The sequence below is a fragment of the Ahaetulla prasina genome, chromosome 3, assembly GCF_028640845.1.
Source record: "Ahaetulla prasina isolate Xishuangbanna chromosome 3, ASM2864084v1, whole genome shotgun sequence".
NCBI lineage: Eukaryota > Metazoa > Chordata > Lepidosauria > Squamata > Colubridae > Ahaetulla > Ahaetulla prasina.
Window position 1 is genome coordinate 201,805,756 of NC_080541.1, and position 72,089 is coordinate 201,877,844.

The 72,089-nt window shown below is 39.0% G+C and overlaps 3 protein-coding genes across 6 annotated transcripts in view; 1 reads left to right on the forward strand and 2 right to left on the reverse strand.

Annotated features, from left to right (window-relative positions):
- Positions 1-3,122: 3,122 nt before the first annotated feature.
- Positions 3,123-52,524, reverse strand: GDAP1L1 (ganglioside induced differentiation associated protein 1 like 1). Of its 2 annotated transcripts, none has more exons than XM_058174452.1 (6): positions 52,172-52,522; positions 27,722-27,914; positions 21,957-22,130; positions 12,407-12,510; positions 10,459-10,573; positions 3,123-4,942 (listed from the first exon to the last, which is right to left on the reverse strand). In XM_058174452.1, the coding sequence occupies exons 2-6, from the start codon at positions 27,858-27,860 to the stop codon at positions 4,599-4,601; spliced, it is 876 nt and encodes a 291-aa protein (XP_058030435.1). In that variant the 5' UTR covers positions 27,861-27,914; positions 52,172-52,522; the 3' UTR covers positions 3,123-4,598. The 2 variants fall into 2 exon arrangements, with proteins under 2 accessions (XP_058030435.1, XP_058030434.1); XM_058174451.1 differs by having other exon boundaries at positions 3,124-4,942; positions 51,906-52,524.
- Positions 52,525-62,164: 9,640 nt separating this feature from the next.
- On the reverse strand, positions 62,165-69,489 carry LOC131193966 (oxidative stress-responsive serine-rich protein 1-like). 3 transcript variants are annotated; one of them, XM_058174453.1, is made up of 5 exons: positions 69,356-69,408; positions 68,135-69,243; positions 65,329-65,449; positions 63,931-64,029; positions 62,165-63,053 (listed from the first exon to the last, which is right to left on the reverse strand). In XM_058174453.1, the coding sequence occupies exons 3-5, from the start codon at positions 65,403-65,405 to the stop codon at positions 62,366-62,368; spliced, it is 864 nt and encodes a 287-aa protein (XP_058030436.1). In that variant the 5' UTR covers positions 65,406-65,449; positions 68,135-69,243; positions 69,356-69,408; the 3' UTR covers positions 62,165-62,365. The 3 variants fall into 3 exon arrangements, with proteins under 3 accessions (XP_058030436.1, XP_058030438.1, XP_058030437.1); XM_058174455.1 differs by having other exon boundaries at positions 68,135-68,170; positions 69,356-69,374; XM_058174454.1 differs by lacking the exon at positions 68,135-69,243 and having other exon boundaries at positions 69,356-69,489.
- Positions 69,490-69,575: 86 nt separating this feature from the next.
- The window catches only part of LOC131193967 (oxidative stress-responsive serine-rich protein 1-like), a 14,642-nt gene continuing 12,128 nt past the window's right edge, over positions 69,576-72,089 (forward strand). The window contains exon 1 of the mRNA XM_058174456.1: positions 69,576-69,915. The gene's annotated coding sequence lies outside the window, so the exon portion shown is untranslated. The remainder of the gene's footprint in view (positions 69,916-72,089) is intronic.

The following is a 72,089-nucleotide window of genomic DNA, read 5'->3' on the forward strand; positions in this document are numbered from 1 at the left end:
TGTATACATAATTTATTTTTGGAAATGAATCAACTGATATAGACCACATTTAGAAATGTAAAGCTGTTACTCTTCCGATATGACCTATGTGTACCTACAAGGAACTTGCGAATACACAGTAATAACAAACCTTGGTTTACACCTAAACTTAAGCAGCTACGACATTCCAAAGAGGAAGCCTACAGAAAAGGTGATAAAATGCTGTACAATCAGGCCAGAAATGCACTAACAAGGGAGATAAGAGCAGCAAAAGAAGCTACTCTGAAAAGCTAAAGAATCAATTTTCAGCAAATGAACCAGCAAACATGTGGAAAACTCTTAAAAATATCACCGGCTATGGCAAACCTCCTTCCCAGGCTGAAGGTAATCAACAACTGGCAGATGACCTGAATGAGTTTTACTGCAGGTTTGAAAGGAAACTACAGCCACCTATCTCCACAACCCCATCTCAGACACACCAACAACAGCCAAGCCTCCTACAACTGACCCCATTTCATTGGGTTCACAACCCCTAGTGATCACAGAAAAGGAAGTGCAGGACCTATTTCACAGACAAAAGCCAGGAAAAGCTCCAGGCCCAGACAAGATAACTCCTTCTTGCTTAAAAGTCTGTGCTGACCAATTGGCCCCATCTTCACCCATATTTTCAATAAATCACTAGAGATGTGCTATGTTCCTTCTTGCTTCAAACGCCTACCATCATCCCAGTGCCAAGAAGCCCACCATCAAGGAACTGAATGACTACAGACCAGTTGCTCTAACATCTGTAGTCATGAAAACCTTTGAAAGGCTAGTGCTTTCCTACCTGAAAACCATCACGAATCCGCTCTTAGACCCCTTGCAATTTGCATACCGAGCAAATAGATCAACAGATGATGCTGTTAATATGGCTCTGCACTACATCCTACAACATCTTGAGTCTCCAAAGACCTATGCAAGGGTCCTTTTTGTAGACTTTAGTTCAGCATTCAATACCATCATTCCAGACATTCTTCTAACTAAGCTAAACCAGCTACAGGTACCGGAACAGACTTGTAAGTGGATCACAAGCTTCCTAACAAACAGGAAGCAGCAGGTGAAGCTAAGCAAGATCACATCAAATACCTGTACAATTAGCACAGGGGCCCCCCAAGGCTGTGTGCTCTCCCCACTTCTCTTCTCCCTGTATACCAATGACTGCATCTCCAATGATCCATTTGTTAAGCTACTGAAGTTCGCAGATGACACAACAGTGATTGGTCTCATTCGAGACAATGACGAATCCGCATATAGACGAGAGGTCGAACGACTAGCCTTGTGGTGCAACCAAAACAATCTGGAACTGAACACACTCAAAACCGTAGAAATGGTGGTAGACTTTAGGAAAAACCCTTCCATACTTCCACCTCTCACAATACTTGACAACACAGTATCAACAGTAGAAACCTTCAAATTTCTGGGTTCTATCATATCGCAAGATCTCAAATGGACAGCTAACATCAAAACATCATTAAAAAGGACAACAAAGAATGTTCTTTCTGCGCCAACTCAGTAAGCTCAAACTGCCCAAGGAGCTGCTGATCCAATTCTACAGAGGAATTATTGAGTCTGTCATTTGCACCTCTATAACTGTCTGGTTCGGTTCTGCAACCCAACAAGAAACACACAGACTTCAGAGGATAATTAGAACTGCAGAAAAAATAATTGCTACCAACTTGCCTTCCATTGAGGACCTGTATACTGCACGAATCAAGAAGAGGGCCGTGAAAATATTTGCAGATCCCTCGCATCCTGGACATAAACTGTTTCAACTCCTACCCTCAAAACGACGCTATAGAGCACTGCACACCAGAACAACTAGACACAAGAACAGTTTTTCCTCAAGGCCATCACTCTGCTAAACAAATAATTCCCTCAACACTGTCAGACTATTTACTGAATCTGCACTACTATTAATCGTTTCATAGTTCCCATCACCAATCTCTTTCCACTTATGACTGTATGACTATAACTTGTTGCTGGCAATCCTTATGATTTATATTGATATATTGACCATCAATAATGTTGTAAATGTTGTACCTTGATGAACGTATCTTTTCTTTTATGTACACTGAGAGCATATGCACCAAGACAAATTCCTTGTGTGTCCAATCACACTTGGCCAATAAAATTCTATTCTATTCTATTCTATTCTATTCTAGAGGGATTGCCATCAGGCCATACAGCTGTCAGGTCAGCATGGCCAATTTATCTTTTAAAGGCTAAGGGGCTAGGACAGGGGTGTCAAACTTGTGTCATCACAGCATCACGTGATGTATCATGACTTCCCCCCCCCCCCTTTGCTAAATGGGGCATGACAGCCTTAGGCTAGAAGGTATCCAGAAGTATTTTGACATAAATAAAGAAGAGATCAAAGAACTTTACAGAGGGCCTGCAATCTAGAAGATGCCAGCAGCATATTCTGTAGACATATAGTATGTTGCTTACTCTGGAATAGCTTAAGCTTGTTGTATTAAGTATTTAGATATTGAACAAAATTCAGGAAAATTTAAGAATTTGCATCTTCATTTTTTGAAGTATTTTCTGTAACTCAGCTAATTCAGCTCAATATGCATAAATTCATGTGTTTAGATCAGGTTATTAGACAATCTCCATTATTGATGGTGTGTTTTTCTGTGATTGGGGTTATTGGTTTAACCATGGGAGTGAGTTATATGTTGTGGATCTACTTTAATCCTTGTGCTCTGTCCAGAGCCACTGATGTGAAAGGGGAGGCCATATGAACAATTTCAATAAAGAAGGGAATAGCAAATTTTCATTTTCATATTCCTACCTGAATATTAAGTTGATATCAAGGAAGAAAAACCTTCTTTAAAAGCTCTGAAAGGGTAGATTCCAACAAGTTTGTCTTATCTAGCACCATAATCATGTCATCTAATACATAGCATTTAATTACCTCTTCTGAGATAGATGCATTTTACTAAGCACTTAATAGGTTGCCCATAGTGATTAACCAGATACTAGCTGGGAAGTCAACAAGCAAGACATGAAAGCATAACAAACATCCCAGTGTCTAATGTTCGGAGAATACATTGACTTTGATTCTGTAAATAACTACAGCCATCATAACAAAAGCCAATGAAAGCTATATGGCATGAAACCCAAATGATATGGCCTTTAATTTGGTGTGCACCATATTAGATGGGCAATACCTATACATGCAGAGGCTGCCCTTGTCAGTTATTTGGATCAAGTCTGACTTTCTTGAGGTCAAACATAATAATCCAAAAAACAATTTGAAAACAAGTTAGCTATTTTATCTAGAACTGTGTTTTGTATTCCTAAAATGTATTTGCTAAATTACAGAACCTAAGTGACAGTACACATGGTCAAGATTTAATTTTGGGTTCATGATTGTTCATTTATGCTGCTATTTTCAGTACTTTTTAAACAGTCACTTTATAAAATTTAAAAAAAAACCTTTACTCTGTATTACTTATTTAAGAAGAATAAACTCTTCTGACAAAGTGCAGAATGTCATTACTGCACATGTATACATAATTTATTTTTGGAAATGAATCAACTGATATAGACCACATTTAGAAATGTAAAGCTGTTACTCTTCCGATATGATTTATTTGAGTTCTCAGAAGTATTGTAAGCATGAATAGCATTGATGCTTATTATTCTTTCCAACATGCAAAAGGCACAATAAAGTGAGAAATATGATTTTTTTTGTGCAAAGTGTTTTCTAATAAAAATACACAACAAGAAAAATAACTGAGGAAAAAGTCCCCAAAAAGGAGTGTGGGGGGGTCAAATTTCTTGAAAATTATTTAGAACTAATGAAAACAGTTACGTTCTTAAGAGTCCACAAAGGTTCCATTGGTGAAAGACACTTGGCAAATTCATGGAAACAAGCTGGAGACAAACTCCTTGATGAATCAGAATTTCATCTGTGAAATTAAGTGCCGTAATCAGAGAAAACTATAAGACAATTAAAAATTGTAAAAAAAATAAAGAGAATTATAGTTAAATGCAAGTTAATTGAAAAAAACCTGATCCAAACAAATTGAAAATACAAAGAAAAAAACTCATCATTTTATGCTAAAACTTCACAAACTATTGTGATCCAACTCACTGCATATGTTCTATTTGTTTTTAATCCTTTTTTAAGCACAACACAAAAACAGTTTATAGAAAAGTCCTTGTTATTTGCATCTGTAAGGGAAAGAATGTGCTATGTGATTGAAAAACTTGTGGAAAAATTTAGAAGTGCCACAGGGAATCCCATCTCTCAGTTTTGTAATTCATTTGCTAGTTGTTTCCTGATGGTGCTTGACTGTGCTAAAAGGCTGTTTTGTTCCACAGCGGGTATATAAACATACCCCACGATTTATAGATTTGTAATACTGACACCTACAAAAAGGCATTGTACAAGTTGAATATTTTTGTTGACTTGCGTCCTTGCAGTTTAGGTTTCCTACTTCTAGACTATGGAATGTTACATTAACAGTATAGTTATTCATATTGGTTTCAAATTTCATTATAGTTACTGAAGATTCATCATAGTTTCACACAGCACAGAGACATCAAACTAAACAACAAAACAGCCGGCACTAGATATATTTTTTCTTTAGATACCAATAAGCAAAATATCCCATCCCCCCTAGAGATCCCATGAGGAAGGAGGCCCCAAAAAAGGATGGAGGTTTCCGTTTGACCAGCCTGAATGCATTGGGTACCACCGCTGAGAGGAGAGTAGTATGGATGTCCCCCAAGACTTTCCTGAAGGCAAAACGTTTTTGTATCCTTTCAAAGAAGTTCTGTAGGTTGGGTCTGCTGCCATCTTCCCAGTATTTCTTTGAGAGTCCTAGGAACTTGAGGCGGTGTAATGTGGCTCCCAGCAAAACATCAGCCAAGGTAAATGCACATCCACAAAGCCAGAGTTCACATTTCTGCCCTAAAGAATGAAGCCACAATAATTATGTTGCATTGGAAGACATAAACCAAATGCTGCAATTAACCCTTACTTCATTGGCTTTTGATTGAGACCAATTAAACTGTCTTCTAGTAATAGATCTCTGGCAATTATCTGATTCAATATTTCATGAATTCTAGCATTCCTTTTCACATCTAGGTAAGGTGGGGTGGGAAGCCAAGCATGATTGTGGGATATATTTTGCTGCTTGAAGAGCATTCAGCTGCAATTAGATTATTTTGATAGCTGGGATAGAAAATGCCATAAACGTTCCTCTCTGTCCCTGGTAATTTAAGCACGATATATTAATTAACTAACAATTTGCTACCTTTTAAAGGACATTAAAATCAGAAGCTTTGGTAATTATCTACTTAATGTTAGTGCTGTCCCAATTAGGCATTTTTATCATTGTCAGTTCTTCAGTTTCAGAGATGTTAATGAACAAAGGGGAAATGGTTGCTATCATATTTATATTCTGTCTTTTTATTAGGATGGGAAGGGGCTGACACAGTGATGTTACCAAAGAGAAGTACCAAATTTAATTAATTGCAGGAATATTTGTGGTGTGTGTGATCATGTGCTCCAAGCCCTGACTTTTGCAACACATGTAGAAAGAAAGTAGAGCTTTGAGGAAATGGTCATAGCTGCCATCTTGATTTTTATTTTATTTTTTAAATTCTCTCTACAGACACTTTTGTATCTATTTTTTCCTTTTTGAAAAGTAAAATCAGATCATCAAGACCTTTTAAGTCTTTACAGGCTATGTTTATTCTTCTTTCATTCTGAAAACCTGGAAAACTGAAGCTGTCAAATTTGAGAGGCTTGCTTCCAAATTTTTCAGGAGGATCTATAGGAGCTCAAGATGACAGAGCAGGATCTTCCCACATTTCATGCTCAGTACAAGCCACTCTCTAGAAAAAGATATGATAAAGCAAGTTTTCCCTTTGCAGCTGCTCAGCTTCTTCTCTTAGTCCTCGACTTGTAACCACAAATTAGCCCAAACTTTCTGTTGCTAAGTGAAACAGTTAAGTGAATTTTGCCCCACTATATGACTGTTCTTGCCACACTTGTTAAGTGAACCTCTGTAGTTGTTAAGTTAGTAACATGGTTGTTAAGTGAATTCAGTTTCCCTATTGATTTTGCTTGTCAAAAGCTCACAAAAGGTGATCACAAGACCCCGGGAAAATGCAACCGTCATAAATATGAGCCAGTTGCCAAGCAGCTGAATTTTGATCATGTGACCATAAGGATGCTGCAATGGTTGTAAAGTGTGAAAAAACAGTCATATGTCACTTTTTCAGTTTTGCAACTTTGAATGGTCATTAAGTACTATCTGTACTTCCAATCATGCATATAATTAAGCAGCCTACAGCTGCACCATTGGTACAGTCTTTAAAAACCATGAAATCATCTGCCATGAAAATCTTTATGGCAGTTAATGATAGTTGGAGCATTATGGGTTGAAGGACAATAAAAGGGAGGAATAATAATAACAAACCCTTAAACCTTGCTATTTCTTTTTTATTAACCAGTTATGGTTCTTCAAATTAATTACCAGCTGCTCAACCCTGCTCATGATCAGTTTTAAGCATTCATGTTTTCACGGTAAATGCCTGAAGAAATTAAGCATTAGAAGAATGCTGAAGCAGGTGTATTCAGCCAATATGCTCAGTTTGATTAACATGAAACTCTTTTTGTGGTTTAGCCAATCTGTTTGATGACTTTATATTTCAGTTTGTTTGCAACCCTCAAATGGATTAATTCAATAAACAAGGCACAATGTACCATAAAAATATATTCAATATTCAAGTCTTGAAAACTGCAGCTTAACTGATTTATATAAAATCTGGCATCTATTTCACCTTTTTTGCACTGGTTTTGACTCTGATTGTGAGTAGTTTGAATTTGACTTTATACTTGCTCTTTTATTCTTTCGATTTGAATAATATAAAGACCAATATTCAGAGGAACCAAAAATATTGAAATAATCCTTGGTATTTATGTTATCTGAATAATTTTATTTCCCCGGATGAAAGGTATGTATCCACTACATTATTTAAAATATTGAACCATACTTTGGAAAGAGATCCCTTTGGGGCATGATGCCTATGTTAGTTACAAAACTAGACATCTCTCCATCTCTTCTATGTCTTTTCTGAATTTCCACAGATGTAGCAGGTGCAATCTGGTCTATAGTTAAAAAGCAACAGCTCTCGGTCATAATAATTAATGTGTACTGCCAAGGAAGCTATTTATCTACGAGTGTGTAAAATGTACTATTCCAAACTAGCTTTTTAGATCACGTGTTTGTCCCTTTTTCTTTACCTCCCGTATCATACCATGTCCATACTAATAGTTAATTATTTGTCTCTCATTACAATGGCTGACACTTGGACATGCAGCTGGCAGGCATCTCGCTGTGAAAGAAATAGCAGCAGTTTGAGCTCTACAGATTCTGATGACTTTTAAAATTACACAGATACTCTTTCTGCCCACCAGCACTGACAGGTGCAGAAATTAGAAATGTCATACTGTATTTAAGTAGAGAAGAAAGGACAACCATAAGGAGTCACTTCCTTTTATCTAGAAGGCTGCTAAAAACCTCAAGGGTGTCAGTTATCTGTTGTATGAGTAGTGATTCATTTAACTCATGCTAAGATTTTTTTTCCTTGGGGAGGAGAATGGAAGGAGAACATTCAAAGTGTGATTGGGTTTTTTAAAATGATTGTCTGGATCAGTATTTTTCATTTAAGGGAGTAAAACGGATCAGTTAAGATAAAATCCCAAACACTACTTTAATATTTTGAGTTACTGGATTGTTGATTTCGGTGGAGAGAAAGAAAATGCAGTCAGGTAGGATGCTATGAGATCTATGAGAATTCTGGGAGCTGAAGTCCACAAATCTTAAAGTTGGCAAGGTTGGAGACTCCTGATCTGGATGATCAAATGAATATTTTGCTCAGAGGTTTACAAAGAACTGCAAATTCCCAAATGAAAAAAGTATCCGGGTGTTCTCCCTAGTTCACGAAGAGAACTTTTGACTTTTCACAGAAAACATTTTTGGGGGAAAAAGTAGAATAAAAAACCCTCTCCTTTGCTTCATTTCTTCAAAGTGCACCATTTTGGGCTTTTTGTTTTCACAGAGCTCCATATATTTTTTGGCAAATTAGGGTTTATTAGATCACAGCAGGTGGTAGCTCTAGATGACCGTGGCTATCTCAGCAGGGTCTAACCTAGTTAGGTCTTGGAGATGGAAGACTATCTGGAAAATAAAAGACCATCCTGGAAGGGGATAACATCCATTCAATAACACTTCTAAGAAAACTGCAGGTATGCAGGTATACAGGCATACTGCAGGTATGCAGTCACTAGGAGTGGAGCTTGACCCAAGGCCCTCCTTAACCAAACCATTTTGGAATGATATAAATATAGAGATATAAAACTGAGATTTCACAAACTAGATTGGGCAAAATCAATGGCGCCTATTTAAAATCAATCATCAGATGAAGATGTTCTCTTCTCACAAGATCCAGAAGAGCTACAAAAACACATACAAGAGCTTCACAAAGCAGGAGAACCATTTGGCTTAAAAATAAACCTGAAGAAGAGCTGGATTATGTTTAATAAATTCATCAAAGAAAGAAAAATGTGTATATCTGGAGAAGAACTAGATGTAGTAGACCATATACCTTGTCCAACGGATCTCAATGGAAGATGATACAATAAAAGAAATTGAAACGCATGTTAAATGTGCTTGGCAGGCATTTGGCAAGCTAAGCATAATTTTCAAGAACAATCTTCCCCCTATGCCTGAAGAAAATTTTTTTTTCAATCAGACTGTGCTACCTGCTTTAATATATGCCAGTGAAACATGGACACTAACTTCACAATTGATACAAAAGCTAAGAGTGGCATAAAGTGCCATGGAAAGATACATGCTCAGCCTTACAAGACAAGATAAAAATATCTGCAGATGGATTAGAGAACAGACAAAAGTATATGATATCATCAAGAGAGTAAAAAAATGGAAATTGAAATGGAAGTGGGCTGGTCACATAGGGGCCGCTGGTGGCTCAACAGACTAAGCAGTCTGTTATTAACACAGCTGCTTGCAATTACTGCATGTTCAAGTCCCACCAGGCCCAGGGTTGACTCAGCCTTCCATCCTTTATAAGGTAGGTAAAATGAGGACCCAGATTGTTGGGGACAATAAAAGTTGACTTTGTATATAATATACAAATGGATGAAGACTATTGCTTAACACAATGTAAGCCGCCCTGAGTCTTCGGAGAAGGGCGGGATATAAATTCAAATTAAAAAAAAAAAGAAGAAGAAGAACTGATGGCATTTGGACTAAGGCAGTCATAGAATGGATCCCACTTGATAAAAAGCATCCACAAAATAGACCTAAAACAAAATGGATTGATGACATCAGCAAGTATTGTGGACCAATTGGCAAAAGAAAGCTCAGGACTGTATTGATTGGAAACATATGGAAGAGGCCTTCATCCTGCAGTGGATAGACAATAGCTAAAATGATGATGATGATAAAACTGAGATTAGCTGGAAAGCAAACAATCTGCCAAAAACTGCACAGAGATCTTATCCAAATGGTGGGCCCGTCCTTAAAATAATTAGCTTTTATAAGACGCCTTCTAAATCTAATGTTCCAATTTTGTTGCCCAGTTCCCTTCAACAAAATAGTTGGCAGATAACTTTCATATGCTTATGTTCAAAAAGGATGAAAAGAAGACCTGGGCAACTTGATGTTAACACCAGGCTAAATTCTGTAACAGATTTTTAAATAGTTGGTTTATAATAATTCAGAAAAGAATGCATTGCTTGGCAGAACTCAAAATGATTTTACTAAGAACAAGTCATGCCAAATTAATTTGATTGACCAATTTAGAGGACACAGTGTTCCAAGCAAAGCATCTGACAAAGTTTCCCATGAGATTCTAATAGCTAGTATAGCAAAACATGGGCCTGACCATTCCACTGTGGATATAGAGCTTATAAAATTGTGCTATTGGGACTTCCTGTCGTAGCATCGCAGCGGTGCAGTGGTAAGAGAACAGTCTCTGTTCCCGCAAAATAAAGCCTCCCCTGAAAATAAGCTCCCTCCAAAAAATAAGCCCTCCCAAAAAATATTTAACCGCATGCACAGCAAGTCCCTGCCATTTCCTCTAGTTAGGGTTAGGGAGACAGAGCTGGAAATCAGATAAGACGGTGGGAGGATCCCCATCTTGTTCCACATGCCCCAAAATAATAAGACCTCCCTGAAAATAAGGCCAAGTGCTTATTATGGGGTTCAAAATATAATATGACTATAATGAATATAAGAGAGTCTAGATTATTTCAAACTGATTCACTGCAGAAAATAAGCTACTTTTGCAAATATTAATTGTATAGATGATAAAGTTAAACAAGTATCAGAAACTTCTACAAGTCACCAGAGAGAATCTAGGAAATAATGTTCAGATGAACATAACGCATACCTTGATATTCAATTTTTCTCTTCTCCAGTTCAGCTTCAATTTGATCTAGCACCATTCCCAGATCTCCCAGGATTTTCTTCAGATAGTTCACATTGTCATGCTCCAGAATTTTGGCCTAAATGAAAATAACAAAGGCCTTACTGCAAAAAAAAAAAGCTTACAAAGTAATGATTATCCAATGGTATGTAGGAGATTTGTAAAAAACAAATAAACACCACATCTGTTATTAAAACAGCTTTAATAGAAAGGGATGCAATTTGTTGGGTTTGCAAATTATCCAACAATGATAGCAGATTTAGCCTACTGATTCTGTAGCAATTTGTAATCTGTGGTCCAGAGGTGATACTCAGCAAGTTCTGACCAGTTCTGAAGAACTGGTAGTGGAAATTTTGAGTAGTTCGGAGAACCAGTAAATACCACCTCTGACTGGCCCCGCCCACATCTATTCTCTGCCTCCCGAGTCCCAGCTGATTGGGAGGAAATGGAGTAACCTTTTGCAGTAACCTTCCCCTGGAGTGGGGAGGGAATGGAGATTTTACAGTACCCTTCCCCTGCCATGTGCACCAAGCCATGTCCACCAAGCCATGCCACACCCACCAAGCCATGCCCACAGAACTGGTAGTAAAAAATTTTGAATCCCACCACTGGTGTGATCTGAAAGGCTAGGAATCGGGGTTCCTATTCAGCAGGTTCTGATAGATTCTGGAAAACCGGTAGTGGAAATTTTGAGTAGTTCGGAGTTGTTTGTATAGTTTTGGGCAATTATTTATTTATTTATTATTTACATTTTTATACAAAATACAAAAAGTTATTACACTAATAGATCACTTTGTGATCTATACTGCTGTGTGCTTATTTTGAATTTAAGAAAATACTATTTATAAATCAGGGCAAAACAGATATAGAAAAGTCTAGATTATTTCAAACTGATTCACTGCAGACAGTAAACTACTTTTGATGATAATATTAATTGTATAGATGATAAAGTTAAACAAGTATCAGAAACTTCTACAAGTCACCAGAGAGAATCTAGGAAATAATGTTCAGATGAACATAATGCATACCTTGATATTCAATTTTTCTCTTCTCCATACGTCTTCTAAACCTAATGTTCCAATTTTATTGCCCAGATCCCTTCAACAACAGCATCCCCATGGTCATGTGGTCAAAATTCAGATGCTTGGTAACTGATTCATATTTATTATAGTCACCTTTTGCAAACTTCTAACAAGCAAAGTCAATTGAGAAACCAGATTCACTTAATAATTGTTTTACTAACTTAAAACTGCAGTGATTCACTTAAGAACTGTGGCAAAAAAAGGTTGTAAAATGGGGCAAAATTCACTTAACAATGATCTCACTTAACAATAGAAATTTTGGGATCAATTGTGGTCATAAGTTTAGGCCCCCTGCATTTATCTTACTTCTTTTTCAGATCAGTCAAAGTAGGAACATTCTTTTCTACTAAGGGGAAGTGATGTGAAAGTTAAAAGATAAAAGAAATGTGGGTCAGGCTAAAGTATGAATAAATGATGTCAGCTAAATTAATTAATTTAATTATATATTCATAAAGGTAAAAGCAGTGACAGCCACATACAAATTATTCATGATAATCATTGCATCAATTCATTCTATTATGGATTCTTAATTAAATTTGATGACTTTTGCCTGTTGCAGATGAATCAATAGTCAGTCTGGCTACCTGCTCAATTTAAGTTGGGCCCAGGGGACCATTGTTTACCCCATGTACCCCACTGTCTTTTTCACAGCCTTGGACCACCATCAGTTGGCCCTTCTCTTTGGAATCTCTCTCTGGGTGAGAATGGGAAGTTCGTGGAAAATGCCCAATAGTTAGTGGAAATTAGACTGAAGTCAATATTTATATCCATCCCAAACTTCTATAGTGTTTCCATATCTAATAATAAAACTTTCCTTATGCTTGTCTCACCATAAGTTTCTTCTGTTTGGAAAGGTATGGTTCCGTTAGTTGTGCCTCATCATCATCATCATGATCCAACTTCATCAGATCTGAGCTGGCATTAACTAAATGTCCTAAAGAGAAGAAAATATAAATGGTTTGCATGCTTGTGGCGGAGATTTACTCCCATCAGAGTGGTATCTCATCGTAGCAGAAGCCTCATTCTTTTACAAAACTGTTATATTTGTTTTATTAATTGCACTAAAGAAATGATAACAATAAATGAATGAAAGATCAAGGAGTAAAATAGGTTCAAGTTGAAGGTCCAAGATATTATGTTTTGCCCATATTCTGTAGCTGGACTTTTGAAAGATCAGACACAGAGCAAATCGGAGAATATACGTTTTGCATACAAATGCTAGAAAGTGGGGCAAACTCACCTGACAAATGTTTCACTTAGCAACATAACTTTTAGGCTCAATTGTGGTGGTAACTCAAGGAGTACCTATAATGAATTTCTATTCTATTACATTAGAGAACCCAATTTGATGCAAATATCTGAAGAGGCTTTGAGAACTACATCAAGGTGTTCCGGTTGTACATCCCTGTTCCAGATCATAATTTGGTGATTTCTGAGTCCGTTCAGTTTTGATTCTTTGTGGGAGAAGGTGCTGGTATAATGTCATGTTTTAGATTAGTATTTTTTAAAGGAAAAGAGAAAGCAGTTATAGTATCCCATAATCATCTCTCAGTTATGGTGGAATAAAATCAGGCATACTTCCTGGCAGATGATAATCAATATCCCAAAGCATAAACCCATAGGGAGCTAATACAAATGTTTTTAAAAAATAGCTTCACAGGACTATGGCTGAATGCTCCAACCAGAAAACTTGGCAGTTTTGTTTTGATTAATTAACTGTGATTCCTGCTAACATGAATCTTTCAGCTATATGGTTCTGTAATTTCCAGAGCTTCAATCTAGCATAAGAAAAGCCATCTTGTAATTCTTGAGAGTTGTGGTTTTGATACTTCTATAGACACTACCTTGAGGCAAACTATCTAAGGTAGACAAAATCATGAGTGAGGCTACATTCGAAATCTTACTGGCAAATTTATCAACACATAAATGAGACCTACTTCAAGGGAAAGGCCAGTTTTGAGCAAATGCATTAGCAGTACTCTTTTCAATGTAGGTTAAATAGTGGATATATTATACCAATAATGATCTGTGCTCATTCTTTTCCCATCTTGACATTTCACCTCCCTTAGGTAATCATTTTTAATTATCACAGCATCATGGCCTCAGCAAAAGCAATGCTTGAGCTATAAATCAATCTCTTAGTTGCTCTTTATATCTAGCACAGCCAAAGTAATTAAGCTTCTACAGCAGCTCAGTTCTTCTTTTTTTCTATGGAAGGTTTTACTGGACAAATGAGGCCATAATTTCCAGTGTAGCCTCATATTATCTATGATTAAAAAGGTCAGAATAAAAAGAAAAGGGACATTATTTTTGAAAATGGCAGCTTCACTTTCAAGAAGTGTTTGGGCCTACAGTTTGAGAATATTTGGATGTTTTAGGGTATGTGGTTGGAATCTTTATGATCTGATAATTTGAAGATCTTAGAGTTAGTCTTCCTCCACTGCATCTGACATTATTTGGCTTGGAAACAGACTTTATTGTCAATGAAATAATTGTAAAATGAAAAAAGGAATGCATCTTGAGACTGAAATGATTGATCGAAGAGGTTTCTGATACATTTGAATATAGTTTTGAGAAGTACTGTCAGGAAATTCAGTTTGCATGCAGAAATGTGCATACAATTGCAAGATAAACTGTGGTTAGTTTTCTTCCTCTATACAGGTATTCATTTACATTACTTGACCATTTTGAAAGCATCCAATTCATTTTCTATGAATTTTTCTGTAACCAAAAGAAGCAACAGACCTGGATGAATCTTGAAGCTTGCAAAATTTTAAATAAATTCTAAGAAAAGGGGAATCAAAAACAGTTCAGTGAGAATTGAACAAACTGAGAATGCTCAATAATTATTGGAGGGGAGAAACAGAAAATTGGGAATGAGGATAGAATAGAGCAGGCTCAAAGAGGACTGCAACATTTTGCTGAAGAATCCACTTGTAATATTAAAAGGAGAGATTTAAATAGACATAATAGTCTTACATTTGGTTGCTACATTTGCAGTAGGTGTCACTGCAACAAACAAAATGCAATTGGAATGTTCACCTCACATTTAGGATTTCAAATTATGTTCCTCTATTCATTGCCTGCCCCAGATTACTGATGGAAAGATATTTTTTGAAAACTTTCTCAAACATTCCCTGTAGCATATCTGATTGCAATTTCACCCACAGCAAATCAATAGTTTAAATAGGGCTTTCCTTCTTTCAATTTATGTTATGCGCAGATAAATATTTTACTAATTGCAAATTCTACTGTGTAAATATCCATGCCTATAAATGAAGGAAATTTATGCTTAGTCAGGATTCAATAGATGGTTTCATACTAAGATCACATCCTTTGCAATTTAGAGAAGCAATTCATTGCTTTAATTAAAAGTTCTTTACATCTTCTATTGTCTGATTCTCTCTTAATGTTGACTGAAGTAGACTATTTGCAGAGCAATGTCTCAGTAGCTTTGGAGTTAAGTATATATGCTCTTCTTCTCTTCAATTTCTATTGATCTGTCAGACTGGATTAGAACCAAGGCTATTTTTTTTTTGGAGAAATCTCTGGTGCTGTTGCTTTCACAATTGTCCTCAACTTTTTTTTTAATGAATGGATATTGACAGCAAAATGACTAGGAATAGATTCACATATTCTTAAAAACAATTGGCATTAAAAAGGAGAAGAAGGGGAAGTTGCTCAAAGTAGCTTTGCTTCCAACCAACATCTAGTGAGATATTGCAGTACATCTGATTATCTCAAATCACCAAGTAAAGTAATGAATTAGAAAGTGAGGCTGTTGTATTTGTTTAAAAAAGTAGACATTTGTGTTTAACGGAGATATTTAGTTGCTGGACTGGAGAGCAAAGATAAATATCTAACATAAGGAAAGGTAAAGAAAAAATGAGAGTAATGCACTGGAAATGAACATAAATTACTTAAATCTTAGACAAACAGGTCATGCTCAGACTATCTATCTTTCTCTTCTTTCTGCCCAACTGGTTTTTAAGCTTGTTAAACTTCAGTGATCTTTGGAGAATAGAATAGAATAGAATTTTATTGGCCAAGTGTGATTGGACACACAAGGAATTTGTCTTGGTGCATATGCTCTCAGTATACATAAAAGAAAAGATACGTTCATCAAGGTACAACATTTACAACACAATTGATGGTCAATATATCAATATAAATCATAAGGATTGCCAGCAACAAGTTATAGTCATACAGTCATAAGTGGAAAGAGATTGGTGATGGGAACTATGAAACGATTAATAGTAGTGCAGATTCAGTAAATAGTCTGACAGTGTTGAGGGAATTATTTGTTTAGCAGAGTGATGGCCTTCGGGGGAAAAACTGTTCTTGTGTCTAGTTGTTCTGGTGTGCAGTGCTCTATAGCGTCGTTTTGAGGGTAGGAGTTGAAACAGTTTATGTCCAGGATGCGAGTGATCTGCAAATATTTTCACGGCCCTCTTCTTGATTCGTGCAGTATACAGGTCCTCAATGGAAGGCAGGTTGGTAGCAATTATTTTTTCTGCAGTTCTGAGTGAAGACAATTCTGACTTTAGACAGCGACTGGCCAGAAGTATCATTAACTTTGGGTTACATTCTGTTTTGATTTTTATTTAGTTGCTATCAGTGATTATTTAAAGTGATATGGCAGAAAGAGGCCTGGAGCAGCTTTTGGTAGAGAACATTGCCTGAAAGTAAATGACGCCTGGCAGATCCTGGGGAGCTCTGTGCTTGCAAGGACAACCGTGCTGAGGCTCACAGGCCTTGGAGAACAGCATGAGGTGGACTTTTTAAAAAATTATTTTATTTATTCATTTTTTATGATGTTCCTCTCTTCTGTTAGATCAGGGATCTCCGACCTTGGTCCCTTTAAGACTTGTGGACTTCAACTTCAACTTCAAGTTGAAGTCCACAAGTCTTAAAGGGACCAAGGTTGGAGACCCCTGTGTTAGGTGACCTTTTGAGTGGTAGCAGTGGCATTAGGATTGAAGTCAAGGCTTGGGCCTCTTTCAGGCCCTGTCTCAACATTGCCACCAAGTGCTGCTTTCAGGGTGGCCCAGATCAGGCGGGGGGGAGGGACAGAGAATTGTTTTTTTTCTTTCTCTTTCGTTTGGGATACGGATTGACATGCCAGCAGAAACAAGTTAGACATTTTCGGAATGTTTGACATGCCAAACCCAAAAACCCATCACTGGTTTAGACCAGGGATGTCCAAACTTGGCCCTTTGAAGAGTGGTGGACTTCAACTCCCAGAATTCCCCAGCCAGCAACTTGCTCATATTTATAACTCATGCTGGCTGGAGAATTCTGGGAGTTGAAATCCAACACTTTTCAAAGGGCCAAATTTGGACATCCCTAGTTTAGACTGTACTTTCCTTGGCAGCCTGAAGAACTTAAACATTTCAATACACATCTCCTCATCTCATAATCCTGACAGAAGGATGGTTCTAGATCACCTTCAAAGTCTAAGTATCCTAGCACCTTCCTCTGCTGGAGAGAGAAAAATGTTTGGTTCTCTTAGAAACAAAGCCTGTGGTGCAAAGTTAGGTAAGAGTGTTTATTCTCCTCTGCAGCCTTTGATTAAGGTAGAATCTTACAGATTGGAGGAAATCTAAATAAATGAACCCAAGTAACTTTTGTTTTGGGAAAACTGCTGTTTCATTAGGAATAAGCTCACAGTATAGTCAGAAATTTACTTTAGACTTTTCCTTTTTTTTGTTTTTGACTTCAGATACAAATTAGCGGATAGTGTTTTACTTTCAAATAATAACAGTTTCAAGTGGGGCAATAAATCAGCTGGAGATCTGTGAAGAAGATAGATTCTTACATTCCTGCAGGGCAGGGGCAGGTATCAAAACCGTTGCTACTGGTTCACTTGTGGGTGCATGCACACAATGCTTCTGCGTATGCGCAGAAGCATCCGGGCGGGTGGGCGGAGCCTCCTGCTGCCACTGCTACAGGTTTGCCCGACCCAGGACGAACCGGTAGCAGCCCACCACTGCTGCAGGGCCATGAGGCAGGAGCAAGAAACCAAGAGTGTGAAGATTTGTAAAAAGGAGACTATTTCTAGCCAAAGAAGAGAAAGGCCATGAAAGTTGCTGATATGTAGCTCCAATTTCTGGCACGGTTTAATTGGGAAACTTGCCACCTGTTTTCCCAAGGAGATGAGCCCTTTCATAGCTGCTGGAATCTTCTTAGGTTAGGCACCCTGCCATTTTAAAATTATTATTATGAGAGGTTTCTCACAGCTTTTGATCAACTCAGGATGGTGTACACCCATATTCCTCATATTACCGATAATAACTCTGTGAAGTAGACTTGGTAGAGAGAGAGAGTGATGGCCCAAATTCATTCAGCTGGTTTTCATGCCTAAGGGAGGATTAGAAGTCAGTCTCCTGATTTCTAGCCCAGCATTTTAGGAATTACAACAAACTAGCTCTCCAGTGTGGGAACAGCCCAGTACATTATCTGCCTTTGTCTCCACTTTATCAATTCATTGGCTCTGAAAGCTGGTATTTGATTGCCTGCTGTCTCCCCAGGATGACAATGAATCTCCTCAATCAATCCCCAGAGAACTTGACCATCGATCTGCCCTGGCTGACAATCTAAAAAGAGATCCTAAGAAGAAGAAATCAAAGGACCATCTATCTTAGCCTCCTAAATAAGGATAGAAAAAAGATAGAAAATGGGTAAAGATTCAGATTTCTATGGACTACCTGATGAATTCTAGTAACTTTGTTTGGTATATGGAATTAGTTTGCTACTGAAAAAAATTCCTAAAATTTTGTTTTAAATTTCCCAATCTAGCTATTGTTCTAAGATTTCCTAATAATTTCCCATCAAGCCAGTTTAGTTTAGCTTCTAGTTCAGTCATGGTTGGCTAGATGCTGCCACCTGCTGTAACACACACACACACACACACACACACACACACACAATGTTTTAAGAACAATAACTGCCACAGACTAAATTAGAACAGAAAAAGTAAAAAAAAAAAAGAACAGAAGAATCTAAAAGTGCAATATGAAAAGTTGGATGGGTGGCCAATAAATTTATTAGTAAAAAAGAAAATAGAAAAAAGAAGATATAAAGAAAGATATAAAAACATGAAGAAATGACTTCTGATATTCCTCACGGCAATTATGAGTACAATTATATTTCAACCTCTCTCTCCTCTTTCCATGATCTATCCTATCCAATCATTAAAAGAAGGTTTTATAGTAATAATATCCATTGCTGCTCTCATTTTAATTATCCTGCACTATTTTACCTCTGAATATAGATCAGGGTGTCAAACTTGCAGCCTGCGGGCCAGATGCATCATGTACTGGCCACCCCCACCTCTAGTTTAGCGAAGGGGAAAAAATTGTGATGCATCCCGTGATGACAATGTGTCATTGCAGGTTTGACACTCCTGATGTAGATATTCTATATAACTCTTATGCCTATATTCCTGTGGGATCATATGGCACTCTCAGATAATTTAGAAGCACTTCGAATAGAAGAAAATGTGAAGTCAAGCACAAACTTAACAAAAAAAAAAAATAGTGAAGAAAGTCATGTAAATGAAGATGAGGGAAAATCTAGCCTGAATTTATAATTCTATATTAAACTTGGGAAGATTTTAAAAAAATCTTTGCATTTTCAAATTGAGCTGTTTGATTATAAATCATCCTGTATCATTAAACTGCAACCGCCTGTGGTATTCTTGTCACAATATACTACTCATACAGCAGGACTGCCTTTCACAAAATGTCCTTGTGGAAGAGTTATATTAGGCATTGCCAATGTTTCAGGAGAGCTTGTACTTGAAGCACAAAGTGTATTGTCAATTTATCCTTATTTCTGTAATCTAATCTACACACATCAAGGCTGCTCTTGGGCATTTCAATATCCAATAGAAATCTAGAGGGCCTCCCCTCAGCTCAGTTCCTATTTGAGCCAAACTGAAATCTTCAAAGCTCTATTAAGTATACTAAAAAAAACCCTTTTTGTGTGTATCTGCAGGGATTTTCAACGTACCATGGAAATTCTTATCATTGTATTATTATTTTTTAAAAAAACCCTCTAGTACTATTTGAAATTTTCAAGGACTAATAAATAGTCCAATGGGTGCAGAAGGAGCAAATGGCGTTTGTGTTGACATGCATTAAGTGAAGTGCTTACCACAGAGATACATGTTACTGAGAAGTTTCCAAATGTCAAATTTTACTCTCTGAAGTTGAAACCCGCTTCTCACCAATCATGGAACTTCAAAAGAAGTAGAGTAAAGCCTACTTGATCAAAAGCAAATATATGTAATATGTGATATGAAATTCTTGGATGTTTGTGGGGAGAAGCAGTGAGAAGATGGCCACTAGTGAAGGCTTGAGAAAGATACAGTCTTAAAATAGAGGCCCAAATGCTGTTCATCCCAACTGCATAGGAAGGCTTAGTTCACAGAAACAAGTAGCTATTGAGACAGCTAGGGAAGACTATCTTGTGAAGCAAGCTATTCAAATGTCACCCAAACACAGTTTTAGCATTGTCAGAACAAACCAAGCAAAAAGGGGTAGGATAGTTTAAGTGGCACAGCAAAAATTTCCATTACAGGACAGGCTTGAGAAGGTTTTGTTTGTCTTACTTAATGCTTGCATAATGTGAAATTTGGACAAGGGACAGAAACAAGGAAAGAGTGAGACCAGGCAGGGTTACAGCCAGCAATACTGACTGACTAGAATGGTCAAGCTAGCTCTTACGAATCATTAGAGCCAATGGAAGGGAACAGCTGGACATAGCACAGCACAGCACATTTGATCTTTACAAACAGACTTGGCCTGCAGTTGAAGCTGTATCTATTGTACAATCTTTATGAAATTGCCTTATGCTAAATGCTATCATTAATTCAACTAGCACATATCATATCCATGGTTAAAAATAGTCATTTATGCATCAACAAAAGAAGAAAGGTATCATGAGAGAGAGAAAAACAATGAAAGAAATTTGGAATAAAAGAGCAGTAAGCTAACTTAAACAAAAAAAAAAGCAAACTTTGAAGAGAAATACAAAATATTTCACCAGAGAAGATTGTGACTGGCAATCAGTATTTAACCATTACTGAGCTGAAGTGCTATCCAATATCCTTGACTTTGCAGATCACAATGACATTATATGAGAACCATGTTAGTACATGATAGCAAAAAATCAGGCATCTGATAGCACCTTTTCTGACTAATAATGTCCTAAAACGCACATTTAATGTGCTGCAGCTCACTTCACCAACTGCACAAATTATAGCTTGATTGATGTAGGATTTAAATTGAGGGGGAGGGGGAGAGGGAAAGACAGAATGGTAATACAGATGCAAGTTACACGTGAAAGAGACTACAAATATCGTATCTATTGCAATGTGTAAAAACCCATTGTGTTCCTTGAGACAGTTGTTTGATGTATTTTGTTGTTTGATGTTGTTTGATGTTCAATTGGCAGGAATGATAGCTTTTTTTAAGTGGAGATACCACAAATTGAATTTGAGACCTTTTCTATACAAAGCAATACACACTGCAATTAATTTTAAGTCTTCTGTTATGAAGAAAGGACACCAGCAAAAAATGTTCTGAACTGAAATTATCTACATTGCAAGTTCCTAAAGATTTCAAAGCAACGTATTTAGGGCAACATAATATCAACAGATGTTAGATACTTGGAATTTCCATCCATAGTTCAAAAACATCTGGAAAATACCAAGTTTTGAAAGATTGCTTCAGGAGCTTGAATGGCACCTCTTTCTGTGATTTGTCTTTGCATGACAGGATTACTCCTTTTTTTTAGTAGTCCTAAAAGTGGCACATCAAGAATTAGCCACATCAAGCAGATAATTCTGCTGATTTTGTTTTTTATTCTTTGAGTCTATCATTTTCATTTATTATGCTTAAGAGTTCCCTAAACATTTTATGCTATTGGGAAATTATATATTTCAATGGACCAGGTATTGCCATATATCGGGGTGTCAAACTCGATTTTATTGAGGGCCACATCAGGATTGTGTTTGACCCCGGGGGGGGGCGTGGCCAGCTCGACATCACTCATGTCAGGGGTGCCTATGGTGGCACAAGTGCTCTGCCAGTGAAAACGGGCTCCTGAGCTCCGTTTTTGATTGCAACAGCCTCCTGCAACCCTCTGCCAGTGAACATGGGGCTCAAGGGGGCCGCACATGGCTCTCCTGAGCTCTGTTTTCACTGGAAGAGACACCACGGGCCAGTCCTTCACTGTTTCCAGGGCAGCCCCAAGGACCAGATCTAAGCACCCCGCGGCCAGATCCAGCCCCCAGGCCTTGAGTTTGACACCCCTGCCATATATCCATATCTATAATCATCTACTCAATAAGGCCCTTCATAACTGACCACTTACTGCGAATCTCAGCTGTAGCATACTTTGGAATCATGGAGTCTGTGGTGAGTTCTGGGTGAAGAATACATCCATGAGTGTAGGCATCCATGGGCAAGGAATCTAGGATTTCTCTATACTGCATTACTCGTGAATGAAGGAGGCTTCCGTTCTCAGGAACTAGCTGGATGACGTGCTCTGCAAAACAAGAAATGGTCAAGTTAAAACAGACTTTCATTGTATATATTTTTTTTCTGATATTTCTTTTTCTACAAAGCTAACTTATTGTAAATAACTTACTTATTGTGAATAAGTGCTCCATAGTGTGCCTATTTATAGACTCAGATTTAAAGGGTAATTTTGCATCTTGGATTTGAAATATCAAGGAAATGAGCATACAGGGTGAAGAAGAACTAACAAGGACAAGCAACAAAAAATTGGACAACCAATAAATAAATTTCCTGATAGTTAAAATAATATCAGTGGAATGGCTTATGTTCAAAAGTTGTGGGTGCTCCATCACTGGTGGTTTTTAAGAAGAAATTGGACAGCTATTTGTCCAGAATGTTATAGGGCAGTGATGGCTAACCTTTTTGCCGTCGTGTGCCAAAAGCGAGGGGAATGCTGTGGGGGGTGGGGTGTTGCGTGTGTGTGTGGACCCATAATTCAATGCGCCCTGCGCATGTGCATGCAACCCCCCCCTGCCCTCTTCCCCCGCTCTTGGCACGCGATAGCACAATAGGCCTGTTTTTCGCCCTCCCCAGGCTCCAGAGGCTTTCTTGGAGCCTGGGGAGGGCAAAAATAGCCTTCCCCACCACCACCCCCGGAAGCCCTCCAGAGGCCCTCTGGAGGCTGGAAACAGCCCATTTCCCGACTTCTGGTTAGCCCGGAAGGCCCAAAAATCAGCTGGCTGGCATGTGCATATGCACTGGAGCTGAGCTACAGCAACACTTATGTGCCCACAGATATGGCTATGTGTGCCACCCATTGCATGCGTACCATAGGTTCGCAATCACACATTGCATGCGTGCCATAGGTTCGCCATTGCATGCAGTTATAGGGTCTCCTGCTTGAGCAGGGGGCTGTCGTGTCCCACTCCTCCGCTGACGGCCGGGTCGGAAATCCGAATCAGGTGTGCCTCTGCAACTCTGCCAAAGTCCTAGCAAAGTCCTCAGGGCAGGCAGGAGACCAGAAAGTGACTTCAGCAAGATATGTTTAGACTTTGCCTGACTCAGAGAATGCCAGAAAGCAGATCCTTTATATAGGCCATGGGGTGTGGCTCCATGACTCAGCACTTATCCAGGCCTGCCCCTTCCTTCCTTCTGTTGCCTCCGCCTATCAAGTCTTCTGATGCGAGGGTCACTCCAGTCGGCAGCTGTTGGTAATAAACCTTCCTCAGGCTCACATGCTGTGGAGGAGGGGGAGGGGTCTAGTTGCTCCGTTTGCCTGGGCATGGAGCCAGAGCTGGGGGCTGGAGGTATTTCTTCCTCTTCAGCCTGTCTGGGCATGGAGCCAGGGCTGGGGCCGGGAGGCATACTAGGACATTCTTCAGCGTTCGGAAGCAGATAAGAAGACCCCGGCTGCGGTGAGAGCGGGCAAGACACAACAGGGGCATAGGACTAAAATACTTCCAAGGTGCCCTCCAACTCTGTTATTCTGTTAACATCTTTGTATGAATGGGTAAGCATATAAAATAGTCAGTGTGCCTGAAATCTCCTTAGTCAGTTACAAGCTCCTGCAGACAGAGTATCTTAATCAAGATGTATTTCTAGAGGCTGCAGCACTTCATGGGCTTCCCAGAATTTTACCAAAATTAGCATAAAATTGTTATTTAGTTGTAAATTATAATCCCAGCAACTAAAATGTGCAGTTGAATGACAATTGGTAGCAAGGGTATTTCTCTTATAATACTAAAATAAAGTGACTTTTTTTAAATCTTGAACTAATATCTTTGTTTTCTTTTCAAACATCCTGCACCAGCTGCCTTTGACATGGCATTGAGCAATGGCAGTTCTGTCCTCTACTTCTGGGTCCTATATTTGTAGGGAAGAATAAATTGGAAAGACTGAATTTAATTTGTAAAGTAATCCTAACTATAGGAATTTGTTGCGTGGATGGCAATACTCTGGTTCAAAACATATTAAACCAGCTTAGAAGATAGAAACACATTTCAGAATTAACTTGATAAGTTAGATAAATGCATATATAATAGTAGAATTCAATTTAATGAATGCATTTTTCCAACCATAACACAAACTTTGCACCAGTACAGGTATATCTGAAGAGAATCATTAGATTGTGCTGATATCAATTTGAATTAGGAGAAAGGAGAAGTAATGTGTTTGAGTCTGGCTCCTGGCTCATGTATGTGTTATTAAATCTGAATTAGCATTACATCCATAATGCATTACCCGGACATATAATTCATATTTTTTCAGAATTTATACAGGTAGTCCTTAACTTACAATAGTTCATTTAGTGACCGTTCAAAGTTACAGTGGCACTGAAAAAAGGGGCTTATGACCGTTTTTCACACTTAAAACCATTGCATCATCTCCATGGTCACATGATCAAAATTCAGACGATTGGGAACTGACTCATTTATGACCGTTGCAGGCTCATGTGATTTCCCTCTTGTGACCTTCTGACAAGCAAAGTCAGTGGGAAAACCAGATTTACTTAACAACTGTGCTAATAATTTAACAACTACAGTGATTTACTTAATTACTATGGCAAAAGTCGTAAAATGGAGCAAAATTCACTTAACAAATGTTTCACTTAGCAACCAAAAATTTGGGCTCAATTGTAGTTGTAAGTCAAGGACTACCTGTACTATTTATGTGAGGCACTGTTTCTGACTTATCTTTTACAGATTTGATTCTATATTTCAGTCCCCATGTTCCTTTGTCCAAATGTAAGAACCTATTCCCTGGCTCTCATCCCAGATCTCCCAAATGCCATTCCTGAATCAGTTCATTGTAAGAAATGCCTCTGGTCTCATTAAAGCTATCCTTTTAAAATAATTCACCTAAATTGCCCCATTATGGTGATAGATGCATATATCTTTTGATTAAACTTAGTTCTGGAAACCAAAGAAGATAATGTGGAAGAATGAAAATCATTCTTCTGAATATCTAGTTCTTATTTTAAAGAGGTTTTGGCTTTTATTTACTAATCTCAGTTAATAGTCAGGAAATAAATATGCAGCATGGTTTAGAAGCTTTGTTTTCTTTTCATTTTTTTTGTTTTTGTTGCCAAAGTGCCCTGTGTGATTTAAATTGTTCAGATGGAGTCTGACTTTTCATCTAAAATAAATATGAAACAAAATGAAATTCTTTATTACAGGTCAGCCACCCATACTGAATGAAACTGATTAAATAAATTCTACAAATTAGAGCTACAAGATAGAACATACAAAATAAAAAGATCTGCCATCATGCTTGCACCATTTTCTGCCAGCAATGTATAATGCTAGGGGTTACCTTGGAGTCCTTATCTGCAATTATAAATTGCATAAAAAATTCCTCAGTCCATTGCAAAAATGGAATTGGAAGAGGCCTGAAGTGTACCTTGTGTACATCCCAAAAGAAATTCTGTGTTTCAATATTACCATCATTACAAGGGCAAAGCCTTTGCTTATGGAATTTTACAAACATTTTCCTCCATTTCTGTTGATGGTATAATATTGAACCATGGTAATGTAAATGCTTGTTGAAATTTATTCTTTAAGTTGATCAACGTATATTACTGCTTTAACATGTACATTAATGTGTTCCAATTGTACCCTAGAGGAGAGTTTACTATATTCTGATTGTAATTCTATTTCAGAACAGAACAGAATAACAGAGTTGGAAGGGACCTTGGAGGTCTTCTAGTCCAGCCCCCTGCTCAGGGATCAAGGATCCTTTGCTTAAGCACCACCATTGCCCGGTCCCAAGAGGCAACATGCTATGGGAGACAAGCAGTTGTCTCAAGTAACCAGGCCCATGCATTATTCAATTCAATTCAATTCAATTCAATTCAATTAATTTATATTGCCTTCTATTAGCACATGGTGACTCAAGGGGGCTTACAGAATATAAAACCTCATATAAAAACTAAAACTAATAAAAGAAGAGTCATATAATAAATTAATATGCTAAAATCACTCCCCACCGTGGCAACATCACCTCACATGAATTATTTAATGGGCTCCATCCTATTCTGGGTTCCCCAGGCCCACTGCCAGAACCAGGTCTTCAATGCTTTCTAGAAGACTGTTAGAGTGGGGGCCATTCTAATCTCTTAGGGGGATGATCAGTGGTGGGTTGCCCCCGATTCAGACCAGTTCGCAAGAACCAGTAGTAAAACCGGTGGGAGGCTCCGCCCACTGACCCAGACGTCATCAGGAAGTTTCTGCGCATGTGGTCCCATTGCGGACCGGTAGTAAAGTAAGTAGAACCCACCCCTGGGGATGATGTTCCAGAGAGAGGGCCACCATGGAGAAGGCCCTTTTTCTGGATCCCACGAGGTATATCTCCCTAGGGGATGGGACCCGCAACTTTCCCTGCCTCCCGCTCTGATTGGTCGGATAGATGTGACCGGCAAGAGACAGTCCCTCAGACAATCTGCTCCCAAGCCATGAAGGGCTTTAAAAGTGACAACCAGCACTTTGAATTGCACCCGGAAGCAAATTGGTAGTCAATGCAGCTCCCACAGGAGAGGTGATACATGCATACACCGGGGTCTGCACAAAAACATGCAGGCCGCTCCATTTTGCACCAACTGGAGCTTCCGGATGCTCTTCAAGGGCAGCCCCATGTAGAGCGCATTGCAATAGTCAAGACGGGAAGTGACTAGGGCATGAGTGACTGTGAGTAGGGATTGCTGGTCTAGAAAGAGCGTAACTGGCACACAACCTGTAGATGCATAAAGTCCTTCCTGGCCATATAGGGCTTTATAGGCGACCACCACTTTGAATCACACTCAGAACAAACTGGCAACCAATGCAACTTGCAAAGCAGAAGTGTTACATGAGCATACAAAGATATACCCATCACTGCCTGCACCACTGCACTGTGGGCCAGTTGAAGCTCCTGGGTCATATTCAAGGGCAGCCCATGTAGAATGAGTTGCAGTAATCAAGCCATAATCAGAGATTTAAGAAAGAGTGTTCAGCTTACCTACAGTACACTAGTGGTGGTTACAGAAGAATTAGCTATCAAAATTTGAAAAAAGCAAAATCCTATTCAATCCCAAAGTGGAAGATCAGACTGGACGCCAAAATAAAGAAATTAAGATCAGATGCAAGTAATTTAAAGAACATGAAAAAGCAAAAATGTAAGAATGTAAGGATCAAGACAACTCTAATTAACAAATGTTGGTTTGGCGCCAGAAAAATTGAAGAAGCTTTGGAAATCATAAAGAAACAAATAACAGCAATATCAGGAAAAATTGAATGCTATGAGGTACAAATCATCTAATTTAAGCAAAATATCAATCTGGTCTGATTGATATTTCATTCAGACCAGAGGCAATTCTAGATAAATGCCAATAGAAATTGTGAAAATAGAAAACCAAAAAAAAGGGAAAAAAAGAAACAATCCCGTTTTGGAAACATAACAACAATACTGATGTAAGAAGATTTAAGAGCTTGATTATAAGGGCGTTAAATTTCTAGAACAATTTTCCATATCTAGTATCCTCCATATTGAAATAGCTATCATACGCCAACAATGGATAGGCTAATTCAAGGTGATGGAAGTTGCATCCATCATCTTGAGGGTTGAGGAAAGTATCTAAAAGTTTACCTCCTGTGAAGTTTTTCTCCATGTAGTCAATTATTTGATTGTAATCACTGATTATGTTATCTCCATGGATGATGACAGGTACTTCTTCCCCAAGATTGAGGCGCATAAACCAAGGTTCTTTGTGCTCAGTCAAGGGCATACTCACATCTCGTTCCTCACAAGGTATCCCTTTTTCTGCAATGACCAGTCGGACCTGGGGGAAAAAAACAGATGAAAAAGATATGCAATTAGTGTGCAAACTGATGCTATTAGTATTCATAAATAAATTTTAAGAAGCAATTGCAAGTGGTGTGCACTCTACACACACACACACACACACAAGCACACACACATGCACACATGCACACGCTATCATATCAAATTTGCATCCCTCCTCAGAGTGGTTCTCCACATCATATGGTCTTTATAATATTACAATTATATCTGGACATAGCATTTGGTGTTCATGAAATGCTTAGCTCATATGAATTTATTCTAGTGGTAATTAACTTATTTAAAATGTTTATAATTAATAAATGAGAATAGCAGATTTCTGGCATGCGGGATCTATTTTGATTTTGTGAACAAAATGAATAAATATAGTGTACACCATGATAAAAGATTCTGATGGGAAAGAAATTGAATTAAAACAAAAGTATTCTGAGTCCAAAAATTCATTTTCGGTCCAAGAATTGCAATGACTTCACAGTCTTTAACATAAAACCTGTTCCTGGTTATTCCTGTTTTTATCTGAGCAGGGGAGAGAGCAGAAATATCCTCAGGGAGATCACTACTGCCAAAATTATAGGTATGATAGTGTCTTCAGTAGTATCTTTTACATGACTAGGATGCACGCTGCACATGATAAAAGGGGTAGGATTTCAACAGGGGTGAAATCTAAAAATTTTCCCTACCAGTTCTGTGGGCATGGCTTAATTGGTGGGCATGGCTTGGTAGTCAGGTGACCCAGTGGGCGTGGCTTGATGGTCAGGTGACTGAATGGGCATGGCCAATAATAATAAATAATAAAAATAATAAAGTATACAAAACTTGGGAGCGCACCAGTCTATCTTCTTTAAAAACAGAGGCACCAGTCTACTAATTGCCTTTTTTTGGGAGCGCACTGGTCTACCTTCTTTAAAAATAGAGGCGCCAGTCTACTAGCCGCCTACAGTGCTGATTAGCTGTAGTGCGGCCCTTTGAAGTGCTGCAGCAGTCATTTAAGACCGTTTGCAGCTATATCACCACCAAGAGCTTCAGGGACAGAGAAGAGGAACAGCGAGGCATGGGCAGTGGGGGAGGGCAGGGATTTTTGCTACTGGTTCTCCGAATTATCTGCCCCCATTGCTACCAGATCGTGCGATCTGGTCCGAACCGGTAGCATTTCACCCCTGGATTTCAATTGACTGGTCACTCCTGCCAGTGTGATGCTGTTGACCTCTTTCAGAAGATGTCCCTGGAAAGAAAAATAATTTTGTTCCCGCTGTTGTTAGATGACGGGAACTCAGTAGATTTCTTAAGAGTCTTGGATCACTGCAGAGGTAGGTTTCAAATTTTTTTACTACCGATTCTATGGGTGTGGCTTGGTGGGCATGGCATTGCTTGGAGGGCGTGTCTTGGTGGGCATGGCAGGGGAAGGATATTGTAAAATCTCCATTCCCTCTCCAATCCAGGAGAAGGTTACTGCAAAATCCCCATTTTCTCCCGATCAGCTGGGACTTGGGAGGCAGAGAATAGACGGGGGTGGGGCCAGTCAGAATTTTTACTACTGGTTCTCCAAACTACTCAAAATTTCCGCTACCAGTTCTCCAGAACTGGTCAGAACCTGCTGAAACCCACCTCTGGATCACTGGGATTCTCACCAGGTTAGGTGATTTTAGATATCCTCTAACAAAGTATCAAAATACTAATAAGAAATGGAATTTTGGAACCTGAATGTGAATGTTTATATAGCCAAAACAGGATCATAGCATAATTTATTATGTTGTAATTTATACTTCAATCTCTCTTTTTCATTTTAGGAATATAAAATACATTATTAGACCAAAAGATTTTTTAGTAGCATCTACTTAAAAGGAGAAATTGTAGTAACGGACACCACATAATGCACAAATTATTTCATTTGTGCAGTAATATTTTAGCCACAAATCCAATTTTTATATTGAGCTAAATTTCTACAAAAGGAACAATTATAGTAGTTGGATTAATAGATGCACAAATAGAAAACAGATGTAGACTAAGAAGTGGGTGGATATGAAATCTGGACTATAACGTATTTTAAAAGTTCTTTATTATACAAAGATTTAGCTCTCTTGAGAAGTTATAATGCTGAGAAGATGAAAGTGAGGGGAGAGAAAAAGGGGATGACTAACAGCAAGATGCATGGTCATGATTACAGCAGTGATGGATGCATTATTGGAAGACAGAAGAGTCAATTTGGAAACTGACCATCCTGGAGAAGGTTTAATCTGTATGATTGTTGACAGAGTTGACAATGACTTGATGGCACATAAGAAATCAGTTATAGTATTTCCTATAATTGTATGTGGGTATGTAGTTTATTTGTATATGTGTAACTTATAATTTAATTTTTCATGTGATATGATTGATATCTAGAGTTGAAATATTCTTTTCGATTTGCATTCCAGCAATGCTAGGTCCCACCTGAAGTCTCCTTTGCTTTCACACTATTCCATTTTCATAGGCAAATAATGAATTATACAGCATAACAGATGTCTAGAATAGAATAAAATAACAGAGTTGGAAGGGACCTTGAAGGTCTTCTAGTCCAACCCCCTGCTTAGGCAGGAAACCCTATAGCATTTCAAATAAATGGTTATCCAATCTCTTCTTTAAAAATTCCAGTGTTGGAGCATTCACAACTTCTGGAGGCAAGTTGTTCCACTGATTAATTGTTCTAACTGTCAGGAAATTTCTCCTTAGATCTAGGTTGCTTCTCTCCTTGATTAGTTTCCACCCATTGCTTCTTGTCCTGCCCTCAGGTGCTTTGGAGTATAGCTTGACTCCCTCTTCTTTGTGGCAGCCCCACAAGGGTGAGATATTGGAACACTGCAATCATGTCTCCCCTGGTCCTCCTTTTCATTAAACTAGACATACCCAATTCCAGCAACTGTTCTTACTGTTTTAGCCTCTAGTCCCCTTCCAGTCTAAAATAAAGAAATAGCTTCCCATTGCCTGTTCTCCACCAGGGATTTGAGAGCTGAATGATAGTTGCTATCAATTCATAATAAATAAGTATACGTTAGGCATTAAGCATTTTCCTACATTTAGGTTAGCTATCTGAATTCTCATATCAAGAGAATTCCAGTATCTTGGCAACCATATATTTTAAAAGCTTCCTCCATTCTCTCCTCCAACATTCTCCTTGCTCATTACTTAACATGTTATTTCCGGCCAACTGAGATTAACTGTATTTGGTCTTCCTCTGGCATCTATCAACTTTGATGCTTTATTAATCAATAGCATTCTCTGCGCTACCTGTTAATGAAGATAGCTGAATGAAAGAAGGAATCATGTTTTTCTTATGCCCAATGCTACTCTAGCATTACAGAAATATTGCATATATATTTAATACCGTTATTCAAAATGGAACTAAAGCTATTTTGCATTTCATTCAATGAAAAACCTGATCATCTTCATCATGTAGTGGTGTATTTAAACATCTATCTATTCTTATTTGCAGTACTTACTTGTTTTATACTCCAGCTTTCTACATTAGTGAAAATTTAACTGGTCTCAAATTATTGCATTTTAAAACAGGGGTCTCCAACCTTGGTCCCTTTAAGACTTGTGGACTTCAACTCCCAGAGCCCCTCAGCCAGCAAAAAATTCTAAATCTGAGTTACTCAGTAAGATTTAATCTGTGTATTCTTCCATTTCCAAAATCAATATATCAAGGAAAATGTTAAACTAGAATCTTCATTTCTTAATATGATAGTCTTTCCAGGCAAGTTTCTTTCTAGTCAGAGAAGATGCTGATGTTATTTTTGACTAAGTCCCCAGCATTTAGATATAAGATAACTACTTCATGCATGAGAGTAGATTAAAAAAAAAAGATGTACCACTGAAATAGGAACTATACCCTTGACTCACTCTTTGGCAGTGGTTGAATTAGTCTCTTTTGACAGATGGGCATGGAAAAGGACAAATTTCTTCGAATTCTCCTGTCTGTAATCTAGATATCCAAGCTTGCTTGCTTTCCTTGCTTTCGTTTTTTATACAATATTAAATATATAAATATATTTAATGTTTATAATACTAAATATAAATAATGTTTCTTTGCTTTAACAAGCAGAAAGTTGGTAAAACATAATGTAGCTAAAGAGGAGAAAGGCAGTTCCATCTACAGTTGTAATTTACTAACTGCGTCAATGAGCACTTACCCTGAATCCTGAACTGACACTGTACCCAAAAAAAGATGTCATATTTTTAAATGTGTGTGTTGTGTGGTATGTGTTTTTGCAGATGGATATGTGCATATTATACAAAACTGCTGAGAGATTTCGACTGATTTCGTTTAAACACTTTCATTATCCAAAGAGATGGGCTGCCAATTCCCTGAACTGTGCATTTTTTTTTTTAAAGAATGGAGTCATCTGGTTTGTTACCTTTAACTGGCAGAAGCAATTGATATGGATAAAATCCTTGAGTTGACATATTGATAGATTGATATTTTATTGCTAGATTATCTAGATTTGGGTGCATTTGATTTGGTTTTGCCAGAGCACAGCTCCTTCATTCCTTCTCACCAGGGCTCGGATCTGCAGAGGCAACAAAGATATAGTGCGCATTCTTTCACCACCCACGCTGCTTGAGAGGATTTTGGGGTGGGGGTGGGGAGCACTGTTCAGCTCTTTTAACAAGAGCCTCTTACTATAGTCTCTAAAATGAAGGCTCATCATCGGGCTCTTAACTGCTGCACGAAGATGCCCCTCCAACTAGTTTCATTAAGGACGTGTCCTTTTGATTCTGCCTTCATCTCACCTTCAGCCCGTTATTGAGCTTCTCTTTAGCCGTTCCAGTTTAAAAATAGTATTCTCCCTTTTCTCCTGACTCTGTTTTGGACAGGAATACAATGTAGAATGCTGTTTGGTGACTTTTGGCTGCTGCTTCCAGACCCTTTTGCCTTGGAATGTAGGGATGAGAGGCTATGTTTCCACAGCAATAATGCCAGCAATAATGCCTGACTTGCACTTTCCAAAATATTTGGAAAGTGCTCCTCCTTTTAACAGGATTTTTCTGTTTTTTGAAAGAGAAGTAAAAGTAAAGGTAAAGATTCCCCTTGCACATGTGTGCTGGTCGTTCCCGACTCTAGGGGTGATGCTCATCTCCGTTTCAAAGCTGAAGAACCAGTGCTGTCTGAAGACGTCTCCATGGTCATGTGGCTGGCATGACTCAACGCCAAAGGCGCACGGAAGGCTGTTACCTTCCCTCCAAAGGTGGTCCCTATTTTTCTACTTGCATTTTTTACGTGCTTTCGAACTGCTAGGTTGGCAGAAGCTGGGACAAGTAACGGGAGCTCACCCCGTTTCACGGCAGCACTAGGGATTCAAACTGCTGAACTGCCGACCTTTCGATTGACAAGCTCAGAGTCTTAGTCACTGAGCCACCATGTCCCCTAAGAAAGAGAAGTAGACCTATGTTTAAAAAAAAAAGTTCTCACACTAGTCTTTGCTGGAGTACTACTCCTTGAATGTGTAACTTGCTCAGTTTCTGCAGATACGAGTATTCTCAGTAACTTCTATTAGTCAACACACAACCTTCTTCTTAAATTGCCTCCATTCCCCCCTCATTTCTTATTCAGTGTTTTTTTTAATTTCTCTCTTCTTTTTATCTACATCCTCCCTTTGTCCTCTTCCTGCTCTGTGGATGTGCACACATACATTTCTCTTTCTGGGTGTATGTCTTACTTGTGCCTTTTGAGCAGGGGATACTATCAGGAACTTTACTCCCTTTGATAAATTTCTTAAAGAGATTTACTACAGTGGTCTCCAGTAAAGGAGGAGGAATAAGGAAGCAAGAAGGAGCTCTCCCACTTTTAAACATGGAAATAGCAACTATCAGGTTATTTTTATGGGCACAGATTTACTGCTCTTTCAAAAAAGCACAAGATCCATGGCCAAAAACAGCCTGTGCAACAACTCACAGGTGTAGAGTGTTTCCACACCTCTGGCTTCTCATTCAGGCAATTTGAAAGTGTGCTAAACTTTGTATCTCAGGTGCATAGTTGTATTCACTCAAGCCTGTCCTACCCTATGTTAAGGAGAACAAGCAGTCATTTTTCCTCCTAGCAGAGAATAGAGGTAGTCCTCGACTTACGACCACAATTGAGCCCAAAATTTCTATTGCTGAATGAGATAGTTAAGTGAATTTTGCTCCATTTTACAACCTTTCTTGCCACCGTTGTTAAGTGAATCACTGAAATTGTTAAGTTAGTAACATGATACGTGAATCTGGGACACTACAACTATCATACATATGAATCCAAGAGTCCAAATTCTGATCATCTGATCACAGGAATGCTGCAATGGTCATAAGTTTGAAACATGGTCATAGGTCACTTTTTCAGTGCCATTGTAACTTTGAAAGTCACTAAATAAACTGTTGTAAATTGAGGACTGCTGGTACTCATTGAGAGGAAAATAAAACCAGGAGGATCCAGCAATCCTGTCAATAAATCGTTCCACATTAAAACTGTAAAGGCAGCATTACTTGCCAGCTTCATTTCTTAGGTAAAATGGAGCTTGTCCTATAGATAGGCAGCGTGATTTATATTGACATACTTTTCCGCTGACTCAAGGATTGGTGGAATAGAGTCCTGACAATCTGTGCAGAGAGTCATCTCAGGAAGAATCTAGCAAGATTCTGTTCAGGGAAAAAAGCTGAAAAACTTGAAATATGGACTTTTTGCTGAAAGCGGAAAGAAATTACATGAAGATTTATGGGTCTGAAAATTAAGAAAGATGCAGATTAAATGAGAGGCTGAAAGGTTTTGTATAATATGTAAGAGGGAGGAGAGACCATAACATTGTAACTATCTGTTGAAAAGAAGGTGGGATGTTATTATACTCCTTTTGTTTTATTTCTTCTCTTTTTTTGTTTCTTGTATTTTTCTTTCCTTTTTAGTTTTGATTTGTTTTTACTCTGAAAAAAATAATAATTATAGTTGGAAGGGATCTTAATTACTCATGTAATTAACTCCTATTCAGAATCCACTAGAACAGGAATGTCAAGCGTGCAGCTCACGGGTGGGATGTGTCACGTGCTGGCCCCATCCAGTTTTCTTGGCGATATTTTCAGAAGTGGTTTGCCATTGCTTGCTTCCTATGGCAGCACTAGGGATTCAAACAGCTGAACTGCCGACCTTTCGATTGACAAGCTCAGCGTCTTAGCCACTGAGCCACCGTGTCCCTAAGAAAGAGAAGTAGACCTGTTTAAAAAAAGTTCTCACACTAGTCTTTGCTGGAGTACTACTCCTTGAATGTGTAACTTGCTCAGTTTCTGCAGATACAGTATTCTCAGTAACTTCTATTAGTCAACACACAACCTTCTTCTTAAATTGCCTCCATTCCCCCCTCATTTCTTATTCAGTGTTTTTTTTAATTTCTCTCTTCTTTTTATCTACATCCTCCCTTTGTCCTCTTCCTGCTCTGTGGATGTGCACACATACATTTCTCTTTCTGGGTGTATGTCTTACTTGTGCCTTTTGAGCAGGGGATACTATCAGGAACTTTACTCCCTTTGATAAATTTCTTAAAGAGATTTACTACAGTGGTCTCCAGTAAAGGAGGAGGAATAAGGAAGCAAGAAGGAGCTCTCCCACTTTTAAACATGGAAATAGCAACTATCAGGTTATTTTTATGGGCACAGATTTACTGCTCTTTCAAAAAAGCACAAGATCCATGGCCAAAAACAGCCTGTGCAACAACTCACAGGTGTAGAGTGTTTCCACACCTCTGGCTTCTCATTCAGGCAATTTGAAAGTGTGCTAAACTTTGTATCTCAGGTGCATAGTTGTATTCACTCAAGCCTGTCCTACCCTATGTTAAGGAGAACAAGCAGTCATTTTTCCTCCTAGCAGAGAATAGAGGTAGTCCTCGACTTACGACCACAATTGAGCCCAAAATTTCTATTGCTGAATGAGATAGTTAAGTGAATTTTGCTCCATTTTACAACCTTTCTTGCCACCGTTGTTAAGTGAATTTTGCTCCATTTTACAACCTTTCTTGCCACCGTTGTTAAGTGAATCACTGAAATTGTTAAGTTAGTAACATGATACGTGAATCTGGGACACTACAACTATCATACATATGAATCCAAGAGTCCAAATTCTGATCATCTGATCACAGGAATGCTGCAATGGTCATAAGTTTGAAACATGGTCATAGGTCACTTTTTCAGTGCCATTGTAACTTTGAAAGTCACTAAATAAACTGTTGTAAATTGAGGACTGCTGGTACTCATTGAGAGGAAAAGCTCATTGTATGATGTTGTGACAAAATAAATAAAATGACCTACCAAGAGCAATTGCTGCTCACCTCGGGCTTTCTGTACTGTAATCATGCACAGACCAGAGCTCTTCCACAAGCCATTGTTTTTCTTCCATAACCCCCAGAATAATTGTTGGAATGCTTGCAATAGTTCTCAGGGTGAAAAACTACAAATCAAGATGAACCAGTCATGCTTCCCTCTGACTGACATATTAGAGAGACTAGTACGCTGTCCTCGTGTTTATTTTAAGCTAGACATTTTCCATAGCATTTGAGAGGAAAAGCTCATTGTATGATGTTGTGACAAAATAAATAAAATGACCTACCAAGAGCAATTGCTGCTCACCTCGGGCTTTCTGTACTGTAATCATGCACAGACCAGAGCTCTTCCACAAGCCATTGTTCTTCTTCCATAACCCCCAGAATAATTGTTGGAATGCTTGCAATAGTTCTCACGGTGAAAAACTACAAATCAAGATGAACCAGTCATGCTTCCCTCTGACTGACATATTAGAGAGACTAGTACGCTGTCCTCGTGTTTATTTTAAGCTAGACATTTTCCATAGCATTTGAGAGGAAAAGCTCATTGTATGATGTTGTGACAAAATAAATAAATAAATAAATAAATAAGCAGCAGTACCCTCTGCTCAATTCTAGTAAACCATAATGCTACGTGGCTTCCAAATTAAAGCAGAAAGAAGGGCCTAAGATCAGGAAGGTAGAGTAAGGTGGGTCATCTAAGGGGACACTCCCTGCCTCCAAGCTGCAATGCTCACGCTTCAAACTGCCTGTGTCCAATGGGAGAACCAGAAGCCATTAGCTCTGCTGGTCAATGCAATAACCATGCCAGTCTGGAAACAGAAAGGAGAGCTGCCAGAGCGATGAGAAATTTCAAGGGTAATAAGGCTTTTCCAGAGTTTATTCCTTAGGAGTTGTTACCGAAGCCATTCTGTATATTAAAGATAATCTGCATGAGCTGAAGGGGAGATCCTGCCTGAGCCCGCCTGAGCAGAGCCTTCTGCTTCTTAGCAATCTCTAAGAGAAAACGGAGTGTTGTCAGTTTTCTGGCAGAGAACAAAACCAGTTCCACCTCCGTTTTAGGCTCACTTCCAGATCTGCAGCACATAGTCTTGCTACACATACTTCATCCCCCAGAATACTCAGTAACATAAGGAGCTGCCAGGATCAAGAACTGGGGAGAAGCCATGCAGGAGACATCTCTGACTTTCTGCTTGTCTCCATTAACCTGACACAAGATACAACTATCCGACAAATTGTCATAAAACTCTTTAAAACAGGGGTCTCCAACCTTGGTCCCTTTAAGACTTGTGGACTTCAGCTCCCAGAGTTCCTCAGCCAGCTTTGCTGGCTGAGGGGCTCTGGGAGTTGAAGTCCACAAGTCTTAAAGGGACCAAGGTTGGAGACCCCTGCTTTAAAAGATCTTAAAGAGATCTCTGAAAACATGAGGCTATGTATATAGTATATGCCTTGGGCAGATCATTTTAGCTTTCTTCCAGCTTCTAACAAAGTAGCTAAGAGGAAAAACAGATCGCTGCTCTTTTAATTGGGAAAAAACATACACAATTGTAATAATTCGACTTCAATTATTCTGAAATCTCTTTCTCTAAAGATGTAGCGGCTTCCCTTTTCTTCACTGTTGTATCTGGAAAATGAAGGCTGATGGTTATTAGCCAATTTCCTTGAATGCAACTCTTTTCCATCAACGCCCACCCACTCCCCACTCTAAAATAAGTGACCTTCTTGCCTAGCAACTAGTTGTTTTGACTATCTTTCTCCTGGGGATTGTTTCTGTCCTGATTACATTCTACATATTTCTTTATTTCATATTATTTTAAACTGGAAAATACCAAAATGGGCATGGGAATGAATCCACACAAAGCAGCCTAGAGAAAGCAGTCAGATTCGTAAAGTGAGACCCACCCCATTCCTATTGCAGGACCCAAATTGCTAATCACATGGTCTGTGAAACTGGCATGTCACTTGCCAGTGACTGGTAAGGGAATCAGGTTAGGGATTGGAGATGAAAATAGCAAATAGTATGCTTGAATTTTTTCTTCTTCTTCTAAATAAAGGATAACATTACTCAGTAGAGTAAAAGTCTTACAAGATGTTAAAGGCCAGCAGTTCCAGGCTGATCTGGCCACTGATGAGAAAGGCTAATACTTGTAATTCAGTAGTATCTTTTTGACCTACACAGCTTTTCTCATCACAGAAATTTTAGAATCTAGCATTGAAAAGTTGGGAAAGATCTTACAGGTTTGTTTTTCCAACCCTCAAAACCTAACAATATTATTGAATTTCATGATACTAGTTCACATGAATAATCCACAGCACATCATTGGAGCTACAAGATTATCATTCTGATTACTGTCTCTCCAATCACTTGAATAGAAATTAGGATGAAAAGCATATTTATATCAAAGTACGATATAAATATATATATATATAGTAGTAAGATCTCACTCATTAATTAGCCAAAAACATCAAGAGTTCAGTATGCCTCTATCTGGAGATCATTTGAAAATCCAGTACATATTCTTAGGCGATATAAATTGCAATTTGTCCACAAGCATCAGGCAATCCTAAAACACAAGTATATCCAAAACAACTGCTAATTAATCCACACTAATTCATTCTGAGATAAAATAATTTAATATTTCCCAATAGGCCCTTTTGTATTGGCACTTTTCTGTTTCTTTCTGAGAAATTATACGTCAGTTCTGGCTTCCCTTCTTACATTCTAGATCTTATACAATAACAGCTAATATGTCTTGAACACTTGGCATATTTTTCCTTCCAGGTCTCATTGAATACTGGAGAATATACAGTGTGACTGACTTAAACTGGGCTGATAAATAATGCCTTTTCCAAAGTAGTTCTGGGACGTGCAGTTCTGTGCAGAGTTGATGGCAGTGGGAACTAATTCAGAGTAGGAGATGAAGCCAGAGTGTGAAGACAGAGAAGGCATGTTGAAACTTCTGAAATTTCCTCAGAGGCTCTGAATCTTAATCATTATCTTAAATTGAATCTTCTCAATCATCATTGAAATTATAATTCCTTTACTGAATTATAGAGATGTTATAGAGCAGGGATCTCCAACCTTGACAACTTTAAGCCTGGAGGACTTCAACTCCCAAAATCCCACAGCCAGCAAAGCTGGCTAGGGAATTCTGGGAGTTGAAGTCCTCCAGGCTTAAAGTTGTCAAGGTTGGAGACCCCTGTTATAGAGGAAGCAAACTTTTGATTACAGACTTGTGTCTATCCTCTTAACTTTTCTGGATGTCCTGCCTCCTCCCTTGAAGAAAGAAAGGAAAAAAGATCTCTCACTGAGTCAGACAATAGGTGACTCTATTCAGTTTGGCTCTGATCCAAACACTGGATTTAGTCCTGTCCATCGCTGACAAGAAAAAGTCCACAAATTATTGCTGAAGGAATGTGACCCTGTTATGAACTCTAAAACAATTGGTCTTTGTCAATGGTATGAACTGATAATCTTTCATTGGAGATCCTGAGATTTGAGTTTGGAGTATTTTGTATATAGGGGATGCATTCTACCATTGATATTAAAGCATGCTTTAAACCACTGTGAAGCAGTATATAAGTCTAAGTGTGATTTCATTCCTCTTGGTGTCCCAAAATGTTCCTAAACTGATTTGGAGCCATTATCATATGTGGATTTATTTAGATATATCTGTACACTCAGAACAAAATCCAGCTACCTTAAATTCTGCTTAAAGCTTCCATGGCAAAAGGTTACCATATTTTTATGTATCCTGATTTCAAATGTCCAAGAGTGAAAATCCTGTTATTGTGCAACATGGTTTATTGCCATCTAATATAGAAAGTTAAATGCTTAAATGTATGCCCTGCAAACTAGGGCATTCAAAACCTTTGCCAAACCAATTCTCGAATACAGCTCATCTGCCTGGAATCCACACTGTATATTGGACATTAATACAATTGAGTGAGTCCAGAGGTATTTCACACAAAGAGCCCTTCACTCCTCTGCTCACAACAAAATATTTTATGCCACGAGGCTTGAAATTTTGGGCTTGGACAATCTAGAACTACGCCGCGTACAGTCTGACCTAAGCGTAGTACACAAAATTGTCTGCTACAATATCCTACCTGTCAATGACTACTTCAGCTTCAACTGCAATAATACATGGGCAAACAATAGATGCAAACTCAAGGTAAATCGCTCCAAACTTGATTGCAGAAAATACAACTTCAGCAACAGAGTGTTCAATGCCTGGAATGCATTACCTGACTCTGTTGTTACAGCCTCACACCCCCAAAACTTCAGCCTTAAACTGTCTACCGTGGACCTCAACCCATTCCTAAGAGGTCTATAAGGGGCGTGTATAAGCGCACCAGCATGCCTACCGTCCCTGTCCTACTGTCTCCATTTATTCGTACTCATTTCCTGTATTCATGTCCATGTTTATATTTATACCTGTTTTCTCATACGTTTGACAAACTAAATAAATAAATACACAAATAAATAAATGGGCTGTTTAAAATGCTTTAGGGCTCAGTGTCACTCCACCCCCTCCTTTCCAGAAGTTGCTGTTCAATGCTGTTCATTTCTCAGACACTTTCAAGACACTGAGTGCAAGCCAATTATGAGGATTTGGATTAAAGGTAATGAGATGCAATAAATGCCTCTGCACATATTATCTGAGCAAAGTGTTAACTTATATAGTGATCGCAGTATTGGGTATTCAAAATTCTATTGGTTGCAAGCGGTTTAGAAATAGGACATGAGTAGCTTTTTGGCATTCTAATCTGGTAAAAACTCCCCCCCCCTCAAAAAAAAGTGGGATATTGTGAAGTACTCACTTAGCTAACTCTCAAGCCAGGCAGAGAAGGAGAGGTTTAACAACCTCTACATCACAAGATGCCAGTTTTATGAAATGAGACACTTGACATCTAAAATCACAATAGGAAATTCTTTTTTTTGAGAATAAGGGCAAGAGAATTGAATTGGATCAATTCAATAAGGATCATGTGAATGTTGGAGCATAAGAATGTTGAACCCTCTTATGGAAGGGCTATTATACATGGCATTTTTCCTTCCAAATCAAATTCAGGAAAACCTGCTGGTAGAAAATGAAATTGGATAGTCAGACATTGTGCCAACCACTAAATCTAAGACTTTTTTTCTTTTATAGTAGGTGTGCCCTGATTTGATCTTTATTTATTTATTATTATTTTTTGAATTTATATCCCGCCCTTCTCCGAAGACTCAGGGCGGCTTACATTGTGTAAGGCAATGTAAGGCAATTTCTGTTATGAAACCACTTTCACTTTGAAAATGAACTCTGAATCAGATAGGTAAAATGTTGAACAAATGCTTGAATAGCTAATCATTTTAGAAAATTGAAAAATCCCTGATCCATGAAACAGCAATCATTATCTAGTTAGAATCCTGGTCCATGAGAATTTGGATAAATAAAGGTAGAAGAATAAGAGTGATAGCATCACAGATTTATACAATTATATATACATGTGTGTGTCTGTGCGTGTGTAAAATGTGTTAACCACCCTTCTACCTCACAGAAGAGCTCTGAGAGCGTACAATCCAATCAATATAATAAAATAATAAATATAGTTGGAAGGGATCTTAATTACTCATGTAATTAACTCCCTATTCAGAATCCACTAGAACAGGAATGTCAAACGTGCAGCTCACGGGTGGGATGTGTCACGTGCTGGCCCCATCCAGTTTAGCGAAGAGAAAAAAACTCCCGATACATCATGTGATGCTGCCGTGACGACGCGAGTTTGACACCCCTGCACTAGAACATCTCTAATAAGTTACTATCTAGCTTGTTTGAAGATGTCTAATGAGAAAATACTAGTACTTAATATGGCAGCCAATTCCATGGGCTTACAACTCGTACAGTCAGGAAGTTTCTCCTGATGATGATCTTGAATATGCTTCCTTGTAATTTTAACCAGCTGATTTTGATTTGTTCAGATGGGGCTGTTGAGTCCCAGTTCCTGGAAACTCTGCAGGCTTGGATGAGGAGGAACCATCTCCAACTATTTTTTTTTTATTTTGTATTTTGGTCAAGCATGTATTTTATGACAGATATAAGTGTAAACATAATTATAAATACACGAAAAGGATATGAATAAAAGACAACATTAGGACGGGGACGGTAGGGATACTGGTGCGCTTAAGCACTAAATCCTACCAAGACTGAGTGGCTGTGGGAATTGGGCCCACAAGGTTCTGAGGACTTTCCTTCCATACTCTTGGATCAGGTAGCCCTTCTCCACTCATACTGGTGTGCAATCTGGGGGTTCCTCTTAGACCACGTGTGTCAAACCCGTGGTGTCATGTTGCCATCACATGACGTTTCGTGACATTTTCCCATTTGCGGAGCTTGGGTGGGCGTGGCCTGTGCATGACACATCCAGCACACAGGCCGCCAATTTGACAACCCTATGTTAGACTCACTGATTTTGCTTGAAGAGCAAGTGGTAGTTGTGGCTAAAGGGGCCTCTGTCAGGTATACCAGTTGCACCCTTTCCTAGGACAAGAAGCCCTTTAGTAGTAACTCATGCTCTACTCATCTGAAAGCTTGACTACTATAATGTACTGTAAGTGTTCTTGAAAACCCCACAGAAGCTTCAGCTGTTCCAGGATGCAATAGTACAGGCGGTGACAGCATATCATAGTATGCCCATATGACATCTCTGTCCATGAGCTGCATTGGTTGCCAGTCTACTTCTAGATACAATTCAAGGTTCTGGTTATTACCTATAAAGCCCTACAAGGCATAGGGCCAGGTTACTTGAGGGAGTCCTATCTCCCATGGTTTCTTCCTTGTGATGGCAGAGTTGGCACACCCCAAGTCTTTTCAATTAAACAGTGTTGTCTGTTGGGACCCAGGAAGAATGCCTTTCCTGTCATGGTCAATGCTCTTTAAAAAGAGACCTTCCTGTGGAAATCTGCATGGCTCCACATCATGAAGATCTGGCTGTATTCCCAGATCTTGGGATGAGACAATTGTGGCTCCTTTGTCAGATTGTTATTTTTGTTTTTTGTTTGTTTATTGGGTCTAGATCTCATCTTGGGTTTGGTTTGCATTAGCTTTTAATTTATTATTTGTGAACTGGCCAGATTCAGCTGGAGTTGGGTAATGTCCAAATTGAATTAAAAGAAATAACTAAATGATTACATTCTGGAAAAAGTCTTTAACATCTAGGACCTTCTTGAAATGTCAAGACTCAAAATTCCTAGGACATATGCTAACTAGGAATTCTAGGAGCTGAGGGTTTCAAACATTCATGGAAACCTTTTGTAAGGACCATATTCAATGCTGCTATATATACACACAACATATGTTACTAAGTATATATTTACATTCTGATTTCTATTCATTGTAGACCCTCTTGATTTTGATATGGCCAAAATCTGATGATACATTAACAGTATTTGGGCAAGTAAAATTTGAGAAAATGTGGTTTCTCAAGGCTTCATTTGGAAACAATCATCACAATCCTAAGAAACTAATACATCTCTGCCTTATAACATGGCACAAAAACCAATTGAAGCATCTGCAGAAGCAAAAGAAAATGAAAAGGCAGCCATTTAAGCATACTTCCAATACTTCAGTTTTTCTATTTGTATTAAGCAGTCATAGCAACCTGCCTGCGATAGTATTGGATAAACCCCATTGAATGCAATGCATAAGTAGCACTGACTATTTTAGTCCAAAATATCAAGGTATAGATAACAAAATATGCTTACCAAATGTTTTTAAAATGATAGCCTGCTTAATGGGAAATAAGAGGCTAATTTACTAGAAAGCTAAAATTAATTCAAGCATATAAAATTAGTTGTTAATTTATACACAGAGCTCCCAATTTAGGATATAATTAAGGATAAGGGAAAGAAACTAATTAAGCACTTTCCTCCTTGTATTTTTCCGTTATTGAGAGGTGACAATTGCTATGAAGTACTGATCTTGAGTTTATCTGTAATTATATATTGAATAAAGATGTTTCATTTTTTTTTTTTTACATTTATATCCCGCCCTTTTCCGAAGACTCAGGGCGGCTTACAGTGTATAAGGCAATAGTCTCATTCTATTTGTATATTTACAAAGTCAACTTATTGCCCCCCCAACAATCTGGGTCCTCATTTTACCTACCTTATAAAGGATGGAAGGCTGAGTCAACTTTGGGCCGGGCTTGAACCTGCAGTAATTGCAGGCTATTGTGTTCTAATAACAGGCTCCTTACAGGCTCCTTACAGCCTGAGCTATTCCGGCCCTACATACATATTTAATGGGAGAAAGAGCCATTTATTGGGTCTAACCCCATTATTTTATTTTACAATTTATTCCATCCTGTTTCCTTGTATTCCTGTACTTCACTGTTTCTCAATCTTGGCAATTTTAAGATGTGTGAACTTCAACTCTGAGAATTCACAAACCAAAATTCCCATACATTTTAAAGTTGCCAAGGTTGAGAAATATTGCTCGGCACCAAAATTGAAGTACATTTTCCAAGCAGAACCTCATTCAGTTTCCTTTGGCAATACTTGCGTACTATAACATGGCTGGCATAAAACTCAAATGATTAACAGAACTATTTCTAATACATAGTTAAATTATAGAAATTTGCTGCTTTGAAAAGTCTTAGCCAAATTGTGGAGGACCAGAGCCTTAGTAGCTATTGTTCATGATAGATAAATGGAATTTTTGATCCTCCCAAAAGTATAGCTATGAAACTAATGGGAGAAACCTATTATCTCTTTGAGGGCTTTTTTGAAATATTTACCAGCCCTAAATAGAGTTGTGGACTAGATGGTGCTTGATTGACTCCAGCAGGACACTTCTGAATTTCTTAAGCTGATAAAAATCCCTCAATTCATTTTAATCTTCATTTATATTCTTCTGGATTGTTTTTAATTTTACATGTATGTATGATATTTAGATGCCAGCAACTTGTTTCCTCAAAAAATTGACAGCACTTCATGAAATGGCAGGTTCCCATTCATTACCTTTACTCAGAGCATTAGAAAATGTGAACAATGACAAACTAAATTTTAGAGTAATTGAAGAAACCTAGAACGGGAAGGGACCATTTAAGTAATCAAGGGCAGCCTTCTAGCGAAAGAAGCATCTCTGATAGATGAATCCCTGCTTACGTTGGAGGGGGGCCCATCTTGGAATAATAGGCTCCATTGTGGAAGTGTTTGGTTAGGAAATTTTCCTGACATTCAAACAGAACCTGACTTATTGAAATTTAAATCCATTATACTTTGGTACACTGAGATGATACAGAACTTGTCTTGACATTCTTTCAGGTTTTTGAAGAGAGTGATCATATTTCCACTTTTTCATCTCTCTCATAAGAGGTTTCAGTCTCTTATCAGCCTCGTTGCCCATCCCCAAAACTCCTCAGTTTCTCTGAAACCTAAACATGGATGCAATGCATACACTTCCTATGATTTGAAAAGTATTATTTTGGTGTTGCGGGCTGGCACTGCCTTTGCCTTTTTTCACACCGCTGACGCATAAAGTTTGCAATTACTTACTGTTCCAAAATCTTTTTATAAATACTGTTACTAAGCCAGGAATACTCATCTTACAGCTGTGTATACTTTTTTTCCTTTAAGTAGATCTCTTTGCCTTTGTCTCAAAATTTCTAATATTATTATGATGGTTGGTTGAACAGTCAACTAGATGTTTAGACTGGATTTGGCACTTTTGTCCACCTATCAAGTTCTTCCAAGGACCTGAGACAAGCAGATATTGTTGTTTAATAATATCAAAAGTTATTACAGATTGTAAGCTGTTCCAAGTAAAGCTGTCTTTTGCAATTAACTGATAATGATTTTTGTCCAGTGCCAATGAAGTAGTATTCAAGTGATGCTCCAGATGTTTTGGGATTACACCCAGTACAGCTAATACCATATTTGTTTTCTTTTTCCATATTCATTCTATTCAGGGGTGAAATCTAAAAATTTTCCCTACTGGTTCTGTGGGCATGGCTTAATTGGTGGGCGTGGCTTGGTGGTCAGATGACTGGCTGGGTGTGGCCAATAACAATAAATAATAAAAATAATAAACAAAGTATAAAAAACAATAAGAGGTATCAAAAACCAACTTTCACACTTTACACACACACACCACAACACAACTGACTCACACACACACAGTGTAAAAGCAGCTGCACTTCACACTTCACACAGCCACAAAAAGCTCAAAAACCAACTTTCACACTTTACACACACACAACTCACACACACACACACACACAAAATGCCACATACAGCTTTCTGAGATTTTGTGGCACACTTTTAAGAGACAAGCAGTGTTTAATTCTTAATTTTCCACCATGAAGTAACCTACCAGAGTTTTTCAGGTATTTTTTTTGGGGGGGGAACAGAAAAGAATAAGAAACATTGATGCTACTTACCCCACGTGATCTGTGCATTCTGTAAAACCATTGCTATAGTACAGGCGTTTCCAACCTTGGCAACTTTAAGCCTGATAGACTTCAACTCCCAGAATTGAATGGGAGTTGAAGTCCGCTATAGTCTATAAAGCACCAGGTTACAGAACCATACTCACTGCCTGTTCACCAATGAATAGCAAGTCCAAATGAGCCAGTTAAGAGTTCTAAAGGAACTCTCATATGAAATTGCTGGTCTTTTAACAAGAACCACAGCAATATGATGCTGTTTCAACAATCTCAAATATTGTAAGATGATCATTTTAAAAAGATTTCTGGGAGATTTTGGAACATACATCTTAATTTCTGTTCTGGGTGGTTTGGTCGAAAGCATTTTTCAAACTAGTGAGATAAATTTTGCCAAAGCAAAATTAACATGATCTCTGTAAACGTAATCCCTTTCTCACAACTCTTTTATATGGTAGTTTGAGTATTTCCACTAAAGTGTTCAAAGGCTTCATCTAAACAAATGTAACTTCATGGAGTAAAAGGAGACATTCTCTTATGAATGACTGATTACAAAACAGAGAGTAGGAATATTTTTTTAAACTGGAAAGATACTAATACTGTCCCCAAGGATATGTCCTGGAAACATCTTTGTCATGTGTACATAATGATTATTTTAGGGTGATTAAAATATGGAGCAACAGGAATACTTTAACAAGAAGAACGATACCCAGATGCCTCACTGTTCATATAATCATATTGATGTATATCTCCCCCCCACAAAAAAAATCCATGGACCAACAGGAATATTTTAACAAGAAGAATAGACAGCAACATTTTAAAATCAATGCAATTGTAAGCAAAATAAACTGATGCACATCAGGGTAAGAAGTCCTATCTATAGATATCAGTGGGTCATGAAATGGCTACCAGAAAATGGCCAAGGAACCTATCTTGATATGTTGCTAGATAATAGTATTAGGCTGCTTTGATAAATGTAAATCCCACACTGGAGACCACTACGGCAACAACTGTACTGTAAAGTCTATATATCTATAGAGACAATACACAACATATGAGTATTCTGTAATTGCCTCTCAGCAATGATATTGTAAGACTGAAAAAGTTTCAAAGGACGGAACCAAAATAGTTAAAAGACTAGAGGATTCTGTGGAGAAAAGTTACAGTGTTTGGGATTTTTGTGAAGAAATGTTACAATTTCAAGATATTTTTTCAATCAAGAAGAAAGGCAAGTTAAGAAGACATAAAAGGTGCAGTGGAGTATGGCGATAGCTTTGAAGAAAATATATGGCAGCTACTACAAAGACATCTAATTAGCCTGAAAAGACAGGAGAGCTGAGGAAGAAGCTTGGGAATAGCTTGCCTTGACTCTCTTCTGTATAAGAGGGAAATAAAGAGAATCTCTGCCAGGTTTCCTACAACAATAGAATTTTAGTAATACTTTTAGAGTTTGTATCCTGATCTAGTCTGCCTCAAGGGGTTAACAATATAGATTTATAAACTTATGTATGATGTAGAGCAATGTTCTGAACCTTAACAACTTCAATATGTGTAGATTTTGACTCTCATTTCCAATTCTGGGAGTTGAAGTCGACACATCTTAAAGTTGCCAAGAGAAACATGTGTTTCTCAACTCTATAAACTCTATAATATATAACTCTATAAAGCCCTAGTAAGACCACACCCAGAGTACTGCATCCAGTTTTGTCACCAGACTATAAAAAAGATTTTGAGACTCTTGAAAAAGTGCAGAGGAGAGCAACCAGGATGATTAGGGGACTGGAGAATAAAACATATGAAGAATGGTTACATGAACTGGGCATGGCTAGTCTAGTGAAGAGAGGGACAAGGGGAGACATGATAGCCATCTTCCAATACTTGAGGGGCTGCCACAGAGAGGAGGGGGTCAAGCTGTTTTCCAAAGCACCTGAAGGCCAGACAAGAAATAATGGATGGAAACTGACCAAGGAGAGATTCAACCTAGAAATAAGGAGGAACTTTCTGACAGTGAGAACAATCAACCAATGGAACCGCTTGCCTTCGGAAGTTGTGGGAGCTTCATCACTTGAGACTTTCAAGAAAAGATTAGACTGCCATTTGTCAGAAATGGTATAGGGTCTCCTGCTTGAGCAGCGAGTTGGACTAGATGACCTATTAGGTCCCATCCAACTCTATTAATCTGTTATGTAGAGAAAAAAATAGATTCTTTCCTAGTGCATATGGCATCCAATAATGGAATATTGTTTCAGATGTGGATTGGGACATTGGGCCTGCCCCATAGAAGGATATGACTGACTTTGGGCCAGTTGCTCTCTTTCAACCTAACCTGCTTTGGGAGTGGGGATTCTTTGGGAGGTAAAATCCCACACACTGTCTATATTCCATTGAACTGCCAGAGGAAAGGAAATATTAACTATTGTCACTGTCATGCAATGAAGTTAGATAATGGGAATTTCAGGAATGAGAAAAGGGAATGGTTTCTTTGCACAGTTCATAATTAAAATATGGAATTCCATAGCACAAGATATAAGGATAGATACGAGGAACATGTGGTAAATAGATGCTGGTCATAATGGTTATATGATTTTCACATGGAGAGCACTAAAAGTTTCAATATCCATTGTCAAGGAATATAAACAAATGTGGTACTGTTGTAGTTGCATTATCTTTGTGAGTTACTGATTGGGGTCTGGTTGCTGCAAACTGTTGGACAGGATAATGTTTTGTTCTGGTACAGCCCAGCTCCTATAGAATCATAGAATAGTAGGGGCCATAAGGCATATATAGGAAAATCAATTAAACCAGGCATAAGAGGTGACTGGCCAAGTTCTTCTTTAAAATCTCCAGAGATGGAGAACCCACAGCCTCCATAGCAGACTATTACACTGTTATAGAGAGATTACTATCAGATAGTTTTTCCTTATATTTAAAGAAAATCTAGGTAACTCTAATTTACACCCACTATTCCTTGTTTATATATGTGGACACAGGAAATATTCCTTGGCCCGTTTCTCTATAGCTTTGCACTATATACTTGAACACAGCACCTCCCATCTTGTTTGCTTATGAATGTGGCTTTTACTATGAAAAAAACTGAAAAAGTGAAACCAGATTTCTTGTTTTTAAATCCAGGTTCTAAAATTACTGGAATTCCCTGAAAGCTTGCTAGATGTTTGTGGTATATTAGAAAATAAGTAACAGTGCTGGGGCTTTTCAGATGACAAAGCTCAAGTTTTTTTTTTTTAATAATTCCTGTATGTACAAAACTAGCTCATTATTTCTTTCCAAGTTCTTTATCTCTAAAATATATATTCCACAAGTTAGATTGTACAACCACAAAGTATAAAATGTTTAAATAAATATTATGGTTCTAAAATAATTGGAATAGCTTATTTTTTTGTCACAGGCACTGTTGGGTTTGGAGGCTGTAGAAACCAAACGTTTTTGAGACAAAAATTCAGCTGCAATATGTGGAAATAATCTATAGGGAATCATCTATACAAACATATTCTCTCTCCCTCCCTCCCCCATCCCTTTCTCCCCTCCTCTTTGTCTCTCTTTCTGCATGTATTGATTGTTTCTACAGAAAGGGTTATTTTTTTAATTTGTTAGAGAACATCATTTTAGGTACTGAAAACTTCATATATTTTTTGCCCTGGCCATGGTACTGAAACAAGGAAGGAGTTTTGTGGGATTTATTATTCCATAGCTTTTTTCAGATATCTGTCTGCAGCCCCCATACATGATCTGTTGCTTTCATTAGCAGACATCCTGAAGGGGTGAAGGGTGGGTGGGGAATGACAAAGAAAGAAGATCTTCAAATGTTCCCATTCTGCCATGATGTAACTTTTGCACTCATTGGCTGCTAAAAGAACGGGACTTCTTTTCTTATAATGTTGTCCATGCAATTGAATAAAGAGAATTCTAATATGAAACACAGTCTGAATCCATATTATATACTACATATATCATGTTTATGCAGCATAATCCAAGATTGCATCAGGAACTCAACATCTGCTTTTCAGAACAGAGACAATTCATGGCAAGCAATTAAAAAACACACAAAGAAACACACACAGAGATACACACATGTATCATCCCTGTGTGTGTGTGTGTGTGTGTGTGTGTGTGTGTGTGTGTGTAGGAAAGGCCTGTCAGAAATCAGTGGTTTAGTTCCCTGTTTAGTACTGTCTCTTTAATTGTTCAATCTGCTGTCTCTGGAGCCTCATCAATTCTGACAGAGGTGGGGCTAATTCTAGATTAGTTGTAGAAAAGCATGTATGAGTAGCTCCTTAACTGTTTCCTTCCCAGACACAGAGACAAAGACCTAAAGAAAATCTTTGAAGGAAGATGTTTTATAATGTAAGAAAAAGAGGCAAAATCCTCTGAGATAAAAGAAGACAACACCTCGGTTGTTTTTGAAGCGCAGGAAAGTACAAAACAGTCCTTACTAATCATGGGTCCAAACGTTTCCCTGGTGCCTGCTGGCCCCTTCCCTCCAAAGCATGAACCTATTGTAGGAGGAAAGGAGCAACCTCATTTTTGGACAAAACTGCCCTTTTGCATACATATATTTATGCAGCTCCGATATATTACAAATCCCAGTGAAATGGCTGCAGTGTGCCGGATATGCATGGCTGTGCAAAATAAAGGTCAGGATTCCTAAAGGCAAACGCTTCTAGTTTCAACATTTGTAACAAAAGCCTGAACAGAATAGCTCCAAGAGCAGATTTTTTTGTGTGGGAGGGTTCAAGAAAAAGCCTGGCATTTACAAGTACTGCAGTGTCAAAAGTAAAGAGCTGGTTGGGGATAGTGTGACCATTTCACAATAAGAGACTCTCCAGTCCTAACATGCCTGCCTCCATTTCTTTACCAGCAAATTATTCATTTTTCTTTACTGTTCTCTCTCTTCCCATTCATTCAGAAGCCTACACAAACAAGCTGACCAACAAAAGCTTCTCCAAATACATCATGGAAATCTGACCTGCAAATCAGACAGAGACACATTCGCTGCCTTCCACCCACATTTGGCAAATATTGTTGCAATGGTAAAAACACAGAGACCAAACGTAGACAATTTGCTTCAACTCCCTATCTCCAACTGTTCCTCCAGGAAAAAAAAAAGCCAGCTTCCCACCCTGCCCCAGCCTCATAATCTTAACACCCTAGAATGTGAAGGGAATCGCACTGGCTAGCAAGCCCTTCTTCAGTCCAGCAAAGCATTTTACCTTCTGTGAGCTGAAGGATTGGGTCCAGTGATACAGAACCAGCCTGTCCTTGGACCTGAAGGCAGGGTGTGTCGGATCCTGATTCTCCTCAACCCCCATGGATTTGCCTGCATCATTCTCCAGCGCTGAAATGGGCCACCAGCTGCAGTTTGTGGCAGTAATATTGTTGGGAGTCGCCATGACAGCCCCAGATTATGGAAGAAGAGAAGAAAAAGAAAGCTGCAGCTGCAGTGTGATCAGACCATCTGATGGGCTCATAGAAATACCTTTGTCGTCGGAGCCAAGAGGGTGGAATTTCATTACTCTGCCTGGACTGGCATAGGGAGCCCAGGTCAGCAAGATTCAAAGCAGCACCACTCGGAGTGAAGCGGTGCTCTCTACGCTCCTATACAACTATGAAAAGGATGCAGTGAAGGAACACTGATGCACTGCATTGTGCCAATCACAGACTCTCTCCGCCACCTGGTGACAGACGAGGGAGTCAACACACAACCGGAGAGAGTGCATTTTGTTAAGCCTTCTTGGTCAGAATGACTTGTGGAGGGTGTAGATTAACATGTCAGGTGTCCAAATAAATAGAACTGTTGGAAATGTAGGATGTCATTCTACTGTTCTGACCAGATCCAGAATCCTGATGTCTGACGCTAAAGACTGAATATTCAGATTATGGATACTTTCTGCTTAATGTGAAAATTATGCTGTGTGGCTAAGTTGCAATGTAATTTTGTAAGATTTTATTTTTTTAACACTCCGATTTCAAGCTCTGTATAAGAATGACTGGGACTCGGGTTGCATGAGCTTTTATGTAGGAACTTCTCAACAATACATTCTCAGCAATTGCCAGCCACGCAAGTTAAATGAAATCTCCATGCTTATAGGCAATGGATCATGAATTGGGGGGAAAGGAGAAAGAACTAAGAATAATTATTTCTTTTATATCGTGCTTCAAAACTTCTGGAGGCATCTGACTCAGCACTTGTAGAATGACGTTCATCTTAACAAAAAAGCAAAATAATTGACATTAGTAATGTGATAAATACTAACAGTATTGTGGTCATAATTAACTCTATGAATCAAAACTGATAGGCTGGTCTTTAAAAAATACCTTACCTTCTAATAAGCAAACATTAAAAAGAGTAAAAAAAAATACTGGGCTAGTACAGAATCCTTAGCTGAAAGATCCTCTCATTTCAGAAGTACTATTAATGCTCATACTAGCCTGGGGAGGATGGGAATTGTAGTCTAATATGGCTGCACTAATCAAAGAGAAAGAGAATGTTTCTCTTCTTCTGGTCAATTCATGTCTTATTTCAGATGCAGAAGGGAGAACCTTCCGGGCCTGGTTTCAACAGTCAATCTTAATGCAGTGGTGAAATCCAATTTTTTTTACTACTGGTTCTATGGGCGTGGCTTGGTGAGCGTGGTGTGGCTTGGTGGGCGTGGCAGGGGAAGGATACTCCAAAATCCCCATTCCCACTATTTGCCAGTTCTCTGAACTACTCAAAATTTCCGCTACCGGTTCTCCAGAACCTGTCAGAACCTGCTGGATTTCATCCCTGTCTTAATGTCTGCTTAGTCATAACTTGGTAATCCCAAATTATTCAGGACATATTTTGTGATTTCAAGTCACTCTTGACTCCTAGACACTGTGTGGTCTCTGCAGTTTTCTTGCCAAAATCTTGGAAGTGGTTTACCACTTTATTGCCTTATTCCTAGGAGTAAAAGAAAGTGACTGATCTAAGATCATCCACCTGGCATTCTGACTAAGGTGGAACTAGATCTCATGATCTCCTGGATTCAATATTAGTGTAACTTGTCCCTTGTCGTGTTGTTCTTGTCTCATGGTGAGTTGGCCCACAGCAAGTCATCCCACAGTGAGTTGGCCTGGAGAGTTGGTCCTGGTGAGTTGTCATAGACCCCCATAGGGAAAGTATATGTATTACATGTCCAGTAACCTTTGCGGGCAAGGGTTAGGTTCAGGTAGTATTCTCAAATCTTGATGTCCTTCAGATGTGTAGGCTAATTCCCAGAATTTTCAGCAACAGTCAGGTGGCTGGGGAATTGTGGAAGTTGAATTTCACACATCTGAGGGCAACTTCCAGCCTTCCCAGTTATGTTATGCCTCCGCTTGTTTCCCAATGACAAATTGTATTAGGGAACAAGACACATTGGCTCCTCTGAACAAGTACAAATTACTGTGAGGAATCACTCATGATGTTTTATTGCTATATGATTTCACACAGAGTGAAACTAGTCAGGGAGTGTTCTGTGACTGTAAAAGAAAAATGACATTTCCAAATGGCACTTGCAAGCAACTTCAAATTAAATCTGAATATTTGAGCCTAAACTTTGTCATGCATTGTCTACCATAATGAAAATTTTCTCTTCCAGATAGGCAGTTTTGTTCGTGAGCATGAAATAGGACAATCGTACTTTGAATTCCTGCACGGGGACAGGGTACAACCTGAGATTTAAGAAGCTGTAATCAAGAAACAGGGACTCAGTGGCTCAGTGGCTAGGACACTGAGCTTGTCGATCGAAAGGTCGGCAGTTCAGCGGTTTGAATCCCTAGTGCCGCGTAACTGTGTGAGCTCCCGTTACTTGTCCCAGCTTCTGCCAGCCTAGCAGTTCGAAAGCACGTAAAAAATGCAAGTAGAAAAATAGGGGCCACCTTTGGTGGGAAGGTAACAGTTTTCCGTGCGCCTTTGGCGTTTAGTCATGCCGGCCACATGACCACGGAGACGTCTTCGGACAGCGCTGGCTCTTCGGTTTTGAAACAGATATGAGCACCACCCCCTAGAGTCACTAGCACATATATGCGAGGGGAACCTTTACCTTTTAATCAAGAAACATTTATAAAGTCTTGCTACTTGCAGCAAGTTTTGTGACTTTAATAAAATGGCAAAAAATACAGAAGCTGCATAGTCATAAAGGTCTTGAGCTTTTCCATAAGGATATACACCACTGGACAGAATAAGGATGTGCAGGGATTGCTTAACCCAGGAATCCCCAAACTCTTCATCTCATCAACTGCTTCATGAAGTTTCAGATTGTTCACTGACCTTTTATTTTAGGAAAATAATAAGCATTACTTTAACTAAGAGTACTAAGAATAACATCAATATTGAAGAATCCCATCAGCCTTTGGGAGCCAATATTGATCACTTTGGAGTACCCTGGCCTAACCTATTTCAAATTCTGCTCAGGTTTGGACATAGCCTGATCTGTCTTCTGCAAGTCTAAGGACTTGTTTTGTTTCGACTCATCTTCAGTTCCTAGGTGTGAATATCATCTAGCGTGAGAAAAAAAATAGTAAACAGTTAATGGTGCCTTTTTTTAATCGATGAGATGTAATTTGAAAGCACAAGACTAAAATTATAATGACCTATGCAAAATTAGTAGAAATAGGTATAGAGGTTTCTAGGTATGTGTTCTGTCCTCTTTGCCTCCGTCTGAACGATGGCTTAATTAGCCGGCTCTTATCAGCTCTGGCAGCAAAAGAGCCAGCGTCTGCCAAGAGCCCTCGTTACTGCCAAGACGCTGGTGAGTCACAACCTTCAGCTCTAGTCAATCAGTGGATTTGCCTGATACAAAGAGACACATCAGCTCTTGCTGCCTTTTATATCCTGTGGGGTGTGGTCCATGACTCAGCACTTCCTAGGCCTGCTCCTCCCCTGCTTCTGTTGTTCCCTTCTCTCCTGCCTATGAAACCTAGGATTCAACCACACCTGATTGCTGTCAGCTAGGTCTGTAGGCATGGCCTGGGGGGAGGGAAGAGTCAGGGGATGGAAGCCTCATTAGTTCTTCCACCTGGCCTGCTTCTGGCTCCTGGAGCTGAGCCAGGGAGGCCGATGCTTCCGAGATAAGTCCTGACGGCCCTTCCCCCTCACTGTCCAAGTCACTTTCTGGCAGCAGGCCCGGCTCCAAGTCACTTTCTGGCAGCAGGCCCGGCTCCAAGGCACTTTCAGGCATGGGGCCAGGTTTGGGGGCTGGAGCCACAACAGTTTGTGCTATTTCATCCCCCTCCCAATCCTTGCTTAAATCATTCTGCACTGTTTCCAAAGCCCAAAATAATCCTTTTCTGCCCTCCCCAACTTCAAGCTCTCCAATAAAATCTAAGGCAAGGAATGCTGGTTAAAAGAGAAACCAGAAATTTATTTTGCTTGACCCTGTTTTCTATATTAAAAATTTCAGAAACAAACAACATTCACAATGACATGGAATCAGATGTGCAGTGCCTAACATGAAATTCTGTGAATCCATGAAGTTCCATAACTCAACATGAAGAATTTTTGCATTATCAGAATAATTATTCCAAAATTCTGGTTTGGCAATAATACTAATTGGATAACTTCTGAGACATGTTGCATCATTTAGCATCTTGAAAAAGTAAAATGGAATGCCAACCTGAGTTTTATAGACAAAGCAGCTCATGCAATTATAGTAATTATGGAGTTTACAACTTTCCCCAAATTTGTTTGGAATCTAAGATTTAGGAGCTACCTGAAGAAAGCTTATGCAGCTATATGGAGGGCAGACTGAAATACTTTGGTACTTATAAATACATCAGATGTTAGAAAACCACTGCATATATTTAACAATTTAAACTGGCCCTTTTTGTTTGAAGTTTTGAATGATCTAATGATCTGATGAAAAAAATCTGGTTTCAAAATTCAGAAACAGTTTAAATATTTGAGTGTTACCTGGACTGATATGAACTATTATGTTTTGAAACAATTGTTTTAAGGCATGGAATGAAGTTTAAAAGGATATGTTGAATTGGAAAACATTGCAGCCGTCTTCAGAAATAATTTCTGTGATTAAGATGAATGTTTTACCTAGAATGTGATTTTTTATTTTGTTTTCTTACTTTTACTTTTCTTGTACCTCTATTCTTTCTCTTTCTTTCTTTTTCAAATCTCTGTAATTTCAAACCACCTAATTTTGATATTCTCCTAGGTGTATTGCGCCTTTTTTATCAACCTGGCTTCTTGGTGAGTACATGAACAAATCCATCCAGTTTTCTTGGCGATATTTTCAGAAGTGGTTTGCCATTGCTTGCTTCCTATGGCAGCACTAGAATCCAGAATCTCCTACTCCAGCATCACAACCATTAGATCAAACTGGCTCTCATAAAAAATTAGATTCCAATTTTCCATTTCAATGCTATTTTCAGCTTTTTCCAAATATATCCTATCAAGCTTCTGCTTGATGGGGTATCTTTGGAAAACATTTCTGACAAACATTAATGGAAAATATGCAACATTTTAAAAAAATCTGGGTATAAGGTTTAATCTTCCTCTCTCCTCTATAGGAAAATTGGAATAATTTCATTATCTGTCAGACCTCTGAATGATGACCTTATTTAAAAATACTAGTTGCTGTTCTGGAAAAATTATTTGCTAGAATTAAAATAAAAATCCTCAAAGCTCCATCTAGTGGTCCATTTATTGAACGTTCTGTAAAGTGTTTGGTTTTAAACAATCATTTTAGTGACCTTCTGTGTGTTGCCAATATCCTTTACTCCATGATTCTAGTAAACATTAAAATCAGCATTGAGAAGGATTTAATCATCCAAAAGGAAGTTCCTTGTTCCATTGTATTCTTGACTCTGACGCTGACTTTTCTTGCCCTCTAGTCCTAGAATGTGGGAGGAAAAAAATCTAAAACATTATATGGTTCAAAAACTCTTTTTGAGTAGTTATTGTCTTTTAAACCAGGGGTCCCCAACCTTTTGGACCTCAAGGACCACTAAATTCAAAATTTTAAATCCCACGGACCACTAATATGATCTGCCTAATGACCTGCTGGGTGGGCGTGGCTAAGTGGTCATGTGACTGGGTGGGCATGGCCAACTCGATGGCCAACTTGATGTCACGCACATTGAGGGGCGCCTCGCCAGCCTCTACTCACCCCTCCCCTGTCAGACACTCCTCACCTCCCCGCCCGGGCTCCTTAGGGCCCCAACAGGAAGCAGTTGTTGGAGCTAAGCAGCCACCACGAGAAAGAGTTGGCAAAACAGCTGGCTCAGTTCAAATTGGATCTGACCAAGAAGGAGGCTCAGTAGAAGGCCCTCACTCAGGACGAGCATAGGCTTTGCAAGCAGAGGGAAGACCTGCGGGAGTGCTAGGCCAGGTACTGCCACCTGGAGGCTCAGCGGGCTGAGATAGTCAGCCAGTTCCAGGCCATGATGCAGTCCCACTGGAACAAGGCCTTCTGGCTCCTTGCCATCAGCGGTACTTCCCTCCAGCCTTCGCCCAAAGCCCCGCACCAGGAGGCTGAAGAAGACCCCAAGTCGGAATTTCTGCCCCCCTCCAACCCGCACAAAAAGACTCCGAAGGGGGAGACTCTCTGCAGCAACACAAACGTTCATTGCACGTATCCAGCACAAGGGCCATAGTTTAGAGGACCCCTGATTTTAAAAAATGCAAATAATTTTTCTGCGGACCACCAAAATTTTAGGTGGAGTGGGAGCCTGGGCTGACGAAGGCGAATGACGCAGTCCCTATGGCAATGAGGAACAACCTGGGGACAAAGATGAGCCAGTTCAGAGTCCCTCGGGCCTCGGAAGAGTAGGCAGGGAGGAAGAGAGGGTGCAGGCTGACCGAGGAAGTGGGGAGGAGATGGAAAGGGCAGACAGCAGAGGAGCTTCAGAGACAAGCAAATGCCTCCCCTGCTCAATCTCCGAGCATGGAGAATGGAGAGAAGGCGGAGTAAGCATAGGGTAAACCGACCACTCATGAGGACGGCGGGATGCCATTCCTCACGAGGTTCACCTGGAGAGTAGAAATTAAGGAGATGCCATGAGAAGCTTTTGCCAGGAACAAGTGTTTGTTTTCGGATTACACTCCCATGGCTTTGAGGACTGCTTTTGCCTTGCTTCGAGGACTGTTCTTGTCTTGCCCTAGCCTTGAAGACTTTGCCTTCAAAACTGCCCTTGTCTTATGCCCAGAGGTCAGCTGCGGGGGTTCGCAGAGATTCGGGAGAACCTCTAGCTAAGATTTTGTACAGTTTGGAGAACCCCCAAATCCCACTCCTGGCTGGCCCCGCCTACCCCTCCCCTCCCGAGTCCCCACGTGGCCCATTTTGGATGCAGGTAAGTGGAAGGCCTGCGTGGAGGCTCAGGGAGGATGAAAAATGGGCATACCAGAAGTTTGGCAAGATCAGAAACAGGCCTGTTTTTGCCCTCCTAGAGGCTCGAGGATAGCCTCCGGAGCCTTGGGAGGCTAAACCCCCCTGCAGTGGTGCAGCAGGCCGACTAAGCCACACCCACTATGGCCACACCCACCCAGCAATCGGGCAGAGAACCTCGTTAACATTTTTGAAGCCCACCACTGCTTATCCCTGGACTTTTGCCTTGTGAACTTGCCGCATAATCTATGAGCTGTTGTTTAGGGGACTGAGGATGGAGCCTTACTGGTCAGTGGAGGGACATTTGTTTAACCATTCCCAAGAGAAATAGAGAACTGTCTGGAGGCCTGCTAACTGTGACCACCTGGGTCATAACAATATGGTTGTCATGGTTTCAAATTCAAGTTTGTTCTCACAGCAATACACCTATTCCATTATACCTGTATAGTCTTCCTACAATGCACGAGAGGTTCAAATATGATGCGGATCTGTTAATCAAAAGTAAATCAGAAACATTAATTGCATTCTTTATAAAATTAAGGCATATATGTATGTATATATATTTAAGATAAATGGAATACCTAATATTTATAATATTGACATATAGTAAATGTGTATATATATGTATATGTATATGTATATGTATGTATGTATCTATCTATCTATCTATCTATGTATATATAAATGTATGTCGTTTAATAATTATAGCATAAAATAGCTACTTCTGGTATGCATGCAATGGATTGAATTTTCATAATCACAAATATTTATGTATGGGAATAGAACCAATCCTCAGATTAATTTGCAAATGCACAATCTGAGTATAGTAGCTTGCTTCAATTAAACCTTTGAATTTCTCTATTCAAAGGTTTAATTGAAGCAAGCTACTATATTCAGAAAAAGCTCAATTTGTTTCAGGGGACAATTTTTAAAGATATTTTGCTTCAGCTAGGGGCAAAAGAAGCAAAATAAGTTAGCCTATTTTGCAATATTTCCATCGTCTATTAATGGATTTATCCTTATGCTGCAAAGAAAGCTCATATTTCTTAAAAGTTTTCACTTTTTTCTTTTTTAATCCATGGTGTGCCAAGCTTTGCTTATTCAAATAGTTTTTTTCAAAGTTCTGCAAAATGAAAATAGATGTTGTACAATGGAAGTCTTTTTGCTTTCTTTTCCTGGAGGCAGCTAGATAGTTCTGAGGTTCCCTTTATCTACTGGCTTATGGCTCATCTAACCGCTTTCAGTAACTAGTTTTAAGCACAGGACAAATTAACTACAAAATCCATAGCTAGCACACATTTGTTTTAACTCGAAGATATTATTTAACATATTCAATTACATTGTTTCTTTTGAAATGCTCTAACCTAAACGAAGAGGTCAAGAGGTCAGGAATTTAGTGAGAAAGTAAACTCAATCTATGTTGCATATGTAACTGTATTTTGGGTAGTCCTTGACATATGTCAAGGTAGTCCAGTGCTTCTCAAATAGAGGGGCGCGCCCCCCAGGGGGGGGGCGAGGCTCCGTAAAGGGGGGCGTGTTTGACCTCGGCAAACACTGTCATAACAAGCTAAGCCCCTATTTACAGTCGCGGGGGGGGCGCGAAAAATGTTTTCTTCTTCCTAGGGGGGCATGACAGAAAATAATTGAGAAGCACTGAGGTAGTCCATGACAACTATAATTGAGCCTGGAATTACAGTTATAAACTGTAAAAGTTATTGAGTCATGTGACCAAACCAGATTATATGACTTTTTTGTGGTGTGAGTTAAGTGCATGATTTGCTCATTAAATGAATACTGCAGTCATTAAATAAATGGCAGCTTCCAGCAAAAAAGCACCAAAAATTGCAGTCTTGTGACTGGCATGCTGTCAACAGCTCTAAATGTGGACTGGTTGCTAAGTGCTCAAAATATGATCACATGACTGTGGGGGCATCCATCAGAAATTAGAAACATAAGTAGCTCTGGAGAGGTCCACTGTAACTTTGAATGGTTGCTAAGTGACCGGTTGTAAGTCAAGGACTACATTTTGAAAGCATTCATCTTCAAGGATGACCATTATAGCAGTGCTTAAAGGCAGTCAATGGTCCTTTTCACATGCCATCTTAAATTGTTTGTAGATAGGACAAGCATGCCATGTGAAGTCATAAAACTAGGTTAACTGACACAGCTACAATCCTAGCGAGCTGGATTTAGCCCCAGATGACCCAATCTATTTGGGGCTAAACAAATTCCTTTGCTGAAGTAACTTTAAGATGTCCTGTGAATTTCAAATTTAATTGACTATTCCAAAAGCATAACTGAGTTCTAGAAAAGTGTTATGAAAGCAGTGTTTCTTCTGAAGAGTTTATAAGGTTACCAACCTTGGCAACTTTAAGCCTGGAGGACTTCAACTCCCAGAATGCCCCAACCAGCTTTGCTTTGCTGGTTGGGGCTTTTGGAGTTGTTGAAGTCCGCCAGGCTTAAAGTTGCCAAGGTTGGAGACCCCTGGTTTATAGAATCCTTTAGGATCCCTGTGACCACATGGATCTTGGTATTGAAAAAGAAGAAAACAGCCCAACCTATCCAAACCTAGTCATGGTGGTCTCAATCCATAGTGCCTTTCTTCTTGCAGTTGGGAACAATAAAAATGTAGGAAGTGAAGCAGAAAGGGAGTTTCCAGCCTCTTTTGTGGTTCAAATAAGACTGAAAATATCAGATGACTGATGAAGTCATCCAAGATCATGTGCTAGGGGCAAAGATCACCCAATCAACTGAGAACAGTTATGACTAATTTGCATGTGTTATGCAAACAAGGCCAAGGCCAGCTTATTAAAAAGATGAGTTTACATACTGCATTAGTCCATATATTGTTGGCTTACTGTAATGATTACACTTAACCACTATGGCTTATTAAAAAATGAAAACTACATAAGAACTATATCAGAAACTCATTGTTGGATGTTCAAGAAGAAAAGCTATGCTTATATTTACCAATGAAATATTAATCTGATTAAAATCAATCTAGGGGTATATAAGTTTTGCAAGAAGCTTAGATATTAAGGAAAGTTAGATCAGTAAGAACCTTGTTTGGAATTTTTAGGAAACTGAAATTTAGATTGTATCAAGAGAACAAAAAGTTTAACCAGGTACATTCTTAAATCATCCGATTTAATGCAACGCACCTTTAAACATATGATATCACCTTTTAAAACTTTATTTAAAAAACTACATTATATGGTGCAAATAAACATTTGATCAAACACGCAGCATTGACAATGGACACATTTCCATCTACAGCACTGAGGAAATATTCACTACCACCACTGAATTTCAAACCCATGATTCTTAGCTCAAGTGTACATCATCTCCGCCATGTGAGACATTTTCTTGGGAATATATAAGTAATATTCCATATACCCAGAAAGATCTTCAATAGTCACATCATCCACAAAGACTCGCGCTTGCTCCGAACAAGACCGGGCAGAGCCAGACGAACCTGTGCTAGAAGGTGATCGATTTGGTAAGGATTGTGAACGCACTTCCAGGACTGCCTTTTCACACTCTGACAAGACGCTCCGCAAACCAGAAAAGGAATATGTTTCTATTGCTTGCCACTCTTTGTCCATGTATGGGCACTGCTTCTCATAACTCATCTTGGAGAGAGACTGGAAATCTGAAGGCTGGCTAGGATCCAGGCTGGTTTCAAAGGTCAAAGAAAAAGTATGGCATTTCTTTCCTAAATTCTTGGAAGGCTGCTCACCAGTACATGTTTTCTGATATCCCGCTCTGCTTTTTCTGCAGTTGCTGGTGTCTACAAGTGGGCACCTCTTTCCATTTAGGTACAGGTCTTCTGAAACTCTAGGATCCGGACCGATTTTATTCTTTGGAGCATCAATCTGACTTTTGTGTTTCAGTTGGTTATTTACAGAAGATGCTTTCATGCTGCAGTATGTAAACTTTGGGGGATGAAGAACAGGAGATTTGGAACGCCTGCGTCGTTGTGGTCTTGTTGTTCCTTTCAAGGATTTCCGTGCACTTCTGTAACAGAAAGAAGTAATGTTAGCAGAAAATAGAATATATTTTGTTCTACAACAGTGATGGCTAATCTTTTTGCCGCCGTGTGCCAAAAGCGGGGGGAGTGTGGGGAGGTCGTGAGCGCGCATGCCCACACCCATAATTCAATGCCCCCCTACACTCTCCCTGCTTTTGGCACACAATGGCACCGTGGGCTGATAGGCCCATTTTTTGCCCTCCCCAGGCTCCAGAGGCTTTTATGGAGCCTGGGGAGGGCGAAAACGGCCTTTCCCACCACCACCCGGAGGCGGGAAACAGCCAGTTTCCTTACTTCCGGTGGGCCCAGAAGGCATGTTTTTCACTCCCCCCCAAGCTCCAGAGGCTTTCTAGGAGCCTGGGGAGGGCGAAAATGGCCTTCTTCATCCCCCCGGAGGCCCTCTGGAGGCTGGAAACAGCCCAGAAGCCCCAAAAATCAGCCTGGCCAATGCGCACATGCACACTGGAGCTGAGCTAGGGCAACGCTTATGTGCCCACAGATATGGCTCTGCGTGCCCCCCTGTGCCATGGGTTCGCCATCACGGTTCTAGAACATAGACATTTTGTACTAAATTATTTGCTCAAGTTCTACGGATGAAATAATTTCATGTCATGCACCTTGATTTTTGTCCATGAAAAAGATTGAATTGGAGTTTTAAAGGTTGCAACTATATCGAACCAGAAATAAATATCATTATGAACATTTGATGTCATAAAAATAAGCCCCTGCATTTCTCCCAGTTATTTCCAAATAAATTCCCAACCAGACAAGACAGAAATCATCATAAATTTTGCATGTTTATATTAGCCAAAGTATTGACACTTAAAAAGAAATTTCAAATAAAGAGTAGGTAGTTTTCCTTACCTATGCCAAATCTCTCTTGAACAGACAATTTGATGCCAGCCTCCATCAATAGTTGCTCTGCCTGGAGTTGGCAATCCTGTTCCTTCACTAACAGAAGATCTGATTTAAGGAACAGACAACATATTAAAATGCATTCTGTAAAATCGATAAGAAAGTGGAAAAGGGTACAGGTAGTCCTCAACTTAGAATCAGTCGGTCAGTGACCATTCCAAGGTACAGCAGCATCGCTATGACCAATCTTCAGAGTTCTAGACATCTCAGCACCTAGGTGGTCACATGATTGTGATCTAGGTGCTTGGGAACTCATTCAATTGTTTACCAAGCACATCGCGATGATGTGATCGCCATTTCCAACTTCCATGATCGCTTCCCCAGAAAGTCAGTAGGAAACTGGGGATAAGTCTCATGGCTCAATAAAGTGAAGTACTAAAACTGATTAGTGCTAGAACTGTGAACAAATCCTGTAAGCCCAACTATCTGGAACAAGTACTTATATAGAACATTTTAGGATAGAAACATTATCATAAAACAATTTATGACATACAGGGTAGTCCTCGACTTACAACAATTCATTTAATGACCATTCAAAGTTACAACAGCATTGAACAGTGACTTATGACTGTTTTTCATACTTCTGACCATTGTAGCATACCCTGGTCACATGATCAAAATTTGGACGTTTGGCAACTTACTCATATTTGTGATTGTTGCAGTGTCCTGGATCATGTGATCATCTTTTGCTATCTTCTGACAAGCAGTCAATGAGGAAGCCAGATTTACTTAATAACTGTGTTAGTAACCTAATAACTGAAATGATTTACTTAACAGTGGCAAAAAGGTCGTAAAATAGAACAAAACTCACTTAACAATTGTCTCGCTTAGCAACAGAAATTTTGGGCTCAATTGTGGTCGTAAGCCGAGGACTACCTGTAATACAAAAATCCATAAAACATTTCCTATACTGATGTTTGACTGTGCTATATAGTTCAACATGGGCTCTTTTCAAGGCAGATACATCTCTGAATAGATCCCAGTTTTCTCACTGAAGGAAGTACATTAGAAATTTGGTCATTGTTGAAAGCATTGAGGAATTTAATAAAGAAATATCTCTGAAAGGATCATGCAACCGGTCACAGTTTGTGTAAAAACAAGCATAAGATCCTGAACCAAGTGATCCATGCATATCTTACACATACTTTATTACTTGAAGTTAATGCTAGGGAATGAAACCTCCCAATATCCACACTAGACAGAGCATTTTCTACAAATTTTAGAATAAGGCAAACATGAGCTTGGAAACTTTCTTCACTTCCAATTTTAAGCTTGCAAAAAGAAAGCAATACACCATTAAAAGCACTAAGGCCATAACAAAAATAATTTTAAGCAACTGTTACCTACCCAGTTGGATCCACTCTCAACTTTTTGAAAGCTGTTTGCAGGCTCTCCTCATCTCCTTCTTTAGCTTCCGATTCCATCTGCGGGTTGTTAGAATGCTCTTCTGCCTGCCATATAATGAATGCTAGCAAGAAAAAACATACTGATATTGATTTTATGTAGATTTTTTTCCCTTTTGTTGAATTGTGTTAGATTTTTAGAGACTGCCTAGACAGGTCCCTGCAGGTTTTTCAGAAGTGGCGGCCATCACCTCCTTCTTAAAGTGGAGAGAAAATAACTGGCTCAAGATCACATTATGCCTAAAATGGGACTACAGCTCATGTCTCCCAGATGCTTAACCACTGCACCAAACTGTCTCTCATGTAGAGAACAGAAACTGCAATAAGCCTATAAGAATGGTACACATTTAGCAGAACTCCATATTACATAGACTCCAAGGTAGACTGACTTTCAAGTCATCTTTGAAGTTCAGCTGTTTGACAAAAAAATCCCATGATCAATTTTAACTGTTACTCATATCATCAAAGAAGCCATTTCTTGCAATATCTTGGACTTTTTAAATAACGAGTTCTTTCTAAACAAGTGTTTAAATATGCATTTACATTAAGTAAATTATCTTTTGCATATTAAGACAAAGTATTAAGCCATTTGTTTAATATGGAATAAGATTGAAAAGTTGTAAATGACTGAAAATATGATACCTGTCACCAACCAGAAAAGTTTGAATCTTTGGAAGAAAAAATACTAAACTTTCATTATTAAGAAATAAGACATAAAACTTGAATGCCATAATGAAAATACAAATTTCTTCCTGAAATGTATCAACACTATTGTACAACTCTCTTAATGCTAATTACTATTTCATATATCAATTTACATAAAAATGTCATTTAGAATCTCTTTATACGGCAGCTCAAAATATAGAATAAAAATAATATCCATGGTAGTTGAGAATTCAAAGAAATTCACACAACATGAGGGGCATACAAGGCCAGTCCACACTAGATGTTATTAGGCTGGATATAGGCATCAGTGTGGATTGCTGCTCATTTACCTTCCTCCCTGCAGCATAGCTGTATGCCTGCCTATGCTCCTGGATTCTGTGTCTGGGTTGGCAGGCTTATACTTCTGGGAGACGTCAGCCTGTCATCTCAGAGCTTGAGCACTGAACTAGCACAGGAGTTCATGGCCACCAAGGCACCTTTGGATCAGCCCAATTCATTTGTGCTCTGATTTATCCAGGGAGAAACATAATGAATCTGGTATTTGCCTTGGAGAAGTGGTGTTGTGATCTGGATTTGGGGGATTTGATGGGATGCTATCCCATTCTGCAAGGAGTTGGAACCTAGTAACCCCCCCCCCCCCCACACACACACACCACATACACACTCAGGTGCCTCATGGACCTAATGCAATTTCAGAAGGATCTTGGGGTTTTCCTCAAAGCTCTAATGTTTAGTTTGGCAGATGCCCTTGCTGCTGTTTGGAACAAGCTGGTGATGGGGATGCTGAACTGAATTGCACCTGTGTGGGTAAACTATGCTTGCATTTTTTGTAGAGCCCCATGGTTTACTGAGCAGCTATAGAGAAGTGGAAGTGGAAAAAGAGATGCCCAGACCACTGCTGGAGGAAGTCAAAGAATGGAGTTGACTGAGCACATGTAAGAGCTTATATTAGGACCTATCTTATGGAGAGACAAGGGCAGCAAAGCATGCTTACTTCTCCGTCCTTATTGCATCTATAAAAGCCGCCCAGCAGCTCTGTTTCAACTGACAAAGTACATTCTAGGTAAGGAGCTGGGGAGGGGATCATGCAGGACCTCTGTGAGGAATATTCTTGGACTCTTGTCACTCAACTTTACTTGGGAGTTGAACTCTGGCTAGGCAGATCCTTTGGAAATCAACAAGGTCCTCATGGCTTTAAGATCGGCCAGCTGTTTTCTGGACACATACTCAAGGTTGGTTATGGCCATGGTGGAATACAGTTGGCTCAGAGGCAGTTAATATCTCTTTGTAGGAGGGAGTGGGACTGCCATCTTAAGGCAATGGTGTACTCCCTTTTAAACACACCATCCTTGAACTTAATATGTAACAAGTTCTGTCCAGTTAGAAACTTCCTTTTGGGAAAGGTTGAGAAGGAAGTTGGCATTCAGCTTCAGAGGACCCTGGATAAAGCAGATCATCTGGATCGTTTTCAATCTAAATTCATGCTGAGGTACAGTATGGAGATGGCATTGGTCATTCTTGCTGATGGCATTTAGATGATTAGGATAGGGGTGATGCAACTGTCCTGGCTCTCCGAATCTCTCACCAGTTTTTGGTACTTTTGACTAATATCCTAGTGGTAATATTTAGAATCAATTGAAGCTTCCAAAAATAACATTACTGTATTCCAGTCTAAATGGAACTAAAACAAATTCTATCCAAGAGACTTCTTTTATTCAAGCTGCTTATTAGAACTTTTTAGATTTAGTGCATGATCACAACTATGTGTGTTTCACTTAATGGGGGAATACCTTTCCACTCTGGGTGGATACCTTTCAACTAAAACTGAAATATCATACTATGCACATAGGATGGATACTTCCTACGATGACAGTAGTTCTGACTGCAGATTCACAGTAAATTGAAGCTTTCTGTATTTACATCATAGGTGGGACAGAATAAAATTCATCTGACTAAGGCTTTGATAAAGTATAGTGAAATCCACCCATGCAAAATAACATCCACATAGCACTTTTGGAACATTCTTTTAAAAGAGTATATCAAAACCAGTATTTAATCTGCTGAACTGATTAGGTTACACATACCTATAATTTACTTATATAGTACTTTCATCCAGAGATCTACGTTCCATTGTGTAGTTAAAAATAAAGTAATGATATGGTTACTACAGAAAATCAGTAAGATTTATAAAGTTCTATCATTTCAGTTTAACTCTTCTCTAGCCAAATTATTCTAATTTTAAAACTTTTTGCAAGAAAGTATATATATATATCTACTATAAATAGATATGTATAGGCATTGCATGTGACTATTAGTATCAAATACTAGTGAATTATCTTATATAAAACTACAGATGTACGGTAAATACACAAATACAATTCAGACTTAATTCAGAAATCAAGCAATCAGCTCAAGATTGGAAGAATGATGGCTGATATCATTATAGATGTTTTATACTACACTACTATATTTTTGCTGTTTGAAATAATTTTAAATTAGTGATATATACAACTAATAAGTAAGTTTAATAAGACTGAGGATCCTCTGAAAAGAATTAAACTGAATTATCAATTTAACAATGCCAAATATTATACGAATGCTGTAGGCAATAGAAAAACCTCGTTTTAAAGGATCAGAAAAAAACAACTCTTCTTGAATATCTGGCAAACAAAATTATAACACTTCAAAAGGAAAATAATTTTTGGAGTAACACAAACTGTGTGTCTGTGTTGCGATGATATATCGTATATATAATCTGTATGTTCATAGGAAGGATAGTTTGAAAAGGTAATAAATGCATTATTTAAAAAACACTAACATTATACATACTAGTTACTGTTAGACTTCCAGGATAATGGGGGGGGGGGGTTAGGGAATTCTGTATGTTGTCAAGTGACCGAGCCTTTTAATGTTGAGTCACTACGGAAGATAAGGGCGAAAACGTGTCTCCTAAACAATCCAAGAGGTTCGCCTTTAAGGCGCCATGAAACTTCCGTCGCAAGGAAACTCGAGAAGGGACTGTCACCGCGGCTTCTGACGACCCCGAATGCGGACTACGTATGAAATAAGAAATCCGTCCGCGCACAAACTAGTAGAAATGACGTAGCTGAAGAAGAAGAGGCCCAGCCTTTTACTTTCGCCTCTTCGAAACGTCTCTGCCTTGAAGGGGAAGGCGGGAGAGACTAAGGCATCACTAAAAGAGAAGGCAAATCAATTTATCCAAACGGAAATAATAATAATAAAAACCCCTCTCTATTCTTCTCCCTCAGAATGAACGACTCCTAAGAAAATAAGGGCCAACTTACCCGACAAAGCGGACCTAATCAGTCCAACGAGCGACTGCCGGAAGTGAACATAAAAAAACAACAGGAAGTGACGGTACAGTGCGCGTGCGTTAAAGGACCACGCGCTCTCTATCGCCGCTCCTCGCGTTTTCCGCCACTCCTGGTTTGCTCGCGAAACCCTATACAAGAGGATTTAGGCAAACGCATGCGCACTAGTAACCCAACCGTCTCCATGGAGATTCTGCCTCGGTGAGGTGTTTCCAGATCCGGGTCACTCGTTTATTTCCGCTCATATGTTTGAGGGGAGACTGGAGGGGTTTGCGTGAAAAAAAGGAACGTTTGACATTTTCTTTCCGCCGTCTCTATTGCGCAGAGCCGCCTAAGAGCTGAACTGGCGTGATTCCATGTCACCGGAGTAGAGCAGCTGATTCTACCCGTCAAAGCGATGGTCTCTTCTGTTGAGTCACCGCGCTAGGCGCCCCGTTCCCGGCTGCTTTACTAAGCATCCCTTTTTGCTCCTTTTCGGCCACCTGGCTTTTCTTTCGGATTCGGGGCTTCGGTCGCAGGCAGAAACTCCACAGGTGAAGCATTTCTCAACTTCGTTTCTTGGGGCAGATTTTTTCTGTGGCAGCAAAAGATTTGAGGCACTTTGACCTAACGCATAGATTAATAATCTCAGTCAGTGTTTTCCAACCTTGGCCATTCAAATGTGTGAACCTCAACTCCCAGAATTACCCAAGCAGCATGTTGGGTCTGCGCATCTTAAGATGGCCAAGGTTGGAAAACACGACTTAAGTTTTAACTTCGCCTCATAGACTTCATTTGGTGCAAATGGCCTATAAAGGTGTACAATAAAGAGGAAGGATATGCTATAATAAATAAACTCATCCATAAATGCCACAAAGTGCTTAGTTGGTTTTGTTTTGTTATGGCTGTTATTTGTATCGCGCTGAATAATGCTATTTCACTAAAAAGGATTCTGCGTTCCAGTCTTTGTGACTACATATACAACAGACCATGTAGTTTCCTTGTCCCAATGTTGCTGTCTTTCCTCTTGCTTACTTCTGGGATTTTTTGGCCCAGTTTGGGATTCCTGGTGGTCTCAACTCAGCAGCTGTACTTACTTTTTAGACCAGCTAAGTAATACCACTTGGGTGTGGGGGGGGATGAATGCAAGCTGGAACTCATTCAAAATTACAAAGTATTCTGACGAAAGGTGAAATTAAAAATAGAGTATTGCTTGAAATTGCTTGAAAATGCATACGTTTCATTTTTTGTCCCAACTACACGTTTTAAAATATATCCCATGTTTGATAGCAAGAATAAGGAAATGACTTAGACTTATTGCCAAGTCATCCTATTCTTAGACTTTAGATTATTTCAGCATAGATGCAGAGCTTTACATACATTCTTCTGTTAAATTATAGTGTATGCATTTCAATCCACAGCCCAAGCCTATCTAGAATTTTTAAAATTTTCTCTCTATTTGAAGTATTGTCGCTCCTCCCAGTTTAATGTCAATGATAAGCATCCTTCAACTTCTCCATCCAACTCATTCATAAAAATGAACAGTCCAGGATACATAACAGTGCATCTTGTCTTTGTGATATGATATTGTTTTCCACTGAAGTGGAGCATTAACAAGGACATCTAGCTCCAATTCTGAGCACTTTATTTAGGAGAATGTTATGACACACTATATAAAAGGCTTTTCTGAGGTCCAAGTACACTATGTCTGCGTTCTTCAGTCATTTAAGCTGAAATCAAATTTATCATTACTTTCAAACATCAGTAAGATCAATATGCTATGAATTGTAGCAGATCTGCGCTGGCTGCTTTTAATTGTAGCATACATAAATCAAAACACACTGCACAATTATCTTTTTTAATATCTTGTCCAAAATATCAAGTTGATAGATCTATGCTAAACTGATAGATTTATGCCAGTTTTCTGTGATCTTGTTCTGTATTTCTCAGCATTACCAAGCTTATTCTTCAATACCTCCACTAGTTCTTTCATTACCCTGGGAAGTAATCTCTCTTGTCCTAAGAGCTTGACCCTTGATGACTGCATGGACAGATGCAAGTCAATTTGACTTGTTTCCACCAACATTCTAAAGCTCTTTCAAGAAAAAAATCTATAATCTCTTTATATCTCACCCACCCCCCTGATCCAGTTTTCCCTTTCTATTTTTTTTCAGCCTTATCAATTTTGTTTTCTAGTTGATCATATCCATACCACATGCCCAACATATTTGTATGGGTTTTTTTTTAGTGATCATCAGCTCACAAAAACAGTCTTTTATTTTGTCCAGGTTTGGTTAATTATGCATTCTGTGATATGCTTAATAACTATCTCCAGGTCCCTAATCCTTTCAATTTCTAGCCTTCAGATCCATCAGGTAAGGATTGGTTCTAGGCTGATAAAGATTCAGGAGACAATTTTGTAAACCTGGAGTGATCCTACCACTTCTGGGACCAGTTTGGCTTTTCCTTTCGACATATTCTCCTAGTTCATTCTACTATGTGTGTGTATATAAATTAAATAGAAATAAATTTATATAAATAGTAATATTATAATAAATTGGCTTTTAATTGGAAATAGTTCAATTGATAAATTGTGTTTTGTAATTCTAACCTTTTCATTTTAACAAGGAAACTGTGATTCATGTTTCAGGAAATGATCAGTGCAGATGCCTTGCCACTAGGCCATATATGACAGTTATCTTACCTTTGGAAAAACATTTATCTGTAA

What these genes read in the sequence shown, in the direction of transcription:
- GDAP1L1 (XM_058174451.1), bottom strand. Translation starts at nt 52,085, where the DNA reads ATGGCGACTCCCAACAATATTACTGCCACAAACTGCAGCTGGTGGCCC. An exon ending in AATCCTTCAGCTCACAGAAG is followed by an intron (nt 27,915 to 51,905) that starts GTAAAATGCTTT and finishes TTTTTCCCCCAG; the next exon opens with GTCCGACTGGTCATTGCAGA. An exon ending in GGAGAAAAACTTCACAGGAG is followed by an intron (nt 22,131 to 27,721) that starts GTAAACTTTTAG and finishes CTTGTTTTGCAG; the next exon opens with AGCACGTCATCCAGCTAGTT.
- LOC131193966 (XM_058174454.1), bottom strand. Translation starts at nt 65,405, where the DNA reads ATGGAATCGGAAGCTAAAGAAGGAGATGAGGAGAGCCTGCAAACAGCT. An exon ending in TTGAGAGTGGATCCAACTGG is followed by an intron (nt 64,030 to 65,328) that starts GTAGGTAACAGT and finishes TCCTTAAATCAG; the next exon opens with ATCTTCTGTTAGTGAAGGAA. An exon ending in TCAAGAGAGATTTGGCATAG is followed by an intron (nt 63,054 to 63,930) that starts GTAAGGAAAACT and finishes TTTCTGTTACAG; the next exon opens with AAGTGCACGGAAATCCTTGA.